The sequence below is a fragment of the Lycium ferocissimum genome, chromosome 10 (genome assembly GCF_029784015.1).
Source record: "Lycium ferocissimum isolate CSIRO_LF1 chromosome 10, AGI_CSIRO_Lferr_CH_V1, whole genome shotgun sequence".
Lineage (NCBI taxonomy): Eukaryota > Viridiplantae > Streptophyta > Magnoliopsida > Solanales > Solanaceae > Lycium > Lycium ferocissimum.
Genome location: NC_081351.1, coordinates 44,693,831 through 44,762,022, shown reverse-complemented (window position 1 = coordinate 44,762,022; position 68,192 = coordinate 44,693,831). Strand labels below are relative to the sequence as shown.

Below are 68,192 nucleotides of genomic sequence, written 5' to 3'. Positions count from 1 at the left end.
TGGGATGGTATATGTTTGGATAACATTGACGTTGGTTGGATTCGTACGTTTTTTGTTGGCTTAATTTTAATGTTTGAATTATTTTGATGTGTTTTTATTATTGTTTTGATGGTTGTTGTTGGATGCGTTTCTGATTCTTATTGAATCGGCTATTGAGATGTTTTTTATAACGGGTGCTACGCAGTGAAAAATAGGCAATGCTTGCCAAAATATTACGAGAAATATTGAGGGACTTACCGATACTGATCTAAGAATAACATGTGTAATTGTAAATCTCAGATTTTCAGGTGACTGAGGGACGTCCCTCATTATTTTTCAACTATCAAAGTGCTTTTCATTTAGCTTACCGATGGACATTCCTCGGTAAAATGAAAAATCTAATTGTGAAATATTTATATTTATCGAGGGTTGTCCCTCGGTGTATTTAAAAATTTAATTTGATTAAAATTAATATACCGATTGCCGTCCCTCGCAAATGATATATCAATATTATATATATTTTTTAAGTATCGAGAGTCGTCCTCGGTATATTTAATTTTGCTTCAATATGATGGAAGGGAAGTAGAGGGATGTGTGGGTCTCCATCGGTATTTGCCGAGAGTGTCCCTCGGTATTATTTACCAACGGTCAAATTCCCTACGAGCCTAGTACCGATGGTGTCCCTCGGTAAATCCTGTTTATCGATGGACGTCCCTCGGTAAATTCCCTAGGTAAATCAGGATTTTTTAGTAGTGAGCACAAGCGTAATTAGATATATTTGTTCTAAAACTAACAATCAACTAAGGAAACTACAAGAAATTCTTAATGTAAAAAACACCTGAGATGCAACATAAATGAAGAGTATGGATCTTGTGTCAGAATAATTTGTGCATTATAAAAAAAAATTCACGACGGACAAATTCTATAAAACGAAAGATTATAATAAAAATCAGCACTACAGGCTATTTAACAACGGACAAGTTCTAGGTAAACAATAAAGTTCGGCACTAATTCTATTAAGCGATATATTATAAAATTTTCTGTTAAAGACGGGCCATTTAATAACAAGTTAGTGACGAAGGCCGTAGCTAATCTTACTTTTTTTTTTTTTGATACTTTTATCCTAAAGTTGATATCTCGTACTTTCACTTTTGAAGTAATCAGACGTAAATATTAACCTTAATTATTTCAACGGTGTTTTGATATTTCTCATTAGCATCTGATTGATATCAAAATTAGCTATTGAATTTACAAAAACTTGCCAAAAATATCCCTATAAAAAATGGCTCACAAATACCCTTCATCCATCTTTTGATCTAAAAATAATTCCAACTTATTATTTTCTTTTTGCCGATCTTCTTGTAGACCTGTGAAACTGTAGTAGTCTCGTCAACTTTTGGTCCAAAAATTCACTTGCTAGGAAGTGTTGATGATTTTACTGTAATTTAGGCAAGTACTAAGAAATTTAGCTTTATGATATTTCGGTTGAAACCATTTTGAGTTTGAAACTCTAATGTGATATATGTATATTGTCTGAAATTTGTTATGCCCACTATTAACTTTAAGTTCAGAACAATGTCAGTTGAAAGTATAATTATTTTACACTACCAAGTTACCCTAAAGGTATTTACGAGTAATTATTCATAAAAAATATTTTTTGTAATCCTAAAGATAAAACATGTTACATGCCACAATAAGTAAAAGTGACCTGATAATGTAAAAAATATTTATGTTGGACCACGGCTTCCCTCTCTCACTACCAAAGTAGAGAAGTAGGGAAACACCTACGACCTCTCGCCGTATTATCATTTATGCATGAAATAAAAAGGATATAATATATGTACCACATTGACAATAAAAAGGATATTTTACATTATTAGTGCAGTTTAATGTGCGATAGCAATTTCGTAATTATTTTTATCAATTAATTGTCATTATAAAGATCTATCGCTACAAGAAACTAGAGATACAACAGATTATATAAACATTGTATTATGCTTCTTAAATGTTGCAAATTCATTTAACGACATTTAATTTATATTTGGATTGGGTGTCATAATTTTTAGTATCGATGTTTAGGTTAATATCAGTAAGAAGTTTACGACATTCTTAAAAGCGAAAATTACCTTACCGGATTCGATTGTGCAGATATCTTTTAAATTATCAGAGTTTCATATGCTATATTGCTAGGTTTCAGGGGCCCATTAGACATTAGCTATGTGATTTTTTACTTAGCATAGCTTACATTATTACCTATTTATAGAACATATCTAAACTTTACAATAATTGTATTTAGTAGCTAAAATATAACATATTTACTTCCTATAGCTACCACTTTTTTACCACTCATCTGATAACTTCCCACACCCCTAAATTTAAAGAAAAAAAAACGTCCCTCTCTATCCCCCTAAATACACGCCATTATGCCCAATATCCCTTAATTTCCTCCAATTTCAAATCGGTTTACAATAGTTCAACTTCCTTGTTTATCTCTAATTAACTACTCATTAATTTTACTCATAATTCAAATCTAATTCCCAAAAAAGGTAAGATTCTATACTGATTTTTACGTTTCACCGTGTATTTAACTTATATTTTCGTTTTTTTTTTTTTTTTTTTTTCGTTTGAATCAGCAATGCAACTCTAAATAATTAATTATCACTATTTGTTCTTGGTTGTTTTTTGTCAGATTCAAGTGAAATGGCTAAGAAAGTTTCTACTCCGATGAGGACTAGAGGTATAGAACCCGAATTTTCAATTCCTAATGTTTTGGATTGATATTTTAATAGTTGTTTTTCATATATATTTTGGCTATATTTTTAATTGTATTTTGATTATTATGTTCAATATTACTTATTTTGGTTTCTGTTGACTATATTTCAGATATATTTTTCATATATTTTGAAAAATTTCAGAAAAATCAAAAAAATAAAAAAGTTGCAGTGAAAACGTTGCTATCTCAATTATGACTATATTTTGGCTATATTTTAATTGTATTTTGATTATTATGTTCAATATTACTTATTCTGGTTTCTGTTGACTATATTTCGTATATATTTTTCATATATTTTGACTATATTTTTCAAAATTTCGTAAAAATAAAAAAAATAAAAAAGTTGCGGTAAAAAACGTTGTTACCTCAATTATGAACTCAACTTGAATTCGATATTTCAATGAGATGAATTCAAATATATATTCGTCGTTTAAAACGAGCTCTGTTCACTGGTTTGATATTGTTGTTTTTCAAAGCTTTTTGATGAACTAGTTTTTGAACCTTTTTTTTTTTTTAGTTAAAAATATGAATGTACTTTTTGAATTCAATTTTTTTTGAATTTGTTCGCTGTTTGAATGAGATATGGGATCAGATATGGAATGGGAGGATACTTGCGTGAATCAGGGAACATTAAAAACTGATTTTAATTTAAATTAGAATAAATTTTGTTTCCATAAATATAGCACTTTCAGTTTTCTCAGCGTATGTATTTCCGTTATATTTATCATATATTTAAGTCGACGCATCTACTAGCTAAATATAAGTCCTCCAGCTACGAATTGTAAATGTAGAACATATAGTTATAGGTTGTTAGAAGGAGCTAAAAGGTAGTTGTTTATGAAAATTTTACATTTTCACACATGTACTCATCACACGGTTTTACCGGAAAATATTATTAGCTTCAGCACAAACCTGGCCCATCAACACACACTCACAAGCCCAAACACACACACACACCCACACAAAAAAAGGAATAGAACAGCAAAATCCTAATATTTTTTTTTTCTTTTTTTCACTCGGATGAAATGCTTTGGAATAATTGTGAATGTCTCTATCTATACATAGAGATGTATAAGATGACGAAAATTTCATAAACTATTAGTATTTGGGTATTTCTTATGTTTTTATGATCTTACGTTTCTGAAATGAAGAAAATAACCAAGCCTTTTCCTTAATGCTTCCTTAGAATTGCACATCGATTTTCAGCATATATATTAAGTGTATGGTGGTTTAATTTAGCCATGCATGCAGGCACACACATAGACGTAAAATACACGCACATACACACACACACAAAAAAAAAAAAATAGACGTTGTAATTAATTACGTAATTAATTCAGAGGAGAGGAGAAATAACAAAGAAGAATAATAACCGAGTAATAGCAAATCCAAGGTAGCTTCTCAAACAAGAAAATGTAGAAGAAAGGATGAAATTTTCGTATCAATAGAAGGGAAATAGCAACATAATTTCCTATTAAAATTGAAACATAAAATTTTTCTCTATATATACGATCTTATATATTTCGGCTTGAAGATAACACAGAAAGCTTACAAGCATTAAAAAAAAAAAACGAAGAAAATTGAAGAGTATAGAAGGGAATAAATAAGCAAATAAAGAACAATGTCTGAAGCAAACCGCCGTGGAGGAATGGGCAACAATAATAATGAGAATGGTGCAGGGAGTTCTAAAACAAAAAGTGGGAGTGTAATTCCAGCAAAGAAGAAGCTGGTGACAAAGATGATAGGTGAAAAAATTGTGCAAGTTGCTACTTCTGCTTTTAACAATGATAAGAATAAGATCAATCCTCGTGATGATTCTACTTGACTAGTTGATCACTTTGCTCCCACCTGTTGCTAGACTCTTAAGAAATGTTGAAGGGTGTGTGTATCGGATCCTTTAAGATAAATACATTTTTGGAGGATTCGACACGGATACAACATCATTTTTTAAGAGGCCGACCAACATAGGCTCCCACAATAACCGCTCATTTCTTGAATATTTACCAAAATACTACTATGAGTTTCTATTTAGGGTTCTATTATTTGTTCTCTTGTGCTCAATTCTGTAGTCCCAAAGATCAATTTGTAGTCTGCTCTTGTTGTTAAGTGTAAGTTATATATGTGATAAATAACGTTTGTTAATCATACTATGTGGTATATGTTTATTTTTTACTATCACTCTTTTTTTTCTTTTAAGGTTCTACTTATTAATCTATTTCGGGTTAAAAAAAAAAAAATCACAGTACCTTCTTACAATGATTTAACTAAGAGTTTCCTAGCTTGCATCAATAAGCTGACGGTTCTAAAATAATAATTGCATAGAGAATTACACTATGGAAACCATTCATTAGAATTACAAAGGGCACATAGGCCTCATTTGCTTGCATTTAATAAAGATTTTAATATTAATAATTCGGGTTTCCGATATTAAGTGTGATTATTTTTAATGAAAGTTAAATTTTAATCATTCAGATCTCAATTATTAAGTGCGTTTGTTTTATTTTACAACCTCAAATGAATCTGAATGCTTAAGATTTTTAATAAAATCCAAATTAAGATACTATAATTCAAGGATTTTTGTAGAGCAAGCATTCTACTGTCACTTTATATATACCCTACCATAGTTGTCGCCGACCACTACTACCCAAGACAATCACCTATCACATCCAACGCCCCCCCCCCCCCCAATTATCACAGCCAACCATCACAATCAGCCTCATCACCACTAGTGACCATTTATACCACCGTTGTTGGTTGCTATCACCATTATATTTTTTTCACCATCATCCACCACAATTATCAACCATCACCGTTAACCATTATTATCATCGTTAGGTACCACCACAACTAGCCAAGCATCTTCCATGTAAATGTCAAAATTTCAATGTTACTACCCTCTACCATAACCACCAGCCACCAGTCAATATCCACAACCACCACTGACCACTGTGTAAATTTGTTTTTTATGATTTTATTGATGTAAAATTATATTAATTAGTAGTTTATTTGAATATATATATATATATATATATATATATATATATATATATATATATATATATATATATATATATATATATATATAAATTTCTCATAAAGACAAACTTTTTACATACATATGTTGAGAAATTAAATGATCTTAGTGTTTAAAGTTTCATACAATAACTTAATATTTAAATGCGTATTGAAATTCAAATATTTTTATCTTAATATAAATATATGAAATCTAACGTTAATCCCTTATTACTCCATCCTAGCCGGCTCATGGCCAGGCCAGATTCAACTCGACCCAACTCGGTAAAGACCTGACCCCACCTCTAAATTTAACGGGCTAAGGATGTGTTGAGACTTCAGGTAATTAACTGGTTTGAAGAGGGCCTGATTTTTTAACTGGGCTGAGACAAGACCTTCCCATTAAGTGCAGAAATTACACCTAATGCTCTTGATCAAAATCGGTGATCATGAACTTTTGATCTTCGCTCGTCTCATACATGGACAAATCTTTAAGGTCAAAAGTCAAAAGCTTCGTCGATAAAACAAATCTTGTTAAACTTGAAGTTTGTCCATGGCCTAGTGATTTCAAAAATTCAAGAGCACCCAATTTAAAGAGGGCAATTTGCACGATTGGCCTTATTCGGGGTGGTCTTTAATTTTTGCCCTCAAATTGCAGGTATTTAATTTTTGCCCTTCGCATAAAATTTCAGGTTCGAACCACCGTTCAGTCAAAAAAATTAAAAAAAAAAAAAAAAACGCAAGGCAGAGTTTGGGATTCGCAAGATAGAGTTTGACTGCAAATTCTACCTTATTAGGCAGAGTTTGACTGCAAACTCTACTTAAGACAGATTTTTGCACCAAACTCTACCTTAAGGTGGTAGAGGTTTGCATTAAGGCAATTTTTTTTTTCCTCAACTGGAATTTTGCAAAATTCTGCCTTAAAGCCTAACTTTTGCCTGAATAAGCCTAATTTTGCTACGAAACTAAACTACCGAGGTTAAGACATTAATATTGGCATATATTCACAAATTACAATAATATGATATATAGTTAACAGAAGCATAGTTGAAGTAGACAAGAGTTTGAATTGTCAGGCAATTCTTATTATCGTAAGTGCAAGATAAAAACAAGCAGAACAACAAACATAGAGGAATTACTCCAACAAGATGAAAATGGAAAATGATGTTGGATATTAACCTTGAGCAGAGGAAGACTTCACAGTAGAGAGGGAAGTCTTTAAGTCTTCCAATTTCCCCCCTTGCACTTGAGAATCTCTTGTATTTTCTGCTCTTCCACCTGCTTCACTCATTTCTTTTAAAATATTTGTCTCTGTTAGGTCTCACTGGTGACTAGTGAGTAGTGAGTACTTGTATATATAGATCCTCTTTTGTATGATTATATACATCCCCCCCAACCCCCCATCTCATTTATTTGATTGTGTTTCACTTAACACTGATTTAAAAAAAAAAAAAAAACAAAGAGAGATTTTTAAAATTTATATTCTAAAAGAATTTATAGATATTTGTGAATATAAATCATCTTAATAAAGATAAAATTAAACTAAGCATAAAAAACCTTTTGGATTAATTAGAAAAACGAATATCACATAAAAATGACATTGAGTGAGTACCGCATTATCTTCCTTTGCTTGTTTGTTAGTAATAACACTTTTGGTCCCTCGTAATTGAGAAATTCTAATTTTAGTCCTTATGAATTGTGATATCTAACTGCACACATATATTTAATCCCTTTTCTTGATAATAATCACAAATATGCACCTTTGATCGCCTTTCTTTAGCATATTCTCCAATTTCATAATTATTAACCGTTTCGTCATTTAATTATTTACTTGTTATGTTAAATTTGTATTGCTATTTTGTATTTTAGGATAATATACTTCTAACAATAACCCCAACATGATATGTTTACCGCATAAAGAGACCAAAATTATACAATTTAATTTTAATTAAAGGTTAAACGTGTTGATCGATATATTACAAGAATTAAAATCAAAATTTACAGGGATTAAATTTGTTATTGTCCCCATTTTATATCTGGTAAGACTTTATAGACTTAGCACGAAATTAATACACTAGTCAAGCACATGGTTTGAAGGACAGACAGACTGGAAGAAGAGTGACCCCATATAATGCATGCGCGATTGTACTGCTATTAAACTTGAAAAGGGAAAAGGCCAAGTGGATCTTGTCGTCTTCTGTTTTAATTATTTTAGTTGACATGTTTTAAATGTTTAGGTTTACACCACATACTTTTGAAATTTGTAAATAAATAAAAAGAGTACAAGAGTTAATTTATACATCATATTTAACTTTCGGTTTTAGTCTAATTATGAAGAAAGGTAATCACCACTTCCCCCCACAGTCAAGGCTCTTCTAGATTTAACTAGATGTGTTTAGCCGGTGAGAGCACCGGCCCAATGACGATAATTTGCAAAAAGAAAAACTAAACTAATCCCCTTCTTTTTTTTTCGCGCGGATTGGCCTTCATTTGAGGTGGTCTTTAATTTTTGCCCTTCAAATTGGTGGTCTTTAAATTTTGCCCTTCGCCTAATACCCCGAGGTTATGGGTTTGAACCCTAGCTCAGTCAAAAAAAAAAAATTCGCAAGGCAGAATTAAAATTCTGCCCATGCAAATTTTTCCTTATGAATCTAAACTCTACCTTGCGAATTTTTTTAAAAATTTTTTGATTAAGCGGAAGTTTAAACCAGAAACCAAGAAATTTTTAGCGATGGCAAAAGTTAAAGACCACCAATTTGAGGGACAAAAATTAAAGACCACCCCAGAAAGTGCAATCCTGCAAATTGTCCTAAACTAATTCCCTTTAGTTAAATGGTGATACGTCACAAAAATGAGCCAGGAAGCACACACTTAGATAGCTAGCGTTTGGTCATAAATTCCCAATTTTTTTTAAAAAAACTTTATTTGGGTGAAGTTTTTCAAGTTGTAAAAATATGTTTCGCCATATGAAACATTACTTATATTCATAAGTTTTAAAAACTATCAAGATACCCAACCATACAAAAAATACATACTTGTTAATCCCAAATTATGCAGAACATGATATTTTAACAACAATACCAATAACACACTTACTAGCTACTACAATTCAAATTACCATACAAAGATCCATCCGCTCAAGAAAAAAAACTACGATAGTAACTGACTATTCTTTAATATAATCTGCCCACATTGTACAACAATTTTTACTTTATAAAATAGACTATTTTAATGGTGGAAACATGATAAATACGACTTTAATTAAGGAATATGATAGATAGAATTAATTGGGTCATAAATAGATAGATTTTCCTTTTGTAAAATACAAAAGTTTTGGGGAGTTTGTTGAAAGTTTTGTAAAGGCCAAAACTAACAGGTTTGAGCCAAAATTTGGAAATTTGAAGATTTATTTTCAAAATCTGTTAAAAGTTTATGGCCAAACAAAGATTTAAAAAACAAATTTTCAAAATATCTTTCTCAAAATCTATGGCCAACTAGGAGCTTAACCCACATTTTTCTTCCAAATTCTTCATCTGACACGCACGCTTACTTATCCTCTGTTTCAACAATGTACAAAAACGCAACACCATTGACAAATTATAGTAACGGGTCTAGTTAGAGTCAAATCGCCTCTAATAACGTGTGGCGTTGGATACTTCAGAAAACCTGAAGCTCCTTGTTGGTAAACTTAATTTCAGACTTCACTACATTTGTGAAATTAATAGAGTGAGGTTTCCTTAGGCAAGCTAAGAACCAAAGAGTTGTGCATTGTCTTTTTGCGTGTTACTAATGGCATAAGAGAACTTTTAAGGCCAAAATATTATCATCCTCTGGACTTAAATTGCAAGCTCTTGCTGGCGGTCAGCTTTCACCATTAGGAGCTGTAAAAGCAAATTGTAAAACAAAATAAATTAGGGTAACACAAAATGAAATAATGCTAACGATTATTGAAAAACTAACCTTTGTATGAATGTGGTCTTTTAGTTCTTTCCCTTTCGCGAATAAGAATATTTTGCAGATCCTCCAAGAACTGGTCGGACATAAAGTGAAGCTTTGTATCTCCAAGATCATGGTAATAAGCATAGTCATACCGCTTTTCCCATTTCCTCGAGCTTTCTAGTTCCAGGTCCTTTCAAATTAAACAACTCTTCTTTTCTATAACAGTAGCTTTAAAATGGTAGCTCTAGTATCTATTCTACAATTAAAGAGCAAAAATAATTAGGGAAGTATGGAGAAAGAATGTGGCAAAGAGAAAGAAGATTTAAATAGGTAGCAACTACCTTATACAAAAAAGAGGTAAAGCTATCAACAGCTACCATATGATGAAAAAGTTTGACTGTGATTGTTCCAGTATGAAGTCAATTTGCAGTTATTTCCGTTGCATCTTCCTTTTTTGAATGGCATGGACTCCTTGGTGCTTAAGTTTTGCGAAAGATTTGTAGCCAAATAATACTTACCAATAATCATGACAACTAATATCATCCTCCTAGTAAAACTGTAATATGTTGTATTACTTTAATTAGCTCGATCTTTGGGCAAGGTTCCCTAATCTTTCCAAGAAGCCACTGAGGTGATGATTTATGTTGCAGTGCAGTTAAAACCATAACTATAGCTAATTAATTATTTATCAATATGAGTCGTCCTAAAAAAGCAAATGCCGGACTACTTGATGCAAGTGATCACCCTTTTTTTAAGATCCATTGTCATCACTTTTGGTAGTGTTGGAACTTTACCATTGTGATGAAAGAGAAAATATGAATAAGTATTTCTATTAAACGTTAGACTAAATCATATGTTATTTAGCACAGTTAAGTGATAAAATACACACATATATGAAGAGAGGGAAGAGGGGGACCGCACTGCTATATTGCTACTGAGTTGGACCAGGGAGTTCTTTCTTTGGCAATAGGATACAAGATGATACCCATATGTCCACGCGAAGATATATATGCATTTCTCTCGAGGAAGGGACACATATCATAATTATACAAGATCACCAAGACAAAGCCGGAATTAAAAGCAGTATGTAAGATTTATTCTCTGGAAAACACCTTTAACAGAGCTTATTCACGTGCCGTATGTTGACCACCTTTGGTTGGCTGTAGGACCGAAGAGCAAAAGATAACGTAATAAAACAACATAGATCGTTAAAAAAAAAAATCATGAGTGAAAACTATTTTGACTATGTAAATGCATTCATGAATATGTAACGAAGTGAAACAGATAGCGTTGGATTGTCCATTTTGAGCACGTAAAGCTTGTCATTTTTAATTAGTCCAAGAATCAAAAGTAGTGATGAGCAACTATTAACATTATGGAAAACGAAATAAGATAAGTGATCAGTTAGTCAAATGATGTGATCTGAAATTTGAGATATTCTAATATAATTCATATTAAAGCTCAAATACGACAGTATAACATCCATAACTTTGTCGGTGTGCGTTGACAATAATGTATCTAAACATATGATGAATCAAATTCAAGGTGTTGTTAGAGAATCTAGGACACCAGAATTAACAAGAGAAATGGTCAAATAAGAAACTATAATAAATTGCAAGTATTCATTTTGGTATGATAACATCGTAAATCGATATTAATGTATTATACACGCGCATGCAGCCATTAGTCAGTAGTTGTGATAGCTACAGAAGTCTTCCCGGATAGCTATAGAAGTTATCGACCAATTAGTTTGAGCAAACTCATGTTTAGATTAGAATTAGGAAAACATTCGGAAACTTCAACACCAAAATTCTATTTAGATTACCTTTCATGGTGATTAGTTTTGTCGGCTTGAATTGCTTCGCAATATGCAAATCGAAGATCCTCCAGCGAAACATCCACAATTATTGTCTACTTTATCTGTTCCAACAATAAGTTTGTCAATTAAATGACCTGCAAACAGAAGAATAACGACTAATATGGCTAAAATAAATCAGTAGGAAGCACGAATATCTTTGTTAAAAGAATGTTAACCAGCAATTAGCATCTAATTAGATAAAGAAAAGCTGTTAAAATAAATTGTCCATGAAAAGAAGCTGTTCAAATTCCATACCCCCAAAACATGAAAAGGAAAAAGAAATGGGTAACAAATTCTATAACAAAAAAATACTAAAAATCCATAAAGCAAAATATCATAGTAATAGTGGGACTAAGATAGTAAGATGGACAGTATATTGTAAAAGTAATTATAATCAAGCAACTACGGGGAGAAATTGAAAACTCCAGAACGGAAGAGACGATGGAGAGATTGAGAACATATATGAAATTTAACGAAAACGATGAGAAGTTCAAGTCTCGTCTAAGTCCACCACTTCAAGTGCGTCTTTATCTCAACCAACGTAGTCAGCAAATTCTAGGGCACGTGTAAGGCTGTACAAAACTCTACCTAATATTTCAAAAACACAGAATTAGTGAGAAGACCTAAATGTCCCTGCATCATCAAGCAGGCATGACGACCTTGAGGGAGCTTTATGGCTCTGCCATATATTAGGAATGTACAAATGTTTTAGTCATGGATCGACACGGCCATTTCAAACTGACCCCCCAGATCTTGAAAATTTTCCTGTTGATTTCAACCTTTTTTGGCTTCGATAAGATAATATTATTAAAACACTAATTATGTGTTAAATAATGGAATTGTCCTATTTTGTTCCATTTAAGTCTTGTACAGTATATTCAAAAAAAATTAACTGGGAGTGGATTAAAAAAATAATAGAACATTATCTACTGGTTCTCCATTTGAACTTTTCACTTCACGGTAGATGTGAAGTAGCTTTGAACTAGTAAATTCTCTCAAAAGGCACTACAGCAAATTGCTTTATCAGCTCAAATTTCGTCACAAAAAACCTTTCGTGACGAAAAACAAATCGTCAACCATTCGTCCTAAAGCATATGTCACTAAATGTATACAACGACAACTTAGTGTTTCGTCGCTAAATAGAGTTGTATTAACCACGGATATATTTTTCGTCCCCAAATGCATAGTATTTATGACGAACAAGTTCGTCATGAAAATTATAAAATTTTGTAGGTAATAGAATGTTTTCGTCACTAAAGAGGTTATTAATGCCGACGAAACTGATACGTCACTAACTATTTTGTTTAATTAGTGACGACGTAATTTGTCTCGAAAGTTATATGTACTTCGTAGCTAAATAAATATTATTTCGTCACTAAAAACTACCTTTTACATACGAATTCTATTTTGTTGTCCCTAAATGTATAAATTAGTGACAACTTTACTTTTTCACAATTTCGTACTTGAAAACGGTCTTGTCGTCACTAAAATTGTTTCTTTTACTGACAAAACAAAATTGTCACTACAAAATGGCATTATAGCTACGATCACAATTGTCATAAAATACAAAGTTAATTTGTAGGTAATAAGTAGGCGATTTTGTGGACAGAGATTATTCTCGTCTCTAAATGTCATACTTTAATGACGAAAATGTGTTCGTCTTTTTATTTTTTTTTCCCTAAATGTATATATTAGTGACAACTTTGCTTTTTTACAATTTCGTAGTCGAAAACGATCATGTCGTCACTAAAATTATTTCTTTTACCGACAAAACAAAATTGTCACTACAAAATGACATAATTAGTGACGATCACAATTGTCATAAAATACAAAGTTAATTTGTAGGTAATAAGTAGGCAATTTTGGGGACAAACATTATTCTCCTCATTAAATGTCATACTTTTATGACGAAAATGTGATCGTCTTAAAAAGTACAATGTAGTCGTCGCTAAAGGTTAAGCTTTTAAGGATAAAATGTTTTTTCACTAATCACAAGAATGATGACGTTTTAGTTGTAATGATACTATTTAGAATTTGTATTTCGCTAGGTTTCCATTAATTTGAAAATTTATAAAAAAAATATTACAATTATTAAATAGTATATAAATATCTTAAACTTCATTTATAGCCTAGAGTAGTTTATTCTATAATGAGCTTTATACAAACTAAAAATAACAACATACTAAAAGAAGCAAGATAAATAATAAGAAAATTAAACACTGTCACCTAGTAATTAAGAACAACCAAAATGACATTGAGATCATATCTAATGACATACTCCTAAAAGAAAAACTAATACTCCTAAAAACTAATATTAAGTAATGTTATCCAACTTGAAAGTCTAACTGTAAAACATACTAAACATCAACAAAACAAAGAAAAAAATGGAGGTTACTTCTCAAAATACCATTGTAGAAACACTTCTCTAGGAACTATTGTTGATTTCCACCTTCCATAACCTGTGTAAAAGAAGAAAGAAAAATCTAAGATTTGAATTCATACATATACTTTGATATCATGAGATGAACAAACTAAAATACAAACTAAAACTCTTGTAAAAAGTATAAGCTAAATTTAGGGGTGGCCGTTCTTATTCGGTTCGATATTTTCAAAGTTCAGTTTCGGTAATTGGTAATTGAAAGTAGATACAAATGTAATATCTTTTACAAATTAAGAAGAGATAAAACGGAGCAAACAGAAAAGTACTAGTTCAGGCATAAGCTAACATGAAAACAGAGTAAACAACAAAAGACAGTTGAAATCTCTTGTAGGACTTCGATTCTATTTACGATGATTTATGGCCAGCCGCAGGTATAATTGGTTAAATAAACAATAGAATTTTGAAATATAAAATTTTGAAAAAATATATGAAGTTATTAAATGTACCTTAATGGATAACTTGATAGGATTCACTGATCACTGCAAGTGACCCAGGCCACCGCTTGTAGAAATTGTCCGCTTTGGAGCCTTCGCCCCTCACGGTTTTAAAACGTGTCAGGGGCAAAGGCTCCAAAGCGGACAATTTTTACAAGCGGTGGCCTAAGCTGTTACAGTAGTGTAAGGCTTGCCTTAGGCGAATCCCACATCGGTTTAGGCGAATCTCACATCGGTTGGGGAGGAGAATGAAGAGTGCTTTATAAGTGCTTGGATACCTCTCCCTTGTAGACGCGTTTTAAAACCGTGAGGGGCGAAGGCTCCAAAGCGGACAATTTCTACAAGCGGTGGCACAGTGCATTACGGTTGGTATCGAGGCGGTCTTGGGGCCGGTGGTAGGCAAGCCGGTGGTGGGGCAAACCTCAGCGAGGACGCTGAGTCCCGGGGGGGTGAGTGTAAGGCTTGCCTTAGGCGAATCCCACATCGGTTTAGGCGAATCCGACATCGGTTAGGGAGGAGAACGAAGAGTGCTTTATAAGTTCTTGGATACCTCTCCCTTATAGACGTGTTTTAAAACCGTGAGCGGTGAAGGCTCCAAAGCGGACAATTTCTACCAGCGGTGGCCTGGGCTGTTACACTGCATCAAGAAAATGAGACAAAGTTAGGTGCTAAAAGCTACAAAGTTGTTATAAAGCTCATTGTTAAAGCCTCTGAAAACTTTGGTTTCTTCAAAATCATCAACCATGGTGTCCCCTTGACAAGTAGTCAAAGCAATGGAAGATGAAAGCTATGGTTTTTCTCTAAGGCTTCAGAAAAACAACGTGCTAGACGGCAAATCCCTATGGCTGTGGCTGCAAGAACATAGGGATCAATGGAGATTATGGAGAAGTTGAATATTTGCTTCTTCATACGAACCCTTTGTCTATCTCTCAAAGATCCAATACTACTTCTAATGATCCAACCCTCTTTAGGTACCTTTTACCTTTTCATGTATTATAGTAATTTTATGGTGAAAGTTTGATATCATGCAAGTTATGGACATATGCTTTTATACAACAACAACAACAACAACATACACAATGTAATTCTATAAGGGAGGTCTGGGGAGGGTAAGGTGTAAGTAGACCAGGCAGAGAGGTTGTTTCCGATAGACCGTCGGCTTAAAATAAAATCATATAGCAAAATAGCAAGATACTAAACAAATGCAGAGATAGTAATACACAGGGATATGCTTTTATAATAATGGACTTAATTTATGTGGAAACTAAGTCTTAGCACGAAGTTATGTGGCCTTCTTTTCTTCAAGTTTAATAAAATGTTCACATGTAAACATCCTTGTTATAAGGTGGTCCAAGAAAGGATGGAAGACTTAGATGAGGACCTCTACTACTGTTACTCTGTTTGTCTGTGTATATATCTATATATCTTTTCTGTAAGGTTATGATCAATTTAATATTACAGTTTCTGACACTTTAAGGACATTGGATATCGTCTGTTTCGCCTATTTATTGTATTGAACATATGAATCACAACACAGCTCATGCATTCACGGCCCGAAAGTACTAGGAATCGATTTTGTCTCGGAAGTTAAAAAAAAAAAAAAAAAAAAAAAAAAGGGTTATCTACACATGGGGTTAGCAATTTAAGAAGGAAACTTGGAATAGCTAGAGATATTCTTTCTATAAAAAGGATCTAGTAGTAAAGTTATTGGGTTTAGTTTAGTGAAGTGAGACTAATAAAGTTTGCATAGTACATAAGTCAATTTCTTGGTTAAGAAGATGGACCTAATTTAGTTTGTATAGGCATTGGGCATGTTGCGCCAGCTAAATGACACATTTGTTGTAGTGAGGAAGATGGTAAATTCACTGAACTCTTTTTCAAAAAAAAAAAAATTCTCCATATCGAAAAACAAGCTCAAACTAATCCCTAATCAAAGAACAGTTAGGCACAAAATAGGCAGAATTAGGCAAATAAGGCTACTCAAGCAATACAAGAACAGAGAGAGAGAGGCAGAGAATTACAAAAAAATAACCCTCATAAGAACAATTGCAAGGGGTAGAAGTGCCCCACCTAAGCAAATGTACTAGCCCACTAGCGCAATTTTTGGTATTGATAGACCACACCCTGAAGCTGGACCAAGCACTAAAAAGGAAACAAAATTCTGAGGTTCGAAATACTCAACAAGGAGTTGCAAGGGAGAAGAAGAAACACGCCGAAATTGCATCTACCAGTACCAAAAATATGATACAAAAGGAGCAGGCCAATCAAGTGGTTAGCAAGAAAAACAGAGAAGTGATTACTATAGAAGATCCTAAAGCACTCCAAATTATCCTATTCTCAGATGAAGAAAAGCAAAAAGAAGAGTAAAGACAATGGTAACACAAAAGTTGAAAAGGTCTACTTCTCAAAGGATGATACAAACTCAAAGCAGCAACACTAAACAAAATGCTATCATTAAAAACAACTTTGAAGTCCTTGGAAGGAAAGATCATATAGAGGACAGAGAAGGAAATGTGAAAAATAATGATAAGGGGGTAAACAATGTAGATGACAATCAAAACAGTAAAGAACCACCTGATGAATGGGCTGATGTTGAAAGCACAAAAGAAGAAGATGATGATGATGATGAAGCTTCTCAAAACACATCTGAAGAAAAGACTACAGATGAAGAAAATGACAGAAAGTACCAAGACTTTTAAGGGAAGGACACTGATAAGGAAACAATTTTGAACCTTGCTGATGAAGTTGACAGGAAGAAAGATATAACATCAGATATAAAAAACACTACCAAGAAGACTGCAAGAATCAGAGAATCTCCTATTACGAGGAGCCAAAAGAAAAGTCTACAAACAACTTCCACTACTATTGATCATGTTTAAGTTGCTTAATTGGGACATAAGGGGTATGAAATCCCAAGCAGCTAGTGAAAAACTTAAATTCATGATTAAATTTCACATGATTTCTATAGTGGCTTTACATGAACCTTTCATGCAGGAAACTACAACACTTTTACAAAAATATGTTGGAAATGCAGAATTGCTTTTCTAACTGTAGCAATAAATTATGGCTCTTCTGGAGGGATACTTTGAATTGCAATATTTTTTACAACCACCAGCAGATGCTAACTTGCAAGGTCCATCCTATCATCACTGATCAAGAAGCTTTCATCCTTATTGTCTATGCTAAGTCAAGATCAGCGAGTAGAGAGGAACTTTGGCAACATATGAAAGACTTCTCCATTACTGTATCCATCCCTTGGCTATTAGTAGGAGATTTTAATAGTATTATGAATCTTTGGTGAGAAATTGGGAGGGACGCCTCATAGACTATCTAAAAGTCTTCCTTTCATAGAATGCATAAATGACAGTGGATTGATGGATATGGGATATTCAGGACAACTTTTTACTTGGTGTAATGAAAGAAGAGGGGAAGAAGTCATATGGAAGCGACTTGATAGAATGATTGCTAATGATGACTGGAACAGAGTTTTTCCTAAGACCTTTGTGCAACACCTCACAAGATCTAGCTCAGACCACTGCCCTATTCTTATCACTAGCCATAAGGATGAAGGAAACTTTATACGATATTTCAAATTTCTTAAATTTTGGGTTGTATAGAAGAACTTCAAAAGCATAGTTGAAAGCCAGTGGAATTGTGAAATAGAGGGTAACATATTTTGGACTGTACATCAGAAACTAAAAAAGACCAGCAGGGCATCAAGTCATGGTCCAGGAATAGCATTGGAGACATCTTTATTTATACATGGGCTCTGGAAGACAAGGTAAAATTGTGTGTATCTAACTATATGAACTCTTTGAGTCAGGATGACAAGATAATTCTCAACAAGGCTAAAATTGAACTTATGATCCATCACGAAATGGTTGACACTTATTGGAGACAAAAAGTCAATCTTAAATGGCAACTTGAAGGAGATGAGAATACTAAATTCTCCCATATCAAGGTGAGAAGTGTCACACCCCCTTTTTTTGGGCCCGCGCGAATGAACGCAAAAGGTTTTGTTGTTAAGGGTTTTTCCAATTGAAGTGGCGGTTTTGAATAGGGATTAATTATTTTACAGAGTCGCCACTTGGAATTGAGTTTTGGTGTTCCAAGTCACCTTATGAATCCCTAATCAAAAGGAAATGACTCTTTTATTATTGGTCTGCTAAAACAAAAGACCGGGTAAGGAATTCTGTTGATCGGGGAGAAGGTGTTAGGCATTCCCCGAGTCCCGTGGTTCTAGCACGGTCGCTTTATCGACTTATACTTAGCTTAAACTAATTTTGGATATATTATGCACGCCGAGCCTTGATTTGCTCGTACTTTTATTGTTGAACTTTTATTAATCTTAACCCGAATGCGTAACCGCATTCCGGACCTTTTAACCGTCTCAAAATAAGATGCGTAACCGCATTCTCAATCGAAACAAAATTAATTATTAAAATGAGATTGGCTAAGGTGCGTAACCGCATCCTTGAGTTGTTTAAAGCGTCCCAAAATAAGATGCATAACTGCATTCTTAATCGAGACAAACATTTTAAATCATGCCTAAAGCTTGTCTAGCGCTGAAAGCATTTATTTGTCTCTAAAATCCGAGACTTATTATTATTTGGTTATTATTTATTTATTTTTTACACTCTTTTGACAACGGGTTTTAAATAAATTTGCAACTCATCTCGCTCCCTCACAATTGGTTTTTCCGCTCTTTTCTTTTATACTTGACAATAGGGTTTGAGATAAATCTGCACCCCATCTCGCTCAACTCACATTAGATAATTCATTGATTAATTAATTAGGCTGTTAATTGGGCCTTTAACTTTTATTACGGACTAGTTGAAAGGCCTAATTACATGAAAATCCCATTCATAACCTCTCTGCGTACGGCATTCGATATTGCAAAAGGAAATACGGACAAATCAATGACACAACCTCTAAGCATAATATCAAAGTAATAAAATACATTGAACTTAAAACAAGATAAAAAATATTACTATTCTAAAATTTCTACCATTTTAAGCTAAAGACTACTAACTGCAAGATGCATTTTTTTTTCCTTTTGGACCTTTTGGTCATGAAAAGAAACTAGCTTGTACATTAAAAATGTAAAAATTATATCAAAAACATTTCACCGCAAACGTCAAAATAAACATGAAGCCAAATGTAGTAAATAGGAATGATCAAACCACTATATTTGCCCAAAATTAATTGAAACAAGGTCAGTTAACTTCTAAGCTGAAACCTTAATATTTAAACAAATCATAAATGTTCACAACAAACTAAACAAGTGACGACATAAATCAAACAAAACAAAAATACTAACAGGAAGAGGAAACAAGCAAATATTTGATGAAGTAACACTATTGAAGTGGAAAGATTGGACCTTTACGAAGATAATTGCTTAGAACTTTGATTGTCAAGAACCTCTTGACCAGCAGATGAATACAGAGAAGTTGGCAACTGTTCAGAAAGCCAAGCAAAATAGAAAATAGCTGCAAACTTTGAACGGGCCTCAAACCAAAACGGAAAACGCCAACCAGAACACTCGAGCTATACCAAGCACGACTTTCAAAACACTTAGATAGTAAAAATAATGGTGAAACTGTGGACTCAATTTTTATGGAGGAATAACAGAGAGTAGGTGGACGATTTACATGGTCTCAGGTGCTCTGTTTTCTTTGGTTGGAGATGGTGAGCTTCAATGGAGGTGACGAAGTTGTTATGGTTTCACATAGTGTCGCATTGGTGTATGGATTATTAGGTCTATTGCGGCTAGCGTTATGGTGTAGGGTGTCTTTAGGCTTAGGGCATAGTATTTATATATATTGTGCATAAGTACATGAAAAAGGCTTTGGGTAATGGGCCTTGAAAAGTGGGTGCAGATTGATTTTCTTTTTTAATTTTTTATTTCTTTTAATGGAAAAAGGCATTTTTTATTTTTTTTTATTGTTTTGTTGTTGTTTAAAGAAAAAATATATAAAAGGGTGCATGTGATATGCGTGTGTAGATGCAGTATTAAAATTGAGTGGTGAAATGACATATAATTAACAAGTGAGAATATAAAATATACTACTACTAAATTAAAATAGCAAGATTAAAATATGTACTTACTCTATATTTATTTGTTAAAACTTTTAACTTGGAAATTAAACTAAAAATAGATAACACATTTTCGGACATTTTTTCTTTTTGTACTAATAAAAATAAAACGAAACTAAACATATATCCTAAACTGTGACTCTATTTTTGTGATTTTTGAATATTCAAATAAGACCTACTAAATAAAATAAAACCAAAATAAAATGTCCAGACCATATTTAAAGGAAAATTTAGATACTAGAAGGTGAAACACCCCAGAGAGGGTCAAAAATCACGTGTCTACAAGAAGCAGAAGGAAGGTACTCCATATCAACAGGATCAAGGTTGAAAATCAATGGATTGAAGGAGATGATAACATTGGAAATACTGTTGCTGATTTCTATCAGAACTTGTTTAGCGGTCGAATTGAAAATATTGCCATGAGTATGCTGAACTATGCTCCTAAGCTAATTAATCCAGAAGATAATGATATGCTCATAGCAGAACCAACTCATGAAGAAGTGAAGAATGTTGTTTTTGATATTAACCCCAACAGTAGTGCAAGTGCTGATGGATTCAGTAATCTATTCTTTCAAAAAACGTGGGACATTGTTGGGAATGATATGGTCCAGTTGGTGAAAGTTGTCTTCCAAGGAAATCAAATGACAAAATTCTATACTAATACTTGCCTGATACTCTTACCAAAAGTGGATCTACCTCAATCTTTCTCAGCATTTAGGCTAGTCAGCCTTAGCAACGTCTCTCAAAAGATTGTGCCTAAGGTCATGAATGATAGACTCTCAAATCTTCTCCCTAATATTATATCTCTGAACCAGAGTGGCTTCATTAAAGGAAGGGCTACTGGGGAGAATATTCTACTTGCACAAGAGATTATACATGATATGAGAAAAGACAACAAATGTCCTGATTAAACTTGATATGAATAAATTTAAAGCATATGAAAGATTGTCTTGGGCTTTCCTAAGCAAAGTAATGAAGAAGATGGGATTTGCAGACCAATGGATCCATATTATTTGGAATTTGCTATTAAATATGTGGTATATAGGGGTTGTAAATGGCAAAAGACATGGATTCTTCAAATCTCACAGAGGAGTAAAACAGGGACATCCTTTATCCCTCTCTCTCTCTCTTTATTATTGCTGCTGAAGTACTTATTTTAATGCTCAATAACTCATATAATAATCCTAGGTTTAAAGGGTTCTCAATGCAACCCAATGGGCCTAGGATCAACCATTTATCATATGCTGATGATATTATTATCTTTTGTGCAGGTAAGTCAGATACTTTGCAACTTATCATGGACACTCTCAGAAAGTATGGACAGAACACTGGCTAGTTGATAAACAAGGAGAAAAGTTGTTTTTTAATGGACAAGAAGATATCTGCCAAAAGAAGATAGATTGTTGCTAGGAAAGTGGGCTTTCAAGAATGTGAATTCCCTATCAAATACTTGGGATGCCCTCTTTTCTATGAAATGAAGAAGATAGAGTTCTTTACGGACATGGCTACCAAGATTATTCAAAAGGTTGGCTCATGGTACAACAATCTGCTATCACCTGGTGGAAATAAGACCTTTATTAAACATGTATTGACGGCTATGCCATTACAGCTGATGTTTGTTTCCCAACCCCCAAAGAACACATTTGAACAAATTGAAAAAGTTTTTGCAAATTTCTTTTGGGGAAATCTGGAAGGAAAAAACAAATATCACTAGGCAAAATGGGAGAGCCTATGTTTAACTACTGAGGAGGGTGGAATTGGTATAAGACCTCTACAGGAAATCTCTGATTCTTTCTCTATCAAATTATGGTGGCAATTCAGAATAAAAAATACTCTCTGGACAAGATTCATGAAGGCAAAATACTCTCAAAGAATTCATCCTATGGCTAGGAAGTGGAATTACACTGAATCACATACTTGGAAAAGATTGATGAAAATAAGAGATAAAGTTGATCACTTGATATAATGGAAAATCAATGGTGGGGATGCTAGCTTCTGGTGGGACAATTGGTCAGGCCTTGGAAAGTTAGCTCAGTTTGGAAATTCATCTACATCTGTTAAGATTCAGGTTTCAAGATTTATTGACAATGGTAGTTGGAATCTTCATAAACTGAAGCAACTACAGATGACTAACGAGATCATCAACAAAATCCAAAGAGTTAAGTTTAACTTTACCAATCTCAAGGATCAGCCCCTTTGGATTGCTACAACAGATGGCAAATTTACTTGTAACTCGGCTTGGAGGATTATCAAAAGGAAGCTCAATACTTCTCGTATCAATAGAATGTTGTGGCATCCAAAATGTCCTTTTAAGGTATGTTTCTTCTTTTGGAGAGTTCTTAGACATAAAATTTCTGTTGATACTAACATTGGCAGGTTTAACATTCACTAAGCATCTAAATGTTCTTGTTGTACTGTTGACCTCGTCCAAGAAAATGAGGAACACCTATTTATGGCCAGCCCAATAAGCAAGAAAGTTTGGCTATTTTTCAGTCAAAGCTTTGGTATTAGCATGGACCAACATAATATTAGACAAGGAATTATTACATGGTGGATGGAGAAGGGAAAAAATGCTATACAAAATCTTTCTTTACAAATACTACCTACCATCATTGTTTGGCAAATTTGAAAGGAGAGATGCAAGAGCAGATTTGAAGACATTAGAATGTCACATCATAGAATCATTCTCAACATCACACAATAGCTAAATGTTATCATCCACAAACAATTTCCTTGTGTTCCTCCTTATGAAATGGATGCATCTCAAAAAGATTATACAGAAGGCATAATAAGAAGTTAAGGTCACTGTTGTCCTGTGGCTTTTTCCAAAGAAAGATTGGTCCAAGTTGAACTCTGACGGATGCTCTGAAGGCAACCCTGGACCATGTGGAGGAGGAGGCATTATTTGAGATGACAAAGGAAAGCTGATTAATGCTTATGCTATTTACTTTGGTGATGAGACAAATAATTATTCAGAGGCATGTGCTATGAAGATTGGACTGAAATGGTGTTACAATAACATAAAAAGATTGGAAGTGGAAAGTGATTCAATGATGCTGGTGAAATGGATTACAAATCGATGCCACATGCCTTGGAAACTTTAAGACATTGTGAGAGATATTAAAATTCAACTGAACTGTTTTGAGGACTTCACAGTGAAACATTGCTTCAGAGAATGCACTAGGGCAATGGATGTGCTAGCTAACCATGGACTGAAATGTGATTCCATAATGGTTCAATAATTTTTCAACAGATGCCAAGTAAAGCTAAAGGAGAGGTTAATATGGATAGATCACAACTTCCTTCCTTCCGTAGGAAGCGCCAAAAAAATAAAGTCACTTTGGATCGACAAAATTTTAAGGTTTTACCATTTTGATGTTCCTTAACTGTATAGGCAAGGGATTTTTTTTTTAATATTCGCCCCTTTTCCTCTTTTGTGAGCTTATTGGGAGACCTACATTCTTATAGAAAAAAAAAATCAAATTTGAAAGTCCATGAGGAGGCTTTGTTCTTAATTGCATTTTGTTTTGATTTGATATGTTCTGTAGGTTACCAAATGCTCCTGACATGGAGATCTATTCGTTGTATGGAGTCGGCATTCAAACTGAAAAAGTTCTGTTTACAGACGGATACCAACAACAGAATGCAATATTCCATTCCAATTTTTATGATTTCTCTCATCAAGTCAGCTTGCATTTGAAAATTGTTTCTGTTGCAACCGCAAACCGAATCAAACCGATGGTCATTTGGGTTTGGTTTGGTTTTAAATTTTATAAAATCGATAATGTTTGGTTTGGTTTGATTTTATTAAAAACAAACCGAAGAAAAACCGAACCAATAAAATAATATACACAATTTTACAATTATATATATACTTTATATTAATTTTTTAAAATAATTTTGAATACTTTGTTTACTTTTTAATTAAAATTTTCTTTATCTCTATTAGACTAATGAACTTTACACCTTGAGCGTATTTCTTAAAAGAAATTCATGAATCCAAACTCATTTATTCAAAGATAAAACTATGAGATTTACCTAAAAAAAAGTTGTATTTTTTATAAACTTTGTTCACTTGATTAAAAGCTTATAGACCTTAGGACATTTTCTGCATAAACAAAGAAAAGCTATCTCCCACAATAAAAGGGTAATAACTAATTATAAGTTGAAAAAGGATGAAAAAGTCTTTCCTAATCATGGAAAAAAAAATACCATTAGGTTCCTTAAAAATCGACAAACTGAACCAAAACCAACAACAACCAAACGGTTGTGTACTATATTTGGTTTGATTTGGTTTTAATAACTAAAAACTGACTAAATTATTTTTATTTTGACCAAAAACCGACCCAAACCGAACCATGAACACTCCAATGCATTACCATCTGAAGTACTGAAATTTCTTTTATGGCTAGACATGATGCTTTAGCGTGTAGTTCTTCAATTGATTCATGGTAGCATAGTAACTTAATTCTTAATGTCAAAATTTCTCTTATTTTTTTTTTATTTTTTTTTGGTCTTTGTGCTTAAAAACTTTATCAATTCTATCTCGATTATGTTAACTAAAATTATATATTTCATAAATTAAAGACGTCTTTTATGACCGCCCGAAGCTTGGGCATATCAACTAGTTACTTAATAATTTTATAAAATTTTCTGAAGAGATCTATAACATCAATTCTTATATATCTTTGGTGTTATCTTTATCTATAACACCAAAGATATATAGATAAAAGCTCTTCGTTCATATACAAACAAATTACCTCATTAAATATAAGAAATCTGCACCAGCCACTTCTTGTGGAACTTTCAATTCTAACCGAAGCATAATTATTAGACAAAAAAGAATCTAATGCTTTCTATCTTACTGTAGTCGGATGTATTATCGATTGCTTCTAAAGATCCAAAAATCAGCATAATAATTTGACAAAGAATAATAAATTATGACGTGCGCATTACAAAAAAATTATTACCAAAGTCTCTTTTTTCTTGGAGATACAATTAATTTAATTTTTATTATATTAAAACTCCATTAAAAGATAGCCAAAGTCTACGGAAAAAATAAGTTACCGCATATGTATCAATTATCCAAATTTGAAGAGATATAATCAATTTTAATAGTTAATTATATTAATAATTCATTAAAAAGATAGCCAAATTTTTGTGGCGGGGGGGGGGGGGGGAATAAGTTACTACATATGTATCAGTTACAAAAAAATTGGGAGATATAATTAATTTTAATTGAATTAAAAATTCAAAATCTGCGGGAAGAAAAAAGTTATCGAGAAGTTGTTGCTGTTTCTAATTCAAAACCATTGTTAGGTTTCTAACTTTAAGTATCCTTTCCACATGTAATAATATAGTAGATCCTTATTATAATATATATCTCCTATTTTTAGATTTTATCTTAAAAGTATCAAGTGGCTTGTTCTTAATATACTGTTTGGCTTAATATCAAGCTTGACTACCATACTTTAATATAATATATATTTATAGTATGTAATTGCATGTGTTGATTGAAAAGTCATTTATGTGATAATTGATTAATGAACGGAATTTCTCTTAATTTCCTTTGATTTAATATTTTTGTATGTGTGAGGTGTTTATATGATATAATTGAGTCATTTCTTGAAAAGTTTAAGTCATAATTCTACATTATATGTAAGTCGATGTTGAACAAACTATATATTATAACCGACTTATGTACCATATTTTATTGAAACCGAACTCAAAAATACTGAATGATACCAAATTAATTTAGTATAGTAATAGTATCATATTTTTAAAACTGAAAAAAAAAAATACCATACCGCACCGGACCAAAAACAAATATGGTGTTCCTTCATTTAATTTAAACTTGAAAGTTTTATGACAACCCCTTCAAAGAGCGGAAGCTATAAATTCTCTTTCTTTCCCATAAGTTACAGCAATAGCCAATGGGCATCATATTGTTACAACTTAATTTCTTCTCCTTTTATTAGAACACCCTTTTCATAAATAACAAAACAGATAATGAATATATGGCCAATAGCACTACTTAAGTTCTTCAAGATTTTATACTAAAAAAAAAAAAAAAAACGATCATGCATGATAACTTTATTTGAGAAGGAATCTCTTCATCCAAAGAGCAGAACGTTTGGGATATCGTTTTAGATTATTCTTGTAATCTATGAAATTGATGCCGAATCTGTGCGTGTATCCTGATGCCCATTCAAAGTCGTCGAAAAATGACCATGCAAAAAAGCCCTTAACATTTACTCCGCCCCTGAGGGAAAAAAACAATTACTTATTTATACCCTTTTTTCAAATCTGAAACAACAAAAAACTGATTGGTTTAGATTCATTTTTTTCTTTCAGCGAGCGTATCCGAAGCCTGTTGGCTCAACTAATCCGAATATATCATATTTCCTTCGTCCACTTTTACTTGTTCACTATACTAGAAATAGATGTCCACTTTTATGTATCTAATTTGAGAAACCAGTAGATAATTTACCATTTTATACCTATTCTCCCTTATTATTAAGTACTAATCATTTCTAATTCATTTCTCCACCCACATCTATTTTTCACTTGTGTATCTCTTTGCAGATAAATATAATTCAAACCCATTCATCTCTATTTGCTCTTTCCCTCTACAAAAATTGTGATTTCCGGTAGAGTTTTCAATATGAATACTCAGGGAATGGAAAAAGAAAAGGAAGATTAGAGAGTTTCCAAATGATGAGGAAGAAGGGGCAATGTGACTGGAATAAGAAAAACAAAAATTGGGTACATTGTTAATCTACACACACACTCTCTTTGTTCTAATTTATGTGATACTTTTGCTTTTCGAGAATTAGTTTAACTAAATTTTGAAGCTAAATTGGATTAAATTAAATCAATATTTTAAAATTAAAATTAAATTTTGAAAACTACATGAAAAGTACTATAAGTTGTAATTTTTTTTCATATTAATTTGGTGAAAAAATACATCTTAAAATATTGATCAAAATTCATGCAGTTTGAATCTCGAAAAGCAAAAAATATCACATAAATTAAGATAGAGGAAAAGTATCAAAAAGTATACATATATATATATATATATTTCATCTGGCTAGCTATAAACAAAATAAAGGAGTACTCACCTAAAAGACCTATAAAGAGCCTTAATATGGCTTTTGTAGAAATCAACCCTCTGAGAATCATTGATACCTTTTGCGACATCATCAATATTGGACTCACCCAGTCCTGATAACAATCCCAAACGAATTTCAATTTAGTAGTCATTTTGCCATGATTTCATATTTTGATTTCAAATCAACATTTATTTATGCAATTTGCATAAAATTTCAATTTCGACTTCATATCATGATTTCAAATCTCAAATTCTTAACGAATGTGTGATTTGTGATTCCAAATCATGATTTCAAAAAAAAAAAAAAAAAAATGTAAAACTTGACCCATACATTTATATTTTGTATAAAAAAATGATCCATAAGTTGGTAGATATATTTAGAAAATAATTTTGCCATACAACTGCCATATATTCTGAAGAAAACATGTTTATTTTGGAGCACTCCTCTGTTTTAAGTATGTTTGATAGGTGGCTTTCTTGTTTATAAACTCATAGTAGACTTTTTGCTTTGGGAACCATAATCATATAAACATGGCAATAAACTAGGCTTGCACTTTCCCTTTCCTAAAAGTGTCAATTATTGGTGGAATGCTCGGTGAATTAGATGACATTTTTGTTTGTACGCATCAGATGCAAAAGATTAATTATTTTTCAAAATGTGTAATGTTACAAATTTTTTTGCAGGAATACCAAAGGAGTGATGAAATATTCAAGGAATACTAACATGACGATACGGTTGCTAATGATATTCAGGGAAATGCATGCTCGATGTGGATTTTCAAACCATATGAGAGGATTATATTAAAGAGTAGTTACACTGCAACTCATGTTCAATTTTCCTTTTTATTGAACTAAAGGTTATTCAATTGATGTTGTATTTCTTCAGAAAGGCTTTCTAGTAGCGAATTAATTTTGTTATGAACTATGAATTACTCATCGGATAAGATTGTATGAGAATTGGGAAAGTTTTGGTGGTTTTCACAACTTGTGGGGTTTTTATGTCTATGAAAAAAAAATATAACTTAAGAAATCCAAATTTCATGTTCAAATAATACAGCAACTTCAAATCATCATGATTTCATATAATAATTCAAATCGTGTCCAACCGGCTTCTTTGGAAGTAAGGTTTAATTCAGAGGCATTAATTAGTATATTCAACAAATACTACTTGAAAAGCAATTAATCTAGATATATATCATTTTAAGCTCAATGAATAATTTGCTTACCGCACTCTGTGACGTAAACAGTTGGATTCTTGTAATATTTCTTTGTGTAAACAAGAAGCTTATAAAGTCCCCATGGAGTAACATAGGTATTACTGACACCAGTCTGCAAATATTAAAATTTATCAAAATAGTGAAAGAGAAAACGTCTAAAGAATTTTATTTTCTTAAACAAAGTCAATCTTTTTTATTTTTTCTTAGTTACTTTGTAGTTCAAATTAGTGTCATAATTTGCTAAGATGAGCCCAAAATTCAAATTTCTAATTTCCAACATGTCAAGTATTATTTCTAATAAAATTTGAAAATGCACCATTAGTTGAGATTAAAGAGGTCAAATAAAAAAGAAAACAAAGAAAAGATAATGAGATGGTATAATTAAGCTGAAATGTCAATTGAGAGAGATATACGTACTGGATCACCAATCAACTTTCCGTTTCGCGAAGCTACAAAAACATAAAATTATCTAAAAATTAAATTAAAAACAATTCAGAATAATCATAATGATCACATGAAGATCAACTCTGCATTACACGAAATGATGCAAGTATGAGTACGATCAAAATGGTTTATACTTCTGTGGTGCCGGTGAGAGTCTCCCACACGATAAGTATGAATTCAGTTCTCACTGTCCCCTCTTCAGTGAAAAAGAAAAGAAAAGGAGAGCGTATGATTTTGGGTATTGAGTCCATAGTTCCAAAAGCTTACCCGTTTGATTGACTTGATTATCAGTTGTGGAACTGATATTCACAGTATTTGGTGGGGTAGAGAGATGAGCTGCAAAATATGAGGTGTAATAATTCATTCCTATGAAATCAAAGGACTCTTTCACCAATTTAGATTCATTTGGGGTAAACTTTGGTAGTCGCTTGCCGACGAGATTCCTCATAGTTCTTGGATAATCTCCATAAGTCAATGGGTGCAAAAACCTGTCACCGTATTATATTTCACATTTTTATAAATTATAAAAATGTAAAGTACTTTAAATAAAAATATCATTACTAGCTAGTTCTGTTCTTACCATCCTAGCATAAAATCAAGAGCCCTTTTAGATGCTCTTTTATCCTCTGATTTGTTGGAGAAAGGTTCGAACCAAGGTGACTCCAATACAATTCCTATTTCACCCTTTTGAATTGGCTGCACTTGGGTATGTAACCACCAAATTCAACAAAAACAAAGTTAATTCGCTTTTTATTTTCACAAAGTCAAAATGCATTATTGTTAAGAGTCCTACATCGGCCCTTTAAGGGATTTGGTGGTCTCCTTATATGGACTCGGGCAACCTCCCCTCATGAACTAACTTTTAAGGTTGAATTAGGCCCAAGATCCATTTCTTTACAATTATCACTAGTAACTTATTATTACTACTAAAATTTAACTGAACCTTGTATTTTTGTGTGTATAGTTTGGCAGCAGCTCCATGAGCAAGAAGCATATTGTGTCCGACTATATAAGGCTCAGTTGCAGAGTTTCCAGTGGAGCAGTTGTTGTTCCTCCAGGCAGAACACCGGCCAGGCGCAATAGAACCGGCATCATAACCTATTGATGCAAATATAAATGGTTCGTTTATGGTTGTCCAGAGCTTGACTCTGTCTCCAAAATGTTTGAAACAAATCTCCACAAAATCTAGGTAATCATCCCTGTCAAAATCAGATGCACGACTAGTAATCAGAGGCTAATTCAAAATTTGAATTTAATAGATTAAGTCGTTAAAATTCTTAATAGTACATATTTTCGAAATTATATGGGATCAGAACATATTATAATTTGTCAAAATTTTAGTAATTTTTGTGTGTGTATATATATAATATTAGGTTCGGCAAGCTATATATATATCCGTGTTGAAAATATTAGGTTCGGCAAGCTAATCATGTTTTGGAAACAATCAATAAGAAAAAGGCTAAAAATTTTCTCTTAGGCGTTTTCTTGTATGACATAAATTAAAGTTCTTGTGATGATAAATGTGTTTTGTAAAGGAACACGTCTTAATTCTTTTTTGTCATTTTGCTACAAATTTGGTAGAGACATGATGGCAGTGAAAGATGGGAAGTGGTGCATTGATGGCGTTTAGTGATGATATTCATGAGTACTAACTAAGACTAACGTGTCTAACATGTCGATACAAGCAGCGGCGGAGCTGGTTGGACCAAGGGGTTCATCTGAACCCCATTCGGTAAAAAATTACATTGTATATAAAAAGTTAAAATTAATTTTTTTATGTATATATAATAAATGTTGAATCTCCTTAACATCTTCCTATGTTTACTTCTTTATTTTTTTTAACAGCCTCTATAGAAATCTGGCTAGCCACTCATACAAGTAATATGGAACAATAGTGAAGTACTCCTCTGCATAGTGCCTGGTATTTTTTTTTTTTAAATACAGAGGACACATATACTTTATCATACTGGTAATATGTATATATCTTCGACCATGCTGTGGAATGTTTTTAAGAGGAAAAACATTTTCAAATATTTTAGCTATGTCATGCAAGTGAGGAAACAATTTAATTTCTTAAAGTATATAGTCATACAAAATGGGACTTCATCTTGAGACATATATAGGTACAGAAATTAGATTTTGGAGTAGTACACTTACAAGATCTTAGGGCTTAGAAAGCCAAGGTATTCATCTTCAAGGGCTTGAGGGAGATCCCAATGAAAAAGTGTAACTAGAGGTTTCATCCCTAAATTTCAATTTTAAAGTTAGTTTTGATCAAAGTACTTACTTGTGCAATGTGTGTGTGTTTCTGCATGTGGGTAAGACAGAGAGAGAATTAATTAGTACCAAGTGTTATTATCTCATTGATGAGATTGTTGTAGTAGTCAATACCAGCTTGATTTACTCCTTTACTTAACTTCCCCTCTGGAAATACACAACATTCAAGATGCATGTATAACATCAGGAAAACATTCTGGATATATATATATCACTTAAATAAGAGTTTTTTCCTTTTTTGCTGGATGGAAAATAATCAACCAATTAAGGTTAATCAGGGTACTGATTTTTCATCTTAGACAGGTCAACTTAATTAGCAAAAGGGTAGATAATACAGAATCATCTTACGTGGTAAAATTCTTGTCCATGCGATAGAAAATCTGAAAGAGTCCAGTCCTTCGAATTTTGCTAGTTTGACATCCTCCTGCATACGACGGGCAGTAATATTTGTGTACTAGTTTTTGTTTTTATTGTTTTATTAAGATAAAGTATTTCCTCATCTTATTTCCTTTTAACCAAATCAATAATTAATAGTACCTTGTAACGATGATAAAAGTCCAGAGCTACGTCTCCATTACTACGGTCCGATATTTTTTCTGCAAAGAGTTCGCAATAGTTTATAATCTAATGCTTAAATTATTATTTTTCTCTGTTATTGCTAGAAAAAGAAAAAAGGGAAATTGACATATAGATACAAGTTCTAGATAAGATTGACATATTTTTAACCCAAAAGTCTATAGCAAAAATTAGGCCTAAAATAATTGGTACTATGTAGTCGAATTTGCAGTTTGCCTGAGCAAAAATAAGGGAGCATATCTTTCTTTTACCTAATTGTAACCTTAAAATTAGGGATACAATTTTTTTCCCTTTATTTTGTTACGTGATATCCCTAAAATTAGGGATCCAGGAACCCAATAAATAGAAAATTCCAGTAAAGAAATCTCTTCAATGTTTCTCTCTCTTATTTCTTCCATCTCTCCATTACTGTGTATATCTCATTCATTTTTTCACTCTCTTTTCTTCCATCTTAAATTTTTCCTATCAAAATCGAAAATACATCATGATATCTTAGGAAGTGTAGTAAAAGAGTACCATGTATACATTCTGATATGTATATTATGAAGTACCATGTATACATATTAATGTATCTTTGTGAAGTAACATGTATTTGATTACAGAGAATAGTTTATGTATACATTTGATGTATAAAATACAAAATAATTTTTTTTTCCTTTTTCAAGAATAGTTTATGTATACATGTAGTCGTCGGAAGAGAATACTTAATGTATACATTTAATTGATGTATTTTTTTATAATTTAGAAAAACGAGTTCAATTGTTATGTGCACAGCTATATGTATCCAAATCAGAAGGTTTATACAATATGTCCATGCAAACCCAACTAAAATCAAACAATAAACCAAATGTATTCAACAAACAAGCACGTGTATACAATAGATGTATACAAAACATATGCAATAAAACCCAGCATGTGTATACATTTCGTTTATATACCAAATGGTGTATACAATATATGTTTTGTACATATTCAATAAAAACAATAACCAAACACATGTATACATTAGGTGACTGTAACAACCTGGAAAAAAAACCCAGAAGGTGTATACAATATATGTATACAAAATACAGCATCGATAAAAAAACAAGAACCCAAATATATGTATACATTAGGTGTATACAACTCAAAACTGCATTCATCATCCAATGCACGAATTCGATCAAACAGATTCAGAATCAGAATTATCCATATCAAAATCTTCGAAATCAGAATCTTCAGATTCAGAATTATCCATATCAGAATTTTTGAAATTGGAATGTTCAAAATCAGAAACAGAAGCCCAATTCTTGCTAAAGTTCTTGGAAGAACTTTTCTTCCCCATATATTTGTAGTATAAATCAACAAAAGGCTCCAAAATTGATCCGAAGGTGTATCCCTATTTTGAACTCTGCTAAACCCAATAAATTTTTTTGAAAATTTACTGTTGTTATGAGAGTTTATTGTGAGAGATTCTTGTAGTAGGAGTTCTAATTGATTGATTTTAGGAGAAGAAAGTGGTGAGAGTTGAAAAGGAGAGAGAATGAGAAACTGGAAAGAAGAAATGACAGAAACTATCATATAAAGAAAACAAATGTGGAGAGAGAAGGAGAAGGTGGGAACCATTTTTTCTCAAAAAATTATGGGTCATTGTGTGCTAAACTAGTTGACCCAAAATATGCATATTGGCCTTTTTGTGCCAACTTATTAAAGATTGGCTAATATATGCCAATTAAGTCTAACACTTAGCACACCGTGCCAATCCCCAAGAAAAAAATCCAAAAGATAATATAGGCTTAATTTGCTAAAAGAAATCTAGTAGAATTAGTGGCCCACATTAGTACAGATTAGGGAAAGTCACATAAATACAACTTTTTAAAATGGTAATTAAAAAGATTATAAATACTTTTAAAAAATTACATAAATACTACTTATTCAAAATTTTAATTTTTCAATTACAAAAATACAACTTTTTACATTCCACAAATATCAATAATACTTAATTTTAGGAGTTGCTTCAATTAATGCATATTCACTTTTTACTTTCTCTTCAAATCATTACCCCCTCCCCCCCCCCACCCCCCACCCCCAACACACACAACCCAATCAAAAAAAAATTATGAATAGGGCATAAGAGAGAATGTAATTATTCAAATAAACAAATAAAATTAACTTCAAATCCCATCTCTTTTGTTTAAAAAAGAATTTTCGTTTCCTCCTCTTTGTTCTTCTTTTTTTATTTTCACTTAATGACTGATGCAATTATTTTTTTGTGACTAAAAAAAATTACTTAAATATTAATATTAAAAAAAGTACTTGAAAGTGGTATATGGTATATGGATATGGTATACGAAAAAGGCTCAAATATGCCATCGAACTATCAGAAACGACTCATTTATGACACTCATCAATAGTTTGGCTCATTTATGCTATCAAACTATTAGGAATGACTCATTCATGCCATTTTCCAAAAAATTCGATTTTACAATACCAGATATGACACTTGGTCACCAATTAGAGGTCCACGTCGTTTAATTAAACCAGCACCAATTAAATCCTAAATTAAACTAAAACCCGACCCACAAATCTGTGCTGGTTTAATTAAATGACATGAACCTCTAATTGGAGCCCAAGTGTCATATCTGGTATTGTAAAACCTGCATTAATGAAAAATGGCATGAATGAGCCATTTCTGATAATCCGATGGCATAAATAAGCCAAACTATTGTCGAATGGCATAAATGAGCCATTTCTGATAGTTCGATGGCATATTTGAGCCTTTTCCGTATGGTATAAAGAAAAGTACAAGAAAATATACCTAGAAAAGAACATGGTATATTCCAATTGGTAAATTAAAATTGAAAATATGATAACGAAATTTTTGTGGATATAATATTGAAATTAGTATATTTAAGTTTGTATATTATATAGAGTATAATATAGTAATACCTTTTGTGTATATAGTATATAATATTACAATATATAATATATATAATATAGTAATACCTTTTGTGTATATAGTATATAAAATTACAATATACCTAATATATGTAATATATTATTCTAACTGTAAATTATATATTACGAGCATATGTGGATGATATATGGTATAAGTATACTTCATACTAAAAAAAATATATATAATATACTATGCACATATACTATTTGGTATATAAAGCAATAGTGATACTAATTATATATGTATGTTTTAAATATGTTTTTTGCTTAAATTTTACCGATTACTCTCTTTACTAATTATATGGGGAATATATCTATTATACGCGCATATATGGATACTATACGGTAGAAGTATACATTATACAATATAATATACACATAAAACAACATATCTAATATATTAGTGTAAATGTAAAAGTGAAAATTAATTACATATGTATATTAAGTATCTTTGCTATATGTATAAACTATAGATATACGATATATTATTCTAAGTGCAAATTATGTATTAATTGTATGTTATATATATTATATCAAGACTATACCATTAATATATCATTCTTAAAAAGACTATCAAATATGATTTTGCTGAAGATTTTTATTGGTGGTCATTATAATTACTTTGTTTCAACACCAAAAAAAAAAAAAACAATTAATGAAAAAAACATTATTCATATATGAAAACAATACCTTTATTCTATTTTTGGGTAAAAGAATCTTCATATATCACCTAATAAATGCCTACGTTTTTAAAATCTGATGGTGGGGTGCTTTTCTAACTTAGGAATGGTTCTTATCATAGTAACTAATAAATATATAATTAATTGATTAGCTTAAATGTAGGAATTTTATTATAATGTGAACTTCTTGATTTGGGGAGAGAGAATAGGCTCTTTTTTTGTATACCATGTATATTATTTTGTTGTACTAAATGTAATAATGAAATTGATTGTAGATTATGCAATAATTTACTCATTTACTAGTATTTATGTAACTTGCCCTACAAATTATGCTTTGGTCTATTTGGAGGAAGAGGAACCACATGCTATTTTGAAATACCAATAATTTGGCTGACCCTGCTTCCATGACCTTCGAGCTATTGAATTATATGGTCTTCCAAAACCTTCACTCTCCCTTCGCAATCTATCCCTATTAAGTGGGCTTTTCAAGATAAATAAATGTATATGTTAAAAATGATATAAATTTTGCTATTTATGAAAAGATAATACTCTCTCTGTCCCAAAAAGATTGTTTTAACGATCACATGTGAAAGTTTAAGAAATAAAGAAAGACTTTTGAAATGTGTATCCAAAAATAAGCGTAGATATTTGTGTGTACGTAAATTATCTCATAAAGTTAAATTATTTCTAAATATAGAAAGGGAATAATTTTTTAGGGACAGACTAAAAAGGAAAGAAGGACAATCTTTTGGGACAGAGGGAGTAGTTATGTCACTTGTGTAACTAATTAACTATGTAACTATTGCTCTTATTCGTAAAACTTTCCAACAATTTTAAAATTTTATATTAAATCGTCACATATTTTCACACGTGTTGACCAATCATAAGGAAAACTAGGAAGACGTCTTATCAAAAAGAGTTCGCAATAATCTTTTATGAGATTGCTACACTGCATCACCGAAATTTTGAGGCTAATTTGTTCCACAAAAGGTAAAATTATTTGTGGAGTTTGAGCAAGTATAATCTAAGTTACAAACTGTTAGGGTTTTGCCCTGATTTTTCTTATCATATTTGGATTTACCTTTTTCTAAAGGGAGCCAAAGAGTTTACCATGTTTGGTTTTACTTTTCCCAACAGGAAAATTTTAATATTCCGTATTTAGGTAACCTCTTTCTTCTTGGAGGAAAAGGTTTTTGGACCTCTATAAATTGAAGAATCCCTCTCATACAACACAAGATATAAAAACATCCACAATGTAATTTTTTAGAAAGTTTTGCTTAAGGAGAGATTTATTCTCTCTATAGTTTTAGAATATTTTTTTATATTAGTATTATCATGTGTAGGTCAATTGACCAAACTCATATCATATAACAAAGTCCTTTTTATAGTTTTCCTTGTCGTCTGATTTATCGTCGTTTGAGGTTTTCAATTATAAGCTTCCGCATGATGCCCTGATTATTTCGATCCCAACAAGTGGTATCAGCGCCAACGGTTCAACAAGGTTAAAGACAGGTTCAAGGTGGATCAATTCAAGTCGCAACCAATTCGATGATAATGAAGATTTCTGTCGAAAAAAAAAATATATATTTGGAGTACTACATGTGGAGATGAATTTTCAACCATATTTTCAACAATCCTACTACTGCATATTTTTTAAAAAAAAATTATTTTTAACTCATGCCTACTTTTAACGTATGAGCTCAAATTTTCAACCTTTGCTTACTTTAGACGCTTGGGCCAATTTCAACCCATGTTCAGTTTTAACGCATGCATGGGCTCCACTTTTAACCTGTGCACACTTTTAATGCACTCAAATTTTTAACCCATGCCTACTTTTAACCATAACAAACAGCAGTGATGAAAATTATTTGAAGAAGACGGATCAACTTTTGTAAAGAAAATCTAGGCCAAAAGGGGAGATTTGTTAGGGTTTTGCCCTGATTTTCTTATCATATTTGGATTTACCTTTTTTGAAGGGAGGCAAAGAGTTTACCATATTTGATTTTACTTTTCCCAAAAGGAAAATTTTAATATTGCATATTTGGTCAACCTCTTTCTTGGAGGAAAAAGTTTTTGGACCTTTATAAATTGAAGAATCCCTCTCATACAACACAATACATAAAAACATCCACAATCAGGGGCGGATCCACCCTTTAGGGTGGGGGTGGCATGGCACCCCCTAGATTAATAAATTTTTTATATACTTATGTTGTAATTTGCTTAAATTAGGTTAAATATTTGATCATGCTACCCCCAGTCGTAAATTAAACAAAGGTGCCACGGCAGGTAGACAAAAGTTTGAATCTATCTTGAACATTTTCCGACTCCCGTTTTTGTTTGTGCTTTTTACTTCCTTTGTACCAGTAATTCCCTTTTCGGCTCTCCCAATTTCTATTTATCTTTTTATTATTTATATTGCCTTTCCTCTTTTCTATTATTTTATCTGTGATCTCTAGCGAGAACACACAAATAGAAACTTCAAAATCTCTTAAATTAAGCATTTCTCTTAATCTCAAATCTATAAGTATTTAAATTGAAAAACTTGGCCCTCGATGGAAATTTGGATTGAGATCAAAATTCATTTTTTTTTTATAATTTCTTTTGTTTATTACTCCCTCTGTCCATGTTTACTTGTTTATATTTGACTTGGGACACTTTTAATAGGCAATAAATAAAATGAGAAATGAATTGGAGTACTTAATAATAAGGGTAAAATAGGTATAAAATGGTAAACTATGTCTTGGTTTTTCAAACTATATAACTTACAAGTAAAAGTGGACATATATTTTTAGTATAATGGACAAATAAAAATGGAGGGAGTGTATTATAAAAATTTATGCTATACTATAATTATTACAAACTATATAACTTACAAGTAAAAGTGGACATATATTTTTAGTATAATGGACAAATAAAAATGGACGGAGGGAGTGTATTATAAAAAATTATGCTATTCTATAATTATTAAATTCAATTTAAATCACTTTACTACTTAAATTGTGATGGAAAATTCGTAAGCCTTTGCTTAGAAAAAACATGAAATTTATGATTTGTTTTTGAGAACTTGTAGTTTATCTAATTCTACATTTACTTATGGGGTGTAGTTACCTATTGAAGAGTTTTTCTATTATTTTTCTTATTTTGATTGGTGTAATTCCCTTATTGAAGATGTTATTTACTTGTGCAAATTCATTTTTTAATATACATAAGAGATGCAAGTCCCTTGGTGAAAATGTTAATTTTACTTCTGTTGTTAATGGGTGTGATTCCTTGTTTAAGATGCTAATTATGTTCGTTTCTTGATTTTTGAGATGTAATTTTTACAATTGCAAATGAAAAAAACTCTATTAAGTTGACCCGAATAAACTAAAAAGAGATGGACCCGACCCAAATACACGTTCCTAACAAGATGTGTATTGAAGAAAATTGTGGCACCCGCCACCTTCAAATCCTAGATCTGCCTCTGTCCACAATATAGTCCTTTAGAGAGTTTTGCTTAAGGGGATATTTATTCTCTCAATAGTTTTAGAATATTTTTTTATATTAGTATTATCATGTGTAGGTCAAATGACCAAACTCATATCATATAATAAAGTCCTTTTTATAGTTTTTCTTATCGTCTGATTTATCGTCGTTTGAGATTTGCAATTATAAGCTTACTCATGACGCCCTGATTATTTCAATCCCAACACAAATATATTCTTGTTCAAAACTGTTGCATAATGGTTTCTACCATTCCATATTTTGTTTTGGAGGTAAAGGTATATGTCTTCTTCCATTTACTCTTCTTTTACGACATATACATATCGGGGACAGTTTCGGCTGCGAGTTCACATGAACTCAGTCATTTTTTTTTCTTCTATATATGTTTAGAAATTCCCTAAACATCTATAAATATTTGATTGTAAACCCAGTTGTTATTATATATATTAATTCGAAGTTTATATATGAACTCATAAATTTTAATCCCTGAACTTTGACACTAACTTGCAACTTTACAAACCTATAAAAGTTAACTATGTACACTAACTATCTGCCGGACGAATATAGAGAATAGATCGACCATGAGATGATTGGTAGCTACCTGACTGTCTAAAAATGGTCCCTCTAAAAGAACTAATCACTACAATAGTAGTGCATGGAAAGGATTTGAGTGATTTTTCAAGAACACAAGGCCATTTTCCAGATTTGACCTCCTGGATCTATATATGGTTTAATTAGGTGTTGCTTCATGCTTGGAAGTTGATTAAAGTCAACTCTGTGGTTAGTGCACAAAACTAAATGCAAGATAAAAATTCAATGACTAAGAATTACTAATTACTCCCTCTGTCCCAAAAGGATTGTTCTCTTTTGACTTGGCACAAAGTTTAAGAAATACAGGAAGAATTTTGAAATGTATGGTCCAAAATAAGTCTTAGATATTTGTGTGGCTGTAAATCATCTCATAAAGTTAAATTGTTTCTAATTATAGAAAGAGAACAATCTTTTTGGGACAGACTAACAAGGAAAGGAGGACAGTCTTTTTGGCAAGAGGCAGTACAAAGAAAAAATGGGAGTGAAAATGCATTAAAATTTATGTGTTGAGAGAGAGATAGAAAGCATGGAAAAGGAGATTTAGACCAGGATAAGTGTGGGTGAAAGTATCCCAAATACTTGGCCCTTTGCCATCTTCATTCCACGCACCTTCATACTACAAAATTAACAACAAACTAAATGAACAAACAACTCTTTCGAAAATGCAAATGCAAGCACTGATTAATTAACGACCCACCAAGCAAGGGCATGTTGCGCGGTAGTAGTCAGTTCAAGGAAGTGAAACTAAGACAGGAAACTTCCCCTTTTTTTGACTTTTAAGTAAGTAAGACCCTGTCCTCTTCCCTTTCGACATCAAGATAATTGACGAAGGTATACCAAGAGAAAATATATTACTCTATCCCTCCATCCCAATTTAAGTGTCTTACTTTTCTTTTTGGTCTGTCCCAAAAAAAGTGTCTCTTTCTATATTCAATAAATTGACAATTCAAACATCCTACATGGCAAATTTATAACCACAGGATTCAAAAAACATTTTAGTAAATTATACACATCTTTAATTTATAGCCGCAAGATTAAAAAATCTCTGTAGTCAAACTAAGACACTTGAATTAGGACGGAGGGAATACTACTTAGAATGGAAATTAACATTATTAGTAATTACCTGATAGGCAGAAGTGGAAACTCCAAAAAGAAAATCAGATGGAAATATGGTACGATTAAATGGAGCAGAAATAGTATGGCTTGGTACTTTCGCCGCCACAGAAAACTCTTTCCTAGCCAGGAAATTGGTAAAGAAGATCAAGAGGCTAATTACCAAAAATGAACCTTGAAAAGCCATAATCAGTTACTATCTGAGCTTTGGCTGTGTTTTTTGCCCTTCTTTGTACCTCGTTATATAGAGTAATTTGGAGGTCAATAACATAACAGATATTTCTTTATTTTTCAATTTTTCAATATTGCAACGGGTTGTAGATTATCTACCATAGCCTACAACAAATTAAATGAGCTATGTCAATCCTTCAAGCATCAACTTACGTGTCCCAAGTTGCATTAAGGGTGGCTCAACAATTTTTGTGGAGTAAGCATAAGAGGCCTTAAAAATATCTTTAAAAAAATTGTAAACAAATATTTTTTGAAGCCTATTTCCTAACTTTTTGATATGCAAAGTTATTAATAATTCCTTATAATCGATTTCTTCTAATATTTATATTTCAATTGATAATATAATTAATCAATTTTAATTTCTCTATAGGCATTGTTAATTTAGGTAAGATTTTCCCAATTTTAATATGTAGCAACTTTTTTCCACATCGACAACTGTTATAGAAACTATTAAACTTATTCTATAAGCGATTGAAAATGAATAAAATCATTTTATTTGATTGAGTATATCAATTAAAGTGGTATCTTCTACTTATACTCTTTCCCTTAACACTTTTAATTCGAAAAATAAGTTCAAACCATCAATATCAGGATGACTACTATGTTTCAAATTCAAATGTTGCTAAACAATTAGCTTCTTTTTTAGCTTTGAATTCTCACTAACTTCTACTGATTTTAAATAAAGCATTTCTTATTTGTGCAGCATGAAATCTTATTATTTTAATATTTTCAATGCAATTTTAATTTTCCCACATGCTTATGACGATGATTTATTTTTTAAGACTTTAGTAGAAGAAGAAAACAATCTCTGTGTGTGTGTGTGGGTGTGTATATATATACATGTAGTCCCACTCCAAAGAATGATATAAATTTCGTATAAAACTTAGTCATGTCCCAAAATACCAATTTAAATTATGACAACAGTAAAATGTATAAAATAACATAGGTTATATCGAGTAGTCCTTTTTTTACTCTTTGATATTTTCCCTTCATTTATTATAGTCTACTTGTTCCATGTTTTATATATTTGATCCAACCCACTTATTTGGCTCAAATCATATCGGGCAATTTGCACGATTGCCCTTATTCAGCGGTGGTCTTTAATTTTTGCCCCTCAAATTGCTGGTCGATCTTTAATTTTAGTCATTCGCCTAATAACCTGAGATTCCGGATTCGAATCCTGGCTTAGTAAAAAAAAAAAAAAAAAATCGCAAGGCAGAATTTCGTAGCAAAATTAGGTCTATTCGGACAAAAGTTTGTCTTAAGTTAGGCCTTAAGGCAAACTTTTGCCCAAAATTAGGTATTAAGGCAAACTTCTTCCTTAAAGCCTAACTTTTGCCTGAATAGGCTTAATTTTGGGCAAATGGTAGGCCTTAAAGCAGAGGTTCCGCAAAAGCCATCCCTTGCGCAATTTTTTTTTTGACTGAGCGGTGGTTTAAACCCACAATCTCGAAATATTTTCGGCCACTTTTAAAAGCGAAGGGCAAAAATTAAAGACCAGTGCATTTGAAGGGCAATCCTCACAAAAAAAAAAAAAAAAAAAAGAATCATATCATCAAAACATACCAAGTTTAACAAGCACATGTATACGGGCCTTAATTATTTAGTATTTTAATTTTCATACAATAATGTAATATTTAAATATGTATTCCGATTCAAGCATTTTAATCTTATAAAAATATATGAGGCCTAACATTAATCCTTGTGCATCCCTTATTACTCCATCCAAGCCGGCTCATGCCAGGTCAGCTTCAACTCGACCCAACTCGGTTAAGGCCTGACCCCGCCTCTAAATTTAATGGGCTAAGGTTGTGTTGAGACTTCAGGTAATTAATTGGTTTGTAGAGAACCTGACATTTTTAACCGGCCTTAGACAATACCTTCCCATTTAGGGGACTGGTGGGGCAGGAAATTACACTAATGATCTAAAAAGATTGTGATTTTGAGCTTTTAATCTCCTCTAGTTTTATGGATAAATTTTCAAAATCAAAAGTCCTGTCCATGTGGGATAAATTTTGTTAAACTTGAGTTATCTTACGAGGTAAGCGATGCTAAAAGTTCGAGACCACCCAATTTAAACGTCATTCTTGTAAATTGCTCTCCCAAGTCTAACTCGATTTACTTCTTCATGTTTTTTTACACGAAGTGTCCATCTTTGTGGCTGCTGGTCTTTAAATATGTCCCATTTTTTAAATACTTTGTTGCATAAATAGACTCCATTTGTTTACTACGTAACATATTGACATGTTTACTTCACCACCACCAACAATCCCTGTGCAACCTTTACTAAAAAGTGTCAGCTAATATCATCCACATAAATGCGAGATTTTTAATGTTACTATCCTCAACTACTAGCAGTAGCACAGCCACCACCAACTATCACCGTCACCCACAACTACCATCAATCACCATATAAATTTATTTTTTAAAATTTGGCGATATAGTATATATTAAATTAATTCATTTTTTGTTTGAATTTTATTTAAATTTTCAATGAAGACAAATTCTATATGTTCAAATGTTATAAAACAAATAGTCTTAATTATTTATCATTCAGATCTTAATACAATACTTAATATTCATACCGTTTAAATTCAGATGTCTTAATATAATGCACATCTTAGAATGAAGATGCGCATTCGGATATTTCAATAACAATAAAATAAATGAGGCCTAAACGTTAAGCTACTGAGAAAGACATTAATATTGACATATTTCCACAAATTACAATAATTGTTAAAAGAAGCATAGTTGAAGTAGACAAGAGTTTGAAATTGTGAGGCAATTCTTATTATTGTTACGTACAAGATTAAAACAAGCAGAACAACAAACATAGAGGAGTTACTCCAACAAGATGAAAATGGAATTAAAATGATGATGAATTTTAACCCTGAGCCGAAGAAGACTTGACAGTAGAGAGGGAAGTCTTTATGTCTTCCAAAATCTTTCTTCCAATTTCGCCCCTGCACTTGAGAATCTCTTGTATTATCTGCTCTTCCACCTGACTCATTTTTTTAAAAATATTTTTGTCTCTGTTAGGTCTCACTGATGAGTACTAGTGAGTACTTGTATGTATATATATATATATATATATATATATATATATATATATATATATATATATATATATATATATCCTCCCTCTATCTCATCTTATTTGATTGTGTTTGATTGAACACTGATTAAAAAAAACAAGGAAGATTTTCAGAATTCATGATCTAAAAGAACCCATAGATATTTGTATGACTATAACTTATCTAATTTAGGGTAAAGTTAAAAATTTAAATTTAAACTTCTTACTCTAAGGCCTAAGCATAAAAAGATCGTTTTTGGAATCCATTAGGACAAAAATCACATAAAATGACATTGAGTGAATACTACTCTATCTTCCTTTGATTGTTTATTAGTTAATTTTCTTTCTTGTAAGAGATGAATGCTATTCAAGTACATGTTTTAATGGACAGTCAGTCTGGAGGAAGAGTGGCTCCATATAAATGCGTGCACAATTGTACTACTATTACTTGTAAAGGGAAAAGACCATTATTTTAGTTGACATGTTTTTGATGTTTAGGTTTATCCCACACACTTTTGAAAATTGTAAATCTATATCTTTACTTGTAAAGGGAAAAGACCATTATTTTAGTTGACATGTTTCTGATGTTTAGGTTTAGGGCCGGACATAAATACCGAAAACCGAAAAATCGAATCGAATCGAACCGAAACTTCAACAAACCGAACCGAACTAGTTTGGTTCGGTGTTTGGTGTCCATCGTCAAAAAATCGAAACCGAAATAGCCAAACCGAAGTTTGATAAAACCGAACCAAAAAATCGAACGCGCACCGAAATTTAATTCATTACCCAAAAAAATTAAAATAGTCCAAGCCCATTAAGTTTAAAGCAAAAAAAAATCCAATTGTAATAAGTCCTCTTTTGCATGTGTATCCCTAATTTTCCATTTCAATTGAAAAAATCAAATATCCTTAACAAAGAAAGGTAACTAGGATGTCTCTTTAGGATTAATGTATGTCCTTTATGCGTTTTCTTAATTATTCTTACGGTATGTATATAACGCTAGTAATCCTATGTCATGATTATAGTTTTTGTTCTTGTGTATCCGTTTGTTTGATTTTGATTTCAATTTATCGGCTTTATGTTTTATTGCTTTTGAGAATATGAATTAGTGTCAATGGAATCGCTTCTAATATTATATTAAAAAAAAAATTGAAAAACCGAAATTGAACCGAACCGAACTTTAAAAAATCGAAACCGAAAGAACCGAACCGAACTAGTTTGGTTCGGTGTTTGGTGTCCACCTTCAAAAAACCGAACCCGAAATAGCCAAACCGAAGATTGATAAAACCGAACCGAAAAACCGATCGCCCACCCCTATTTAGGTTTATCCCACACACTTTTGAAAATTGTAAAGCTATATCTATCTATCTATCTATCTATATCTATACTATATTAAAAGCATAAATTTCAAAGCTTAAAAGTTAAATTACTAAAATATTCTTTTTATTATCTTAATTAACCTAAATACCCTTCAGTTAAATTAACTAATGATCCTATTCTCTGTTTGGGTTTCAAACTTTGCAATCCTAGGTACCAGCCGACATTAAAAACGATATTTCATACTCATGTAACATATAAACTTTGTAATCCAGTTCCTGAAGCCTTGTCCGATTCTTGGCAGCACGAGACCAATTTCCAATTTTTGAAGTGTAGCCGTTCAAAAACAAATTGTTTTGAAGTAGCCGTTCAAAACGGATAATCAGGCGGGGGCTTCTTTTCAATGCAACCCATGTCGAAACAATCCTAAAAAAACCTTCGGCAAGAAGATTATCCAGTCCCAGAATTGAGTCACTGTGAAATGATGCATCGATTGTTTGATACTAGGGACGGAAAAAATTATTATTATGAGAATATCAACGAGTGATTGGTTAACATAAAAGATGGAAATAAGATCAAAAGTCACAGGTTTGACTACGATTTTGGAAGAATTTGAGTCGTCAACAGTGGAGTAGGGGAAACAAATGGAGAGGCTGGAACCAAAATGACTCCATAAAAAAAGACTTGAATCAAAATATCCCAGAAAAAAAAAGTGGCACAACAGTACCTTTAACGCAGTAAAATACTGCATTAAAGAACTTAATCGTAACGGCACAGTTAAGTCCTTTAACGCAGTATTTTACTACGCTACCCCTTTAGCGCATTAAAATACTGCGCTATAGGACATATTTGTTATGGTTACACTCTCTTTCTTTTACATTTTTACACTTTTTTATATACTTTAGTCATATATTAATCATGCTTTGAGACTCTGGAACTTCAATATTTTATACACAACCCTACTTATTTTTGTGCGATTAATAAGGTAGGCTCAATACATCAAGGATACGCAAAATTTCGGATTGTCGTTTTAGTGGTTGAAAAGTGCTCGAAGTCCTTTTTTTTAAAAAAAAAAAAGATTTGTTATCATTAGCTTTAAGTTATTTATGTTTTAGGGTTTCGTGTTATTTTAAAATTAATGCATAACTTTATTTCGAATATGTCATGATTTTTTTTATTATCAATAGAGGAGGTGACACTATAAACGATAATAAAGACTAAGATAATATTTATAAATATAAATAGATACGCAAAAAATATATAATGTTTACTTAAACTGTATAACTTAATTGTATATACACTATCGTGGAAAAGTCCCACATGTGGTATGCCTGAGACTATCCTTAGGCCTAAGGCTCATACCATCCCCACCGCCGTCGCCATCGTCTCCATCCCCAGGCTCATACCATCCCCACCGCCGTCGCGATCGTCTCCATCCCCCTTTTTCCTCTCAATAAGAGGGCGCTCTAAGCCATGATCATCCCTCGCCCTTGCGCCCTTCTGCATAATGTGTTTTTTCTTGTGATCTAGTCCCGCTGGTATGCTCGGAATCTTAGGCTGATCTGGGTCTGGAAACGAGACTTCATCCTCGTCGAGCGATGCTACCGCAGGCGCCGAAGGATGAACCTGAAAAATATATAAAAATTAATACCATTTCTTATTTATATTGAATACATTAACGTTTGTTGAATAATCAAATCTGAGTATCGACGGGTGCCTGAGTAGGCTCCTGAGATGGGTCTAGTGCAGAATATGAAGTAGTCTCATGGACGAAATGCGGTTCGAGGGCCAAATAAAGGTTAAAAAAATTAAATAAATATTCACCTTATATTGAATAAAATTAATTTTTACTAAAAATATTACTTGTGGCTCGATAGTCTCATGAGAAGACACCTCTGGCTCGGCAGGCCCATGAGAAAATGCCTGAGTGGGTCGTTCTGGTGGACCCACTGGCGCTGAATCCTAAAATATAAAAAAACGAAATAATAAGTAACATATATATTTAAAATAAGTACTTTAAATAATCAAATAAGTATGTTAAATATTCACCTTATATTGAATAAAATTAATTTTTAATAAAATTCTTACCTGTGGCTCGACAGTCTCATGAGAAGACACCTCTAGCTCGGTAGGCCCATGAGGAAAACGCACAATTGGATCGCTACGGTGAATACATTTGTACTAATCCTAAAATATAAAAAATTTCGAAATAATAAGTAACATATATATATATATATATATATATATAAAATAAGTACTTTAAATAAACAAATAAGTATTTTAAATACTAACCGGGATTAAAAAGTCATCGAAGTCAAGAATCCTGGGACCGTCTAAATTTCTCGGCGGCCACTCATCATCTAATGATGCGCGAAAGCCGCCCCAATCAATGTCATCACGTTCCTCCATGTACGCATTCTCGGGCTCGGCCGAGATGAAGACGTGTATCTCCGCAAGTAGGGCGCGGCGTAAACGTAGTGATTGTCCGGCTAGTACGTCAACGGCAAGCGGCCGCGGATGGACTAGCTGCGGATGGACTAGAATAGGAATGGCCTCTGGAATGGAAAAGGCGACTTTTTAGTCGTCGTTTTAAGAGGTTTGTTTACATTAAAGGAACACACACTAAAAATATTACTTGGAGAAAAGCAAAAAATCTGCACACATCGCTGATACGGCCAATAGACACTCGGCATAAGCATCGGTAGAGGTATGCCAAAACAGCACAGCCCCAGCTGTATGCTCGCAAGAGGTCCAGATGCTCCAAAAAGATCAAATATCTTAAGTTGACATAGGCACCCGATGTGTTCGGGAACAAGATGCCCCCAAATATAATAAGCAGATACAAACGGGCATGATGATCAACAACGTCCTGAGGAGTGTCGTCTTCAATAGGAGGTTGTGCGAGCAAATAAGTACAGAGTGCACTAATGCGCACCGACTCAATCCGGACACAGGCGCGTGGCACTGTGCAGTGGGTGAGCCTAGTCAACTCCGACACCCATGTCCTACCAGGAGGAGGCTCGTACCAACTGTATAATGGCTCTCCATCTACTCGCAATCCAAAAATACCTCTACATCCTGAGATGTAATCGTGGCCTCACTAGTGCGTAGATGGAAGGTATGTGTCTCCAGCCTCCACTGCTCAACCATGGCCGTAATAAGCGTCCAATCATGCTGTACCGACCAACGGACACGTAACGATAGATACCGTCCTGAAACAATATCTCTAAGACGCGGGAGTATGGGGGGCGGCGCTCACGTAAAAGAGCCCACGCTCTCTGCAGCCTATGGGGACGAAGCCTAGCCGCTATCCCTATAGCATCGGTCCATAATAACTCGGACCTATGATTGTCTTGCAAATAAAGTACTGATCTATCATCGGACCCGGGTGAACAGCGGGCCCTCGGTGAATATTCGGATCCATGAAAGAATCGTGTCTGTGGAAACTAAATTATTCATTATTCTTGAAATTAAAGTGAAATTATATGAACTAATTAATCATTTACAAGTAATATGTGAATTATGTTATATTATATTTTGTGAATAATTATATCTAATTACAATTATTCTCCTAACTACAATTAAATAAATAATGAACTAATTTATTTAACGATTAACATGGGATAAACAAATAATTAACATGGGATAAACGATTTCACAAATAAATAAACTAACAATGCCAGGAAGACCAAGAATGGGAAGAACAAGAATGGGATGAGCATGACTAGGCAGAAGAAAAAAATAATAAAAAAGAAATATTAGGATTGATGATTTTCCCCCTCTAATTAAACAATTAATAATGAATTAGTAAATTAATAATTCATAATCAATTAACAAAATATTAATTCATAATCAACAATTAACAACTAATAAATTAATAATCGCATATTTTAAAAATAATAGTAGATTACTATATTAAACAATTCATAAACAATTAACAAATTAACAATTCATAAATAATTAACAGATAATAAATTAACTGAAAAAAATAGAAAATAGTAGCAAAAAGCTACTGCCAGCGATCAACCACAAAAAAGAAGAAGATTTTTTTCTCTCGAAATTTACGACTATTAAACTTTAAACATGCTTAGGATATAATGTATTTAACAAAATAATAAAAAAGTTCATAGTAGAATACCTTGATCGAAACTTGTTGTAGGGTTATTTTAATTGAGTTTTTTCTCTCGAAATTTACGAATATACTAATATAAACTTTCCAAACAAAATTTAAATAGAAAATGACGTTTTTTTAGGTGGCCCCCCTATGTTTTTGACCTTCAATGGCGGATTGGGATTTTTTTTTTAATTAACAAAATAATAAAAAAGTTCATAGTAGAATACACAAATGAAGATTAATGTTATTTTAAGTTGTTAAAAAGTTAAAAGCTTTGAACAAAATTTAAATAGAAAATGACGTTTTTTTGGGTTTTTGACCTTTTTGGTTGAGTCTTTTTTATTGGTGCAAAGGTACTTTTGTATCAAAGAGATTTCAAGTTTTCAACGAAAAGTTCTAAAAATTAGCCCACACAAAAATAAAGAAGTCAGAGAATTTCAATGAACTGGGCAAAACATTTTTTCGAAGAAAAGTTGTGAAGATATAATTAAAGGAAAAATCAAATCTACCACATTGATTTTGGCCACAATGGCCCAAATGGGGCTAGGATAGTAGATCCACATGGGTATCTAGATCATCTATGCAAAATTAGTGACATTTCTACTCTTTCCTCCCAAAGTTATCTTACACCATTAATGCATTTTGACCTATTAATTACTTTTCCTTTTTTAAGATTACCTATTAATATTTTTATATAGAATTACGTGAAATTAGTTGAGCCCTTTCTTCAAGAGAAGAACTCATTCTAGAGATATGTAGTGATTCTTTTCACCTTTTATTTTCACTTTTTCTTTTTTAATTTTGTGAATAATGATTAGTAGAAAATAATTAAATTAATCTAATTTCTTAAAAATGCCTTCCTACTAACGGTTGTTCCAAAATAACATAAATGAACCAATTTTGCTCTTGAACTATTCGAATGGGGTAATTTTGCCCTTGTTCATATATTTTTTATTTTCATTTTTTTTGTTTTGGGGTGGGGGGTGGGGGGTGGGGGTGGTGTTGGTGGAGGTGAATATGTGAGAAATATAATAATGTAGTTTTTTATTTGCTATATTTAGATTATTTAAATTTTTGTCTATATAATAATATAATATATAAATTGTATATGTAATTGAGTATTTCCGTACGATATTTGATATTTTGGTATTTTTCTATAAGAACCGAATACCATTTTTTTTAAAAAAATGCCTATCAAATACCGTAACATTGAAATTAAAGTTTCAAAAATTTTGATTTCGGTATTTATGAGAGTATGCGCACCCTTAGCTTCTTGTCTTAACATTTGTGGTTCTTTATTTTAAAATATCCTTGCATTTTCTAAAGAAATAATAATATATTTTTAGGAGGAAATATGGACAATAAAATGTGAATAGGATGCACCCTTGCTTGCTAGTTAAACATAAATTAGTACGTCAATATTTTTAGTTTTTATAACATTATTAGATATTTTACGACCACAATAGTCTTTTGAGACATTTATTAGTTCTAAGGTGTAATTTTAGTTGAAGTGGAATAGTGACAATTTTTTCCTCCCAATAGGTGGACATGGGTGAATTATGAATAATACTCCCTCCTTGCATCAAAAGTGTGTCAACTTAGCCATTTGCACCCCCCTTAAGAAAATACTAATTTCTAGGTAAAAATAGGTAATTTGACTAAATTACCCCTAATTGAATAGGTATTGAGATTTGGTCACTTAACACTTAATAAGGGCAAATCAAAAAATAAGGTTAATTCTTTCTTGATCTGATAAGTGGACACTCTTTTTGAACAAAAAAATAAAGGCTAAGTGGACACTCTTTTTGGACCGGAGGAGTATTGTTTAGACTACTTATTTGTCAAACCTAGAAGTGTTTATACTACTTATTTCATATGTTATTACTATATTTCTCACAAATTCAACCCCACTCTCCTCCTCTCCGAAAAAAAAAAGGGCAAAATTGGTTCCTTTTCTCTTGTTTTGGAACAACCATTAGTAGGAAGGGCATCTTTGAGCTATTTGGATAACTGGCGGGCATTTTGAGCAAACAACGTAATGGTAAGAGCATTTTTTAGCCAAAAAATACAACAAAGGGTAAATCTGACCTATTTCGAATAGCACAGGGGTATTTTTGGACGTTTTCCTAAGAATCAATGAACATTCAAATAAAAGAAATAAATGAAAAAGGTAATCTTTAACAATACATCATTTGTATGTGTACTTGTAAGCTGTAACCTCAAGACTTATGAAGCTCATATTTATTTTATTGCAACTTATCACTTTTGTGTGTAACAAAAATAATATAACTTTTTGTATGTAAAATCAATTATTTATTGATGATTGTAAAGATATTTATGTATTTTTGGTATTTTATTATTTTCAGATAATTTCTATTAAGCACTCATTTTGAAAGAAAATATTCATATTGAAGACTTTAAAGTTTGTGGACATATATTATGTATCCTTAACTATTTTTAATAAGTAATCAAAAGTAATTTCATATATCTAAGAATTCAATTTTAAATAAGTTCTCATATATTGATAAACATCGCAGTGGTGTTGGTGCCTTTAGTTTTGATAAATTAATAATAATAATAATAATAATAAGTTTAATGACATTTCGTAACAACATAATAATGGCATAATGATGGATTTTTGTAAATATATTAAAATAATGAAGAATTTGTGATTAAAAATGAAATTTGTTGCTAATTTTTGTCGCACAAAGCTTTAGACAAAAAATTCCTATGGCTTACATTATTATTCATATTAGTTTTACATAATTTTATTTTATTAAATTAAACTAAAAATTTAAAATCTAATATGGTTGGTATCTTCTTCTTCTTCTTTTTTTTTTTTTTTTTTTTTTTTTTTTTTTTTGCGCTGAGGAAGATGTTAATATGGTTGGTATCTAAGTCCAATTCTTATTAAATAAGTACTGGTTGTAAATTCCAACTTTAAAAAATAATGAAACTATATCTAATTAATGTGTGAACAGCATTATATAAATTTCAAAATAACTACATTTTTTTCCCAAGAAGTAGCAAAGGAATATCGCTATCGTGAGAAAAAAATGTTGGATTGATCGAAGGGGAGGAGAGCAATATCTTGTGGAAAAAGGCAAGATCCGAGTCTTACATTAAAATATTCCTTTATTAATAACTTGTTCACTATCATAAATCAAATTGTACACTGTAATTACGAATAAAATTCATATGATTAATATACAAAAAGGGTCTTGTAGCTGCTGTGACTTTTATTTGATATTTTATAACACTTCTTAATGTTATTAAAATTATAATGTTAAAGATTTAATATGATTGATATATAAGTGTGTAACAAAACTAGCTAGTATAAGTAATTCATATTAAACAAAGTATTACTTATAATTTCACATGTAATTTAAATAAATATTAATTAAATAGAATATTTGATTATATCAAATTGAAAAAACCCACGTGTTGTATTTATCTACATTGACACTAATTATACTCAATATAGATTAGTAAATAAGTTCTAAAGCAGTATTTTTTTTAGTAGACCGTAATTTTTTTTTTTAATAAGTAAAGTGTATAATTTTTTAAATTAAATAAACCGTATAGTTTGCTATATACATCAAATACAAAAATTATGTAGAGACTATTCATCTTCATTTGTATGGAAATATGGATCAATTTTAGCTGGTCAAATGCTTTGGAAATAGGAATAATTCATTGTATTTATTAGTGTGTTTTGGAGGAAAACATTAAAAGGTCAAAAGAAGGTTATGGTAGTCTTTTCACAAGTGTGGTCACACTTGTGCCAAATAAGTTTGGTCATTTAGCAGCTCTCATAATTAAACGTCACAATCCTTGCCAAGGAGTGAAGCAACAATTAATTTTGGAGAAGCATGCTCTTGCACGGGGAAACCACATTCAAACTTAAAGTGAAAATTAAGAAGAATGCAACAAAAATGGGTTTTATATTGTTCTCTCTATTTAATTTATGCCTGTTTCTCTTAACCTTTGTGATTTGGGGAAATCTAAATCACGTTAGGGTAAATGTCTCCTATGTGATGATCTTGAAAAGCATACTAAATTTAGAAATAACATCTTTTTATATGCTTATTATAATTTATTTTTTCATCAAAATAAAAAGAGCTATAAATTGGCAAATATTTGCTGCTTAAAGATCACACAGATTTTGTAGCTTTCAAGTTATCTGACGAGATGAAGTATTTTATTTAGAAGAACCATATCTACACTTGAAAGTTATAACAATTTTAGATCTAAAGAAAATGCATCTGTCATGCTATCTCAAAATTTTGACCCTTCAAATAATATATCCGGGCTTGATAAAGATGTCATGTATGCAAAAATTACAACGAATTACAAATATTTTGACCCTTCAAATAACTAAGCATGTATTTGTACATCCCAAGAATTCATAAAACCGACACCCACACTTTTTTCTATTAACTAACCCGATACACAACCAACGCTTATATTCATGTCAACAGACAATCATATATTACTAAAAGTGGGAAGGTTCTAAGTCTAAAGTTGGATTACCAAAATGCACATCATATCTTACTAAAAGTAGAAAGGTTCTAAGCCTAAAATTGGATTATGAAAACGCCCATTAAAATTCAAAGGACCTTTATACCCTTATCTAAAACAATTTTTATAATATTTTTGTACTACTCCCTCCGTCCCATAATAAGTGGCACCTTAGCTAAAAAAATTATCCCATAATAAGTGGAGTCCGCAACTTAAATGACCCAAAAAGTGGGTTCAGGTACCAAAATAACCTAGTAAAAAAAAAAAAACCAAACTACCCTTTGCGCACTAAATTAGTGTGCAATAGGGCTAAACTGCATTTTTACAGTTTAGTCCCATTGCGCACTAAACTAGTGCGCAATAGAGGCTATTATTTTTTTGGAACAATCTTAAAGTTCTCAAATTCACGTTTTTTTCATACTTTGACCAAAGATTAGTCATGTTTCAAAACTCCGAAATATCAATATTTTATATAGAACTTGATATCTTTTTTTATGGACAATAATGTTGGCTCATTACATTAAGTATACCTAAACGTTTGGATCGTCGTTTTAGGGGTTGTAAAGTGCCCCCAAGTAAGTTTTGTTTGTTTGAATCTTGTTATCTTTAGGTTTAAGTGTTTTATTTTATAAGGTGTTGATTTAAGTGTTTTATTATTTAGGGAAGACATTACTTTATTTTGTGTACAAAAATAAATATTATATTCAAAAATAATTCATCCAATGCGAGAGGTTCAAAACAATTCATTGCAATAACCAAATAATACATCATTATTTAAAATAACTAAATATTTAAAACAATACATCAAGTACGAGACGCTCTTCCACTACAAGAGGTACTTGCACCACCACGGCCTCATAGGCTACACAGACGCTTATCATGGCCAAACTCCTTACACATAGAGCAAATGCGAGAGTATGTCCTATCATTGACATCCATTTGATTGTGAATCCGAGTTCGTGCGTTAACACGGATTTTACGAATATTCTTATTGTTAGCAACCATTGAAAATGGTTCGTTTGGCCAATAAGCTTGATCACCAAGTGGGTAGAAGTGGCCGGCATACGCTTTAAGGTAACTTTTGACGCTGTATTCCGATGCCACATAACTTGATACCGTTTTTCCCATTGACTTGAAACACTTGACGGCATGAGAACATGACATATGGTATGTTTGCCACTTACCACAACTACACGTTCTCATGCCCTCATAAACAGTATGTAAGTTTCCTCCCCTACCTTCGTAATAACCTGTCCTGACTTCATACACATGTTCAGCCAGGTTATACTCGGTCATCTTGTGGAACTCACATTTTTTCCTGTGATGCTCCATCATTGTTTTTGGTTTTGGCATCCATCTCCCACCCTCTGCTAATATGGTTTTGGCATGCTTTGTTCTTGTCACAAACCGCTGCACAACTTGCATAAAAGTCATTCTCACCATTGCAGTAACGGCTAGTCCCCGAGAAGATTTTAGCAAACCATTGAATGACTCCGAGTTGTTTGTTGTAAGCATCCCCCATCTCCTGCCTTCATCAGCATGTAATGTCCATTTTTCAACGTCGATTTCCTTCAACCAAGTATATGCTTCTGGACTCACTGCCTTGACCGTGTCCATCCTTACAAGCCATTTTTTTTTGTTGATGCTTCATCGCAGCCGCCCACATCAATTTGTTGAGTATGCTATTTCCAAACTTCGTTTGAAAATTTGCCTTAATGTGCCTTAAACAATAGCGATGGTAAGCAAAGGAAGGCTGCCACCCCTCCAAATTAGACATACTGTGCAATATGCTTTGATGTCGATCAGATAGCATGTATATGACCATACGATCCTTAATAATATACCACCTCAAATGTGTCAAAAACATCCCCCAAGTCTCGTTTGTTTCGTTAGCAGCAATTGCTAAAGCAAGAGGAAATATCAACCCATTGACATCCATTCCTACTGCAATCAGTAGCTTGATGTCGTATACACCATATACATGCGTGCCATTTATGGATATGACTAGCCGACAGTGAGCAAAATCATCAATATATGGTTTGAATGTCCAAAACACAAAGTTGAAATTATTACCGGGCAGAAGCCTCCACTCTACAACAGTACTAGCATTGAATTTTTGTAGAGTCACGCAATATACCTCGGCAACGTCTGGAAAGAGCCCTCCCAATTTCCATAAATCATTTCAAACGTACCCCTACGCCCAAGATATCCCTTTCTCTTACTTATCGTTTTATGATATACTGTCTTAACGTTTCTAATGCAATCTTTGATGGGGATACTGCACAAGTTTAAACAAACAACATTTAGCAATGATAATTTAATTAATGTAAGAATTATAATGAACTAGGTCGAATAGGTTACCTTGGTGTTTCGGCAACGTCTTTAAGTAGCACTTGAGCAATCATATTTTTGTATCTAAATTAAAATGATATGCTCGATTCTCTCTCATATCACAAGTGTGACATTGGTGGAATTTTGTGATAACCCACATACCATCGGGATCAACAAGTCCCAGAAGCATCCATTGACAGCCTTTATGCTGTGTCTACAAACTAGTCTCCATACTTTTCTGGTTGAATCATCAACCCTATACTCCCTCATTCCCATGTAACTATAAATTTTGACTGCCCTTTGCAATGCCTTTTTTGATTCGAATATCATGGCTTTTTCAAGGTAGCAATTGTTGACACCTAATTTTGGCTCGCCGTGCTTAAAATTAACGTTTTGGGGGGCCCTAATTCGTTAAAGAGCACGGAACAACATTTTTGCATTTTTCGACAATTTTTCGATAATTATCCTTATTTTAGGGATTTTATCAATTTATTGTCATTTTCGAGAAACATTATTTTTGCACATGTATAGCGTAATACTACCATTTTTTGTGCAGATCATAATCATTCCTTAATTTTATAGCCTGTATATTTTGATATCTTATACATTAATATTTATATTTTATACATACATTATTATTTATACATATACTAGTTAACTATATTTTAGTACAGTCCGTCAGTGCAGAGAAAACCGGAGCAACTAACTTTTTAACGCAGAGCAAAAATTCGATCAAGTCAAGGTCTCGTCACCTTTTAAAAAGTTGACATTTGAGGTGATGGGTTGGGTTCTTGATCCATTGGTTAATACATTTTTACACATGGGTTAAAAGGGGTAAAGGGGACAAGGGGTGGCATTCTTTTATTTTTTGGATAATAAATGGGGTCATTTTATATTATAAGTAAAAGGGAGGGGGGCATTTCTATTTTTTATGTACATATTTTCAGATTTTTGTTTAGGTTTAGTTTTCTCTAACAAGCTCAACATCTCTCTCTTCCCTCTCACAAAGACCACTTCACACTACCTCACATATATTTTTTCTTCTCTCTACACTCTTCATATTTTCTCTTCATAGGAAGACTAGCAAGGCTAGCATCTTCCTCCTCTCTTTATATTCTTTTTCTCTCTTCTTTTTTCATACATTGTCTTTATATTTTATACATTGTCTTCAAATTTATTAAATGCATTGTCTTTATAATTTTTTATATACATAACATACATTGACTTTATATTTATTCATGCATTTGTGTTTATATTTGTTCATGCATTTGTCTTTACATTTATTCATACATTTATTTTTACATCTATTCTTGCATTGTCTTTACATTTACTCATGCATTGGCCTTTATATTTAGTCATGCATTTGTCTCTACACTTATTTATGTATTGTCTTTACATTTATTCATGCATTTTGTTTATATTTATTCATACATTGTCTCTACATTTTCTTCATATATTTCTCTACATTTTTCATTCATCTTTTTTCCAGTTCAACCCTCACTTTTTCCTTTACATCATTTTACATTACATCTCTATATTCTTTTATATATTTTTATACCATACATTATATACATATACATGTATATATTTATTTTACCTAACCACTAAGTGAAGAAGGATAAAATTTTCATAAAAAGAGGGTGCACTTTATTGACCAAAAAGTAAAGGGAGAAACTTTTCATTAAAGAGAATGCACTTTGAGCCCGTTTGGATTGGCTTATAAGTTGCTTATAAGCTGTTTTTAGCTTTTTTGAGTGTTTGGCTGGCCAGCTTAAAGCCATTTTGTGCTTAAAATAAGCCCAAAAAAATAATTGGGCCGTTTAAATTTTTTTTACCTTATCTAAAGCGGCTTATAAGTTGAAAACTTGACTTATAAGCCAAAAAAAATAAGTTAGGCTACCCCAACTTATTTTTTTTTGGGCTTATAAGCTGCTTTTTTTAAGCCCAGCCAAACAGACTCTTTATTGTCTCTATATTATCCTTATATTTTTCATACATTATCTTTATATTTTTGTTATGTTATCTCTACAATTTTTTTTTTAATATTTTATACATGTATACATTTTCAAACATTTTCTTTTACATTTTTTGTACCATCACACTACATGCCTATTTTATTTTTTCTCTACACATTTTGCTCTTTATATTTTCTCTACATCATATTTACATTTACATATATTTTCTTTTTTATATTCATATATTTCTTTTATATGCATCATTTACATATATATTTTCACATTACATACTCTACATCCTAAGGTCAAATCAAGTTTCACCCTCACTTTTGTCAAATCCTTCTTTTAAAGACTTTATGTCAAATCACCTTTTTAAAACTTTATGTCAAGTCACTTTTGAAATATTTTATGTCAAATCACCTTTTTAAAACTTTATGTCACATTCTTTACTTCTTGACTTTTCAAATTATTTTAACCAATACATTTTTCTTTCATCTTGCAATTTATTACAAATACTACACTTTTGACCGATGAAGAAATTTTCGTTGATTTCCAAGGCCTCCCATGTACAAAAGATGGGTTTTTATTTTAAGTTTATTTATTATTTCTTTATTTCATTCGATAGTTATTTATTCTCTTATTAACACTTTTACTAAGTGTTTATACAGGTATCCGGAGACGCATCCCCAAGATGACACTCGGAAGGAACCCGAAGACTTCATCGAATCCTTGTTTGTATTTACTTTCGCGCATTATTTAAAATTGTACAAAACATAAACTCGGAGTAGTGAAAACTTTACTTTAATGTTGGGCGGGGATATTTAATTACTTGTCACTTCTATGTTTAATTTAAAGTTCGTTATTCGCTTTAGGCAAGACTTAGGCCGTCCACACTTTCATAAATTGATTAGATTGACTCGATATAAACACTCGGTTAATTAACTCACTTTTGACGTTTAGACAAAAACATTAGTTCATTCTTTATTTCAAAGCACATTCTTTATCAATATACTTTTTATAAATATATCTTTAGTTTTTCCTTAAATATTTAACTTTTTTTTTACAAGTAATTCTTTCATAAGTATTCTTTAATTCTCAAATACGCTTTTTCTATTCTTTGATCAGCCCTTAAAAAAATCATCCCTTTACATGAAGGAAGATACAACTCAATTAACTTCGCCATTTTTTCAAACACTTTCCTTAAATACAGTTCTTTACACTATACGATTTATATTCGCACATATTCAACTTTTTATATCTTTATATACTTTGATACATTACTCTACATACACTTTTACACTTTTACTTTTGTTATAATATACATTCTTTTTACTAACAATATACACTCCTTATATACTTATTATACAATCTTTTACACATTTCTTTTTTAGATATATGTTTAATATACATTACATTCTTTGTATGTTTAATAGACAGATATTCTTTCATATTCTATTATACTCTTTTATACATTCTTTATATAGTTGTTTATATTCTTTACACTAACATTATACCAATAGATGTACACTCTCTATATCAACAGATACACTTTTATACTTACAAGGTATATTTTTATACTCCTTTATACATTCCTTTTTTTATATATATACATTCTTTATATATATTTGACACTTGATATAAATACATCATTATGCACTGTATATACTTAGTATATTATCACCTAGTGTAGCTTTTCATGAAGTCATAACATTTTGAAAACATGTAATAATAATGATAAACGGATAGATAACCCCCCCCCCCCCCCCAGTGTTCAGTTAAACTAAGTTTAAGGACTGTCTTTGGACAGGCTCTGAGGGATGCTTAATACCTTCCATTTGGGGTAAATAAAACCCTTATCTAGAATCTCATATGTTTCGTGGACTAAAAAAATGGAGTAGACACATAAATACATATAGGTTTCCTATTTTTCTTTAAAAAAAAGGTGGCGACTCTAACTCTTTTATACCAGTTAGAAGAACCGAGAAGTTGCAAACTATCTTGGACCCGTTCAAAATAGGGTGAAACAGCAATCATCTTTTATAAGATCGGCCGGTTCTTTTCACATTTTTTGGTGACTTTGATCATCTTCTCTAGTGAAGACAAAGACATCAGCACGACCTTGAAGATTGTCAAGATATGGAATATTATCATAATGCCACTGCATTGGGCTTTCGGGATTTGGGCTTTCCGGCATCGGACTTTGCATCATTTCTATTAAATTTGCTTGTTGCATACCAGATTGCACATCGACCTCTTCATCATCATGATCATCATCGGTTACTTCTACATTATTCGGTTCGCTATCACTTGATGATGTCTCACAATAATTTGGACAATCATCCCCATATAAGAAATGCCTTTTCCTACACGAAAAGTAACATATTTTAAATACCAACATCAAATAGATATGAATTATTTAATATCAAGGTGATCAACCTACCGATATTAATCTATATTGTCATGGTTTGGAGAAAGACCAACTCCACCGAACTGAGAGTTTTGACCAAAATCAACGTTTGGTACCACTGGCGAGTTTTGTGAATAATTTTCACTGTAAGTTTGATTAAATTGTTGGTTTGGAGAAAGATCAACTCCACCGGCGAGAGTTTTGCCCAATATTACTCATATCGGTGTGTATAACCCCTACAAAGATACCAAGAATGGATATTTACCAATAAATAAAATAAACATGTGCTACTACACAAAATAATTATTTAAAAATTGATATTTACTAATTTTCAGTGTAAGTTTGATTAAATTGCTGGCTTAGAGTTTTCAGAGGCACTTGACCACGTAAGATGTCTCCATAGGAACTAAATTCCCCATAAATATTATCATGGGCGGGCTAGACTTGAGGGACTTCTTGAGGTATCTTTTCAATATACATTTCAAGAACATAAATGTCGACTAAATCCCTATATTCTTCAGGTGCCCTCAAATACTCCCTCAAAGAGTCATCATTATTGATATTCCACACACCATAAAGCACTAAACCTTATAAAATGGTGTGTGGATATCTGCCTATTACAGATAATCCATACTGAGTGGAAGTAGTTTTCATTTATTTGTGTAGGTAACTGACTAATGTTTCATAATACAAGGTTGTTGGAAACTTTACATGGGCTTGTAATTTGATACTATAACGAACGGTATTATTGTCATCAAGTGTATATCTCCATCCCAGAATAGAGAAACCTTAACAGTTGAAGAAGGAGAAGACATCTTTCTTTGAACTTTGGTTTTTTTCAAGAACTTAAAAGACTTAAACTTATGAAATGGATGAGTTTTTACCTCATCCAACATTCATATTAAATAGGAAAAACTTGAGCGCCAAAGTGAACATTTAAAAACATGGGATTAACCCCTATTGCGCATGAAAACACTGCGCAATATTTTTGAGCATGAAAATGTTGTGCAGTAGGATAAGATTCCTGAAATAATGGAGCATTGTGTTGTCAAATCAAGCATAGGGTGTCATAAAAAGTGGTCACATAATAGAGTATGTTGTTGTCAAATCAAGCAGGTCATCTATGACTCATTTATTGTGCATTTAAATGTTACGCAATATAAGTTAGTGTCATAAAAGGCGGTCAAATAATCTAGCATTGTGTTGTCAAACCAAGCATAGTGTGTTATAAAAAGCAGTCAAATAATAGAGCATGGTGTTGTCAAATCAAACAGGTCATCTATGACTTATATATTGCGCATTTAAATGTTGCGCAATATAAGTTAGTGTCATAAGCGGTCAAACAATCTATCATTGTGTTATCAAATCAAGCACAGTGTGTCATAAAAAACAATCAAATAATCCAGCATTGTGTTGTCAAATCAAGCATAGTGTGTCATAAAAAGCGGTCAAATGATGGAGCATGGTGTTGTCAAATCAACAGGTCATCTATGACTCATACATTGCACATTTAGATGTTGTGCAATATAAGTTAGTGTCATAAAAGCGGTCAAATAATCCAACATTGTGTTGTCAAATCAAGTATAGTGTGTCATAAAAAGCGGTTAAATAATGGAGCATTGTGTTGTCAAATTAAGTATAGTGTGTCATAAAAAGCGGTCAAATAATGGAGCATTGTGTTGTCAAATCAAGCATAGTGTGTCATCTTGGGCTCATATATTGTGCATTTAAATGGTGCGTAATATTAGTTAGCGTCATAAAAAGTGGTCAAATAATGCAGCATGGTGTTGTCAAATCAAGCATAGTATGTCTAAAAACTCATATTTTGTACATTTAAATGTTGCGCAATATAAGTTGGTGTTGTCAAATCAAGAAGTAGTATATAACATGATTAACGAACAACTAGCATTCACATTAAAACGAGTTATCATGTCATGCTATACCCAATTTGCTGATATTAGTTCTATTACATGTTTTACACCAGCAAATATATTCGAAGCAATGGGTAGGACATGGGCTAGATGATGATTTTAAATACTCAAATAACACGAACAACAGATTCAATCGACAATACAATAATACATTGAGAGAAGAGTGAGATTGGCGTGTCAGGGAGGTTGCAGCACTAGAGCAAAACTTAAGGTCATTAGGGCGTTAAAAAAAAAGCTATGTCAATGCCTCGTGACACTCTACAAGAGTTGAATTTTGCTCTTAACCGTTTTGGTGAAGAGAATAATCGGATGAAAATACGTTGCCTAAAGGTAGAATATGATCAACATGGTTACATAAGATTAAGATACAAGTGGGATTCAGACAGTGAGATGTCCGATGAAGATTAATATTTTTTTTATAATAAAGTAAGTAGATAGGGTCATAATGACCATCCTCCGCCCCCAGGGTACTTGGGGGTTTGCAACTATATAAGTAGCCTTTCATTTGTTGTTAGACTACAACATATTCAATGTCGAGTAGTAGAAATGTAGATTGTTCTTCATTCCTTCCAAATGATTCGAATAACAGTGGTGATGATAGTTCAAATCATAGCAGCTATTCCAGTGAAACAAGTTTTCTTGATAACAATGATTTCAAACTAGATGATTTGGAACCCCACCTTGTTATAGAGCATAATGATGATTTTTATAGCGTGAAATATTCAGATCCACGATAATATTTTTGCGGGTTACGCCGAGAATGGGCATATCGGCATGCCGAATCAGAACGTCTTGTTCGATACTTGAAAAATCTCAACGCTCAAATCCCAACAAGGCACTCAATAAACATGCCTCGAGTAGGTCCAAAAACTTGCGAGCTTGCGGTACAAAAGATTAGAAAAGAAAACAACAAAATGCTAGCAAGACGTTGTAGATTTTACATGCTAAAGTTGGCCGAAGAACAAGCATCATCAATAAGTAGAGAATTAACATCTACAGAAAAAAGATATGTCATAAGAAAACCAAAATATTGTTCTGAGGATGATGTTGAGGACTTCTATTCTGATGATGATTAGGGGTTATTTTGGTTCACTCTCTTAGATTTTGGGTCATTTAAGTTTCGGACTCATGCGGTTAATTTGTATTTTTAGTTTACGATGAAGTCATTAATTTGAATATTTTTAGTATGTTTTTAATTTGCTTTGATTCTTATAGTCTATTATTAATTTATATAATCTTCTTAGAGTTATTAATACAAAAAAAGTTCAACAATTCACAATTTAAAAAAAAACACAAATAAATTGGTACATAAAGGGTGCGGATTACATAATAAATGAAATCGTGCAACTACTAAAAACAAAGTACATAAAAATAACAAACTAAATAGAAAATACATAGAAATATTAAAATTGATAAACAAAATACATAGAAATAATAAACAAAAACAACATAGCAGAAATAATCTTCCAAAATTTCAGTTTTTCTTTCAAAGCATGTTGAGTGTCTCTAAGGCTAGCCTTGAAAAAACTTTGTTTTTCTTTGGATTCTTTTAGCAAGACCTCCAAAAGGTCAATTTTTTCTTGAGCTTCCATAAGCTTAAACTGCAAGTCAAACTTCACGGTATCTCTAGTGATACGTGAGGTCGGGGTATCTCTATCAACAGGAGACTTTTTAATCTTCGCCGCCACCGTTTTATCCACGGGAATGCTATATTTCCAACGAAAATGTTTGCAACCGCCCATATCTTATAAATATTACAAGAAAATCAGTTTTTAAAGTAAAATATGTAGATAATGTGAAAAAAATTTAAACCCTAAAATAATTGTAAAAACACTTACTTCAGGCACTTTACAACGCCAAAAATGACGCCTCGAATTATCTAGGGTCCTTGATGTTCTTAGCTTACAATAATGACCACATTCACAAATATAGGGTTTTATAGCAAAGTTTGACGTTTCAGAACTTTAAGACATGATTTGCCGGGGAGGGGGGGGGGGCTGCTAAAGTATGTTGAAAGAGTGAAAATGGAGGAGGTGAAGAAGAGTAACTTGAAAAAATGAAGCTGGTAGGATTTTTATTAAACACCTATTGCGCACTAATTCAGTGCGCAATAGGACTAAACTGTAAAATTGCAGTTTAGCCATATTGCGCACTAATTTAGTGCGCAAAGGGTAGTTTGGTTACTTCTTTTTCTTGGGTTATTTTGCTACCCGAACTCACTTTTTGGGTCATTTAAGTTGCGGACTCATAATAAGTGTCACCTTAGAAAACCAAGGCATAAATTGACTAGCTTTTTCCAACTCTACCCTTAGACAAAAAATGACAAGTTAAAGTAATAGCTAAATGATGCTTCGAAAAGCCACATAATAACTTGGTATTGTTGGATTTCCAATGCCAAAAGGTTTTATGCTCAAATCAAGTGAGAAAAATAATTTATTTTTATTATATAGGGGTAATTTAGTAAACTTCACATTGCATTATTGGTTTCTTAATATGCGTATCTTTGGCTAAGGTGACACTTATTATGGGACGGACCTCTGTTTCAATTTATGTGAACCTATTACTATTTGGGGAGTCTACGAGGTGGTTCTTTGACAACGTTTTTCTTACATTTTTTGTAAATTATTTGAATTATAAATTATCATGATTTATAGTACTTTTGATGTAATTTCTAAATATATAAATTTTATGTTTACAAACTTAAAAAACCTATGTCAAAATTTACGATCAAAGTTATAAAGTTTGACCCTCGTACTCTGAAAAAATTCACATAAATTGAAACAAAGGGCGTAGTAAATAACATGATAAATGAATCAATAAATGGATACATTAGTGTGAAGATCATGAATCCGCCAAGCACTTGCTACAAAATCATTAAATAGTATAGCCTATTCATAAGGGACATAAGGTAAAAGAGAATCAAGAGTCAATACTTTTAAATGTGAAAGAAAAGTCAAGAGTCATTATTCTTAAATTAACAAGCGTTTTTGCCCAAGAGAATTCAATAGCCACATTATTCGTTACTATTAAATTAACAATTACTTCTTGTGTAAAGAACTCAATGGACACGTTATAATGTATCTTAACCTCTTCTTATTAGTCATTAGCTATTGCTGGAGAAAGTGGGTTTACTTTGAGAAAATTATTATCGTTCTCATCTTTTCTTGTAATTGAGTATTAGAGTACTTTGAATAGCTTCATTATGTTATTTACTTTTCCGATACTCACGCTGAGTGATGGTATTTTCAATTATAGTGTAAATCTGAGATGCAGGTTGTAATTTTGATGTACCAATTATATATGAGCGAAAATACTACACCCTTCAACGTTAATGGATTTCCGAGGATCAGTAGGTATGTCCTTTTTTTTCTTTTTTCTTTTTCCGTTGGTTGTATTTAAGACTGTTGTTCGTTATTTCTCTATGATAACAATGTTTAGGTGCCACATTTTTGAACAGTGCAAAATTATCAATCGATGAAAGGATCACCTAATGTATATTTAGTTGGAGAAATTCTCGCAAAAAGATAAGTATAATTTTGTTACCTGCTTTTTCTAAATGTCAGTGTGAATCAAATTTTCATGTGCTATTCATTGTCATTCATTTTGACGTTAGGTCAGTTTCTCCAGGATCCTTTTTTTTTCCAGTTCTTTATTTCTTTAAAATTTGTTTGGGCTATTATTTATTGTTACTTTTAATGTAAGTTTGTTACCCTATTTGTAATTTTTTAGTAATATCTTGATCTGTTATTTTTGCATAACAATTTTCCAAATGTTATTGTTCTTTTCAATTTTTTAGATTTTACCCTATTTTTGTATTTTGGTGATTCATTGATATGTTATTCCTTGCTATTAATATGATTTTCAATTGATGTAGTTGTCTTTTTTTCTTTTTTTTTTTGTTGATTTGTTTTAAAATCTAAAAGTGAAACTCATAAATTGATTTCTAATGGATATGAGCTTTTTGAAGTCAAATGGTAGAGAAAAAGATACAAATTGATTGGATTACCTTGGGGATTAGTGGGTGCGCGTTGGATGACAACTTTATGCTCATGTAGTTGCCCCTTTTGATCGTTGAAGTCTAATTTTGCTACTTTTTATTGTAAGCATTTCTTTTCTTCTTAATTTTATTTTTTGTTCAAGGTGTCTTCAAAAACTTAAGGTTGATCAGATATGCTTCTTTCAACTTAAATTACGTAAGAGATACAATTGTTCATTTGAAAAAAATTAACGAGGAATAGCAGGGATTAGTGAGGGAACTATACATTACAAATTTATCTTTCGGCTCTTCTTTTCATGTTTTCTTAAAGTTTTATTAACTAATTTTTCTTTAACCAAGATTAATATTATGTTGGTCTTTCAGATAATTATATCTACTTTTAAATGAAGACTTGCATATACGGGTATTAGTCATTCAATTTCTTTGAAGGGAACATTCTCTTTTGTAAGTGTGACTTTTATTGGTGATAACAAACGTTTACAGATATATACAGATTCTCTAAGCACATGTATAAAGAAAATTTAGGATAGATATAACCCCATCACCTATTTGCACCTTATAACTTCGCGGGTTCATACAAAACCTATTAAATTTACGAAGTAATTTTTATTAATACCCAAAACATAAAAAATAATAAAAGTATTGTTTTGTAAAAACTAAAGAATATTGAAAATATTGCAATCTTAATTAAATAAGAGGATCGTAACACCTAACTAATGACATAAAATTAGGATTAGATGCAAAAAACATGAGGAGATGAAAATATTAACATCTAAAAGTACATACTTAATTCACTACGTGTTGCCAACATTGTCATATTAAATTTTTTACCACAATTTAGAACTGAAGAAATTATCCCTTACATTTTTTCGATCATTAAAAGATAATAACGTTCAACGGAAAAAAAATGAAAACAGAAGTATTGAGAGAAGAGAAATACTGTATTTTTATCCATTTTTTCAATAACACATGGAAACATTTTGTGACTTCAATTGCACAAGTGCCGTGAAAAGAAAAAAATGAAAAAATATCAAGCAAATTTGGAAGACATGTCACAATGAAAAGACAGCAAATCGATAGCATTCATAAAGAGCAAGTGATAGATTTTTTTTAATCATTTTTTTCAAATCTGTCACACTAAATTATCTAAAGCTAAATAAATATTCATCAATTAGTATTCATTTTATGAGAGAAACTGCTAAGGATTTAATGATTCAATCACTAATGTATTCAACAAAGTAATTACAGTTTAACAATTGATAAAATAAAAAAAGGTAAGTATAGTATAACAAAAAGAAATGGAAAAAAAAGAGATTGAGGAAAGCCGCTGAAGAAAGTGCTAAAAAAAGTCAAGC

At 32.0% G+C, this 68,192-nt stretch overlaps 1 protein-coding gene and 1 long non-coding RNA gene across 7 annotated transcripts; both read right to left on the bottom strand.

Moving 5' to 3' along the window:
* Positions 1-8,865: 8,865 nt before the first annotated feature.
* LOC132034028 (uncharacterized) lies at positions 8,866-20,608 on the bottom strand. Of its 6 annotated transcripts, none has more exons than XR_009408924.1 (4): positions 19,816-20,607; positions 11,529-11,623; positions 9,725-11,428; positions 8,866-9,645 (listed from the first exon to the last, which is right to left on the bottom strand). It is a non-coding gene; the product is annotated as an uncharacterized LOC132034028 (long non-coding RNA). The 6 variants fall into 6 exon arrangements; XR_009408921.1 differs by lacking the exon at positions 19,816-20,607 and adding an exon at positions 14,448-14,553; XR_009408923.1 differs by having other exon boundaries at positions 9,725-11,623; positions 19,816-20,608.
* Positions 20,609-26,349: 5,741 nt separating this feature from the next.
* On the bottom strand, positions 26,350-41,184 carry LOC132034027 (beta-glucosidase 12-like). Its single transcript, XM_059424239.1, has 13 exons — positions 40,971-41,184; positions 40,394-40,463; positions 32,118-32,176; positions 31,929-32,004; positions 31,650-31,727; positions 31,461-31,548; positions 30,247-30,502; positions 29,884-29,999; positions 29,571-29,791; positions 29,277-29,308; positions 28,869-28,971; positions 27,653-27,755; positions 26,350-26,793 (listed from the first exon to the last, which is right to left on the bottom strand). The coding sequence occupies exons 1-13, from the start codon at positions 41,145-41,147 to the stop codon at positions 26,625-26,627; spliced, it is 1,548 nt and encodes a 515-aa protein (XP_059280222.1). The 5' UTR covers positions 41,148-41,184; the 3' UTR covers positions 26,350-26,624.
* Between the last annotated feature and the right edge of the window lie 27,008 nt (positions 41,185-68,192).

Coding starts and splice junctions, on each gene's coding strand:
- LOC132034027 (XM_059424239.1), bottom strand. CDS start 41,147: ATGGCTTTTCAAGGTTCATTTTTGGTAATTAGCCTCTTGATCTTCTTT. Junction 32,177..40,393: donor TTTCACCCACACTTATCCTG/GTCTAAATCTCC, acceptor AACTCTTTGCAG/AAAAAATATCGGACCGTAGT. Junction 30,503..31,460: donor TTTCTAAGCCCTAAGATCTT/GTAAGTGTACTA, acceptor TGATTTTGACAG/GGATGATTACCTAGATTTTG.